Here is a 60,948-nt window from a genome sequence, read left to right as displayed (position 1 = left end):
CCAGCCCCTTCCACACACACCTTACATCCTTAAATGTCATCATATCACTTTCTCCCCCCTTTCAAAGCCACCCTTTCACGATTTCAGAAGCCAGACCATGAATACATTTCCTCCTCACCCTGGGGTCCTTTAGAAACCTCTTAGCTTATTTGAAAAAAAAGAAAATAGCATGCGATATATGAGACAAACGGCAGGAAAGGTTAATTATTGATGTGGGATGCAGTTTAAGAAAGACTAGCATAAAGTAACATCTTTGGGGACAGTTATTAATCCAAGGAAGTGTCTTGAACTGTTCAGAACTCACGTCCAAGGAAATTCTTAAGAATGTGTTTGCAAAAATATCTGTTGAAGTGGAGCTGCCCCAAGAGTTCAGGTGTGAGTCACCAAAGCTGAGGATGTAGAATGTGTGTTTAATTCCAAGCATGGATTTACTGAATAGTTACTGTGTGGGGGACATTATCCTAAGCTCAGAGCTTCAAGCTACTGTGTATTGAACTCACCATGGTGCCAGGGAAATAATAAATACCATCTCCTTTTACCTGTCCAGCAACCCCAGCGAAGCAGGTATCTCCATCTCACTTTATAAATAAGCAAAGTAAGTCTCATGGAAGGTAATCAGTTGCACAAAAGCCCACAAGTTTAAGTGGCAGAACAGGATCTGAGCCTAGGTTTTCATATAACCAATTCATCTCTTATGTATCTCATCTCACAGGGAACACTGCAATACAATTGGAAAAACCGGTCTCACAAAACAGTCACAGGGCAGGATAATGCATGACAAAGTACTCATTTTAAGCACTGATAAAACTTGTTGATTTCTGGCAGCCCTCTAAAGCAGAAATTATGATCAACGCCTGCATACCAGAAAACAAATTAATGAGTCAATATTTATTGTGTGCACTTTTGGCCAAGTCCTATGCAAGTTGCCTTTAGGTACGTTAGGCAAAATTTCCTGACGGTGATCTGTGAAATAGCTATTATTGCTAGTGCTCTTAATTCACAGAAAAATAAACTGGCATTCAGGTTAATCATTTATTTGGGGCTGTATTTTTCAACATGTGGCTAGAACTTTGTGGTGGGGTCTCTTCCTACCAGGTCGCTAGGAAAGTAAATGTTAGTTGGAGCCATGGTGTCCCTCATCACTCTGTTTGGTGAGAATATATGTGAGAATAAAACCAGGGTGGGGAAAAGTATGAAGGGACGGTGGACAGAAACTGGCTTCCGATGATGTTGGAAACCCTGAGTCCTGGAGCTGGGCCTGCTGTTGTGTTTCGCTTGATTTGCTTAATTTAGTATGAATTAGCTTCCTGTTACTTTCCAGTGGAAAGGGAACTAATGTAGCTATCACGTATCAGAGACTTGCTCTGTGCCAGGTCCTTCCAGTACATTAGAATATAAACCACTTTATGAGAGGGACTTGTCTATTTTTATCCACAGCACTTATCACCATCTGCTCCACTACATAGGTTACTTATTTCATTGGCTTGCACACATCCCTCAGTAGAAGGTATGTCCCATGTCTATTTCATTTACTCCTCCATGTCTGGCTCTTGGTACAAAGTCTCAAATTAGGGGAGCATGACCAGTGACACGACCTGATTTACTGTTTCAACAAGGTTACTCTGTATTGAGAAGAGATTAAAGAAGGTAAAGTCAAGAAGAAAGGAAACCAACTTGGAGGCTATGGCAATATCCAGGCAGGAGACGATGGTGACTTGGACTAGGGTGGAAGCCAAGGAGACAGTGAGAAGTCTTCTGATACTGGACACAGTTAGAGGAAGAATCATCAGGATTTAGTATCGAATTAGATGTGGAGATGAGAAAAATGGAGAAATCGAAGATAAATTTAGGAAGTTTAATTTAATTGTGCAGGTGATTCTTTTGACTCTGTAAATTGATTTGAGTCATCACATCTTCCTCGCCAGTTATTGATATAAAAAAAGACATGTGACCCTCATGAGTGCTAACAGGGTACAGCAGGGCATCTGTAGGGAGTGTCTCCGTAAAGGAGATACAGGACGAGAATCACCTTTCTCCTCTGGGTGAGTTGTGCCTGGGTGTGCTACCTGGGACACTGGGCCCATCTTCAGCCTGAGGATGAAGCCAACCTGGAGATGAGAAAAGAGGTGGACAGAACCAGTGTCCTGGGTGACATCAGGAGGCCCCTGAGTTAACCAAGTCTAGCGCTGAACATGCTCACTTTGAGATGGCATAATTGTGTATTATTTAAGGCAGCTTAAGGCAGGATTTCTACTACTTACAACCTAAAGCATTCTGATCCAGGATCCTCATTTGTAGGTTTTACAGTTTTATAGGTTTTCTTTTTAGAATGAAGTACCAAACAATTTAGACATGTTTCCAGTGTGTCTAAAACAATATATCCTATATTATTATACGCTTGGCTGGAAGAAAAAGATTTGATAGGAGGAAAAAGCCTGGATAGGAAACCAATTCCACAGTTATAGCAGGCCACAAATTATATGTACATTGATTTATGACATGAAAGGAAACAGTCAGTTGAAGAATTGTGAGTGCAAAGCTCCTGCGCCCTAGAGCAGTGTTTTTCCAACAGCAGTTTGTGACCTGTTCGTCATCAGTCATACGAATAATTTAGTGAGTACAGACGAGCATTTAAAAAATGAAACAGAACAAACAGAATAGGATAGACTAGAAAAGGATAAAACAGAAAACATCAGAGAACATAGTAAGGATTATTACCTTATGGAACTTTGGTTTCAGTTTTATACTTACATATGTGTCTACCGAATCGTCATGTAAAATGTATGCCTTATCATGGGTCATGGCCAAAAAGGTTTGATAAATAGTGTCTAAGAATAAAGAGAGGCTCTGTCCATCCCTCTTTACACACAGCTCTATAAACCATCCACACTGACTGGCTGATGTGCTTTAATAATACAAATAAATCTAACATCATTTCTAATCGAAAATATTCTCGTGTGACTGTAATGAACTAGGATCCAGGACACCTGGTGAGCCCCTGCGAGCTCCTTGGGTCTCAGGCTGAGTCCCTTCATGGAACTCATTCTTGCATTCTCTTCCAGAAGTCTCTCTGAACATCTTTGGTTTCCATGTGATTCTTATTTCTTATGCTGACACAAGGGGAGGAGGATAAATGTGGAGTGTCACACCAAGATCACAGGTGCAAGGCCTTGCACCAAGACCACTGCAGCAGAGTGCAGAAACAAGCTCATCTCCAGAATTGAGTGAGTCCCTCTGTAATTGTTGCCAAAAGCCCCTGGATCATTACCAGCAAGCTTCCTGACCCCAAATTATGCAAAAATGCCCACCCAGTAGTTACCCTATAGCACCCTGAACAATCACCTAATGCTACCTTTTAGCAGGAGTTTTCTTTGTCTTGAGTCTATAAAAATTGCCTTACTAACCCATGATGGCACAGTGGTAAAGAATCTGCCTGCCAATGAAGAAGATGCAAGAGACGCAGGTTCGATCTGGGTCGGGACGATCACTTGGAGAAGGGAATGGCAACCACTCCAGTATTCTTGCCTGCAGAATCTCATAGATAGAGGATCCTTGGGGGCTGCAGTCCACAGGGTTCTGAAGAGTCAGACACGACTGAAGGACTGAACATACAACCCATGAAAAGCTCTGGCTCTCCCTTGAGCCAGCCTGCTGCTTTAACAGCTCTCCCTGACCCACTGCATTTGTAGCAACTTCATTATCTCTGCTCCTTGTTCTTAATAAACTCACTCCTTTCTGAAACGCTGTGTCTGGAAATTCTTTTCCAATCTGCAATCTGACTGCCATGTCACTAAAGAGGTTTATTTCTGTGTCATTGTTGGTAAAAGTATCCTCATCTTGGTGTAGACTCATACTCAGCTGATTTTATTTTTAATTCCACAGAGACTAGAAGCCACTTCCCAAATTTCAACTCCCAGTGCAATTAATTGTTCATTAGGCCCCAGTGGCTCAGTGGGAAAAGAATCAGCCTGGAGAAGATGCAGGAGACGCAGGTTTGATCCCTGGGTCGGTCGGGAAGACCCCTGAAGAAGGAAATGGCAACCCACTCCAGTGTTCTTGCCTAGGGAATCCCATGGAAGAGGAGGCTGGCTGGCTACAATATGTCCATAGGGTCATAAAGAGTCGGACATGACTCAGCACACACATGCACAAATGGGTCGTCATGAGCATAGTCCCAGCAAGTGACCCCACTTTTTCTGAGGGCTCTTTAAGTCCTACCTGTTCATAATACGGAAGGTTTGTTGTGGTAAGAGGCCTGGGCTCTGGGTTTCATTCCCTCGCCCCATCTCTAATTTCAGTACACGAACAAGGGACAGTGCCGTGCAGGCTTGGACCCCCTCAGAGCCCATCCCAATACCTGTCATAGGACACCTCCCTGTGTGCCTGCCAGGCCAGAATGGGGACTTAACACGCCTGGAAACAACCCTCTAAGAAGGGATGGATGCTAACAGAAGCATACTCCAGCCTCCTGTCCTTCAGGGGACAATTGCAGGAGGAATTTCTTATGTTCTCAACTGTCCTTGAATCTCAGAAATTGAATCTCCACTGCCTGCAGCTGGAACTTGATAACACATCCTTACACTGACTTTCCTTTCTCTCTTGTCCCACACTCTCTTTGCTCTCTTTCTCGTTCCTTGGGAAAACCTCCCAACAAAACACCTATACTCAAGTCCTTAGGTGGGTCTCTGCTTTTAGGGGAACTAAAAGAGAATCTAAACTAAGCACAATCTAATTGACTTAACAAAATGAAGTGAAGTTGCTCAGTCGGATCCAACTCTTTGTGACCCCATGGACTGTAGCCTACCAGGCTCCATGCATGGGGTTTTCCAGGCAAGAGTACTGGAGTGGGTTGCCATTGCCTTCTCTGGTAAACTAGGCAATTACAATGTGAAAATCTATTCTGAGGGACAATCTTCCGCAAATAAGATCTAAACTAAGATGGGGAAATTTTTTTTAATAAGTGATTTTGAAAATTTTACAAATATGACTATATTTTTGATTTAGAAAAATCACTAAATTTAAGAAATTTGGAATTCAGTTGGATCAGTAAAAACTCTAAGTTACAAATATATATTTGAGTGTCAAAATGCAATATTATCTTCAAATATTCACAGAAATAAAATCTGGTTTACTAAACTAGTGTTTTAAAGAGTTCCTATACAAAGAGCAACCCACTTCAGTATTCTAGCCTGGGAAATCTTATGGACAGAAGGAGCCTGGTAAGCAATAGTCCCTGGGGTCAAAAAAGAGTCGGACATGACATAGTGACTAAATAACAACAAAGAATTAAAAATGACTTATGATGTGTGATATTGGTTATTTTTCAGCTAATGAATGCTTCAAACAGTATTTTGTCATAAGCATTTAAAATATCTTCCTATGCATCCCTTTATATTTTCTGTGAATAAAAAGGTATTTTTAAAGTGCAAAGTCTTTATTCAATCTTATTTTAGAATATCACAAATGACGCTTTAGTGATGTGTACACTGATGAGTTTTACTGGCCCTGACGTGTACTGATGGGGTATGACACAAAAAACCAGAGAACCTATCATTTTCTTCTGTATTTGATAGTGGTCAGGCCCCTATTCGCTTTGAGTCAAGTTCCTGTTTCTCAGTTTCTAGAGAGCCGTAAAGAACTTGGAAAAGATCCAAGGAGAAACAACAAAAAATCATTAAAAGGATGGAGGAAAAGACCTCTGAGGAAAGGTTGAAGACACTGGACTGGCCTCACTTGAAAACTGCAGGCCAAGGACTGATTTAATAGCTTTCTTAAAGAACAGGAAGGTTTATTTGGAGGAGGATACTAGCTGACTTTTCTCCATCTCCATAAAGATGAAAACCAGACAAAACTGGATTAGAATGAACAAGAGAGGTCTCTTTGACCTAAGGCAGAACTCAACTGCAAAGGTGATTAAACTCTGTCATTATCATCACTGGAGAGCTTTGAAAATATGTTGAATAACCATTAGCTCTGTGTAGTTTAGGCTACTCACTGGAGAAGGAAATCCCTTTCAGCTCTATGCTTCCATGAATTTGCATTCTCAAAAGCCAGGTTAAAAGATTTAGCCAGTGGAGAGGGGAGACCAGGTTTCCCTCACTTGGGAACAAGGTCATCAGAATACATCATCATTCATTCTGAAAGATTTAACATAAAATGAATGATATTAACCATATGGTAAAGGAATACAACTCTAAAAGTTGGTTTGCAAATATTACTAAGAAGAAAAAAATGAGCTAAGCCTCAGTACTTCCAGTTAGTAATTATTTTCTAAAGGCTAATTAATGAAGGTATATTATTTTTGCCATAAGACAAGAGACAGCCTTTTTCTGCCTAATTCTAATTACCTTGAGCTCGCTAAACTTGCAGGAAGCTAAGGTTCATAGTTAAGCACAGGGCGTCCCATGTTTGTCACCTTCAAGAAATTATATTTCCACCGTGGTAGTCTTAGAACTTGAAAATAAACTATTGGTATTTCTCTGTGGGAAACTTACTGAGGTGAACATGAGTCTGTATGAACAATTTTTTTTTTAATGAAAGCTTTATTTCTGAAATTTCAACTTTGGTACACCATAGTATGTTTCTGAGGTTTCACTTTTTAAATAAAAAATATGCTGAAAGTTTTTTTTAAAAAAGTTGTTCCATCAATCGGTTGCATCTGACTCTCCGCTACCCCATGGACTGCAGCACGCCAAGTAGTATTTCCCAAATTTCATATAGAAATTAGTGAAAACTGTGTTGAAACATATCTAAGAGAAACTGTGATTTACTAATATTCATTACGCATCTATTGAACACCTACTATGTCTCAAACAGTGTGCCAAGCATTGGAGATTCCTTGTCAAATATGACACGGTCAGTGACCCCCGGGGAGGGGGGTTCCAATCTGGTGAGGAGAGACACATGTTACTGACTAATCCTATGGCCACCCGGCCATGGGGACAAATGAGTAAAAGGATAGGATAGGAAGGATATTTGGGAAGGTTTCTTGGGAAGGGCCCCTGAGGAGGAGCTCTGGAAATAAATTAGGTGTAAAATTGGCACAGAAAGGATTTCTTACGGAGAAGGTGGGTGTAAAAGAAAGAATACCCAAAATGAATATGTGTTCAGTGCAATGTGCCAGGCACTGTATCAAGCGTACAATCAGCATGATTTCATTGAATCATCATCACCTCCCTCATTTATTCAGGCATCAGACTTAAGCGACAGCTGGATTCCAGGAAGTATGGGTACTATGGTGACTTAAATGAACACAGATTCTATTCTTCCAGCGCTTAGCCCAGTGGGCGATGCTATACAATAATCAAATAATCATAAAGGTGTGATGAAGGGAAAAGGGGAAAAGTTGTTAATTATAATATTAGCAAATTTCCTTCACTCTTTCAACAAAGAGAATTTTGCTTTTGTCTTCTAAGCATCTCCCGTCTCACTTCCTCCCCTTCCCCGTTCTAAGAAATATTCTGTCAGCTGTTTCTAACTTGTTGTGATGCCAGATCCAATTAATGGGAGAAAAGAGACTAGACTTCAGAAGTAAAGGTGAGCTATAGGTTCAAGAAAAGAAAGAACAGAGGCAGGCAGAAATAATTTATTAAAAAATAAAATGTTGGGGAGGGAGATGGGAGGGAGATTTGGGAGGGAGGAGACATGGGTATACCTATGGCTGATTCTTGTTGATGTATGACATAAAACCACAAAATTCTGTAAAGCAATTATCCTTAAATTGAAAAAAATTTTTTTAAAGAATAAATAAATAACCTGTTTAAACCATTGCTTTTTAAATGAAGTAATGAATGAGGCATTTGTGTATTAAACTAAGTGAGTCAGAAAGAGAAAAAATATATCACATATTAGTGCACATATATGGAATCTAGATGGAGAAGGCAATGGCACCCCACTCCAGTACTCTTGCCTGGAAAATCCCATGGATGGAGGAGCCTGATAGGCTGCAGTCCATGGGGTCGCTAAAAGTCAGACACGACTGAACGACTTCACTTTCACTTTTCACTTTCCTGCACTGGAGAAGGAAATGGCAACCCACTCCAGTGTTCTTGCCTGGAGAATCCCAGGGAAGGGGGAGCCTGGTGGGCTGCCGTCTGTGGGGTCGCACAGAGTCGGACACGACTGAAGCGACTTAGCAGCAGCAGCAGCATGGAATCTAGAAAGACGGTACTGATGATCCTATCTGTAGGGCTGCAATGGAGAGGCAGACAAAGAGACCAGACTTACAGACACAGTGGAGGAAGGAGAAGCTGGGACGAATTGAAAGAGTAGCATTGAAACATATATATTACCATATGCAAAACAGATAACCAGTGGGAATTTGCTGTACGACACAGGGAGCTCAAATCTGGTGCTCTGCAAACTACTGCTTTTTATAATTTTTATGAATACCTCATTTTATTACAGGAACTGGTCAATGCACTTTACCTAGTATTCTCTCTCATCGTGCTGTGCTTAGTTGTGTCTGACTCGGAGACCCCATGGACTATAACCTGCCAGGCTCCTTTTCCACAGAATTTTCCAGGCACGAATACTGGAGTGGGTAGCCATTTCCTACTCCAGAGGATCTTTCCAACTCAGGGATCACACCGCATCTCCTGCGCTGGTAGGCAGATTCTTTGCCACTGCACCACCTGGGAAGCCCCATTCTCTCTCATAGTTCTCCCCAAAACAATGAAAGAAGTACTGAATTTAACCCCATTTTTCAGATATGGAAACAGAGGCATAAAGAAGTAACTTGTACAAGTTTACATACTGAATAAGCAGTACAGCCAGGATTTAAAACCAGGTAGTATGACCCCAGAGCCTGTACCAGCTGCAAGAGATGATTCTTAGGACAGTAATGCAAAGTGTGATACAGAGTTAGAGAAATGGCAAAATAGATGTTATTAAGTATCAGTTCAGTTCAGTTCAGTCGCTCAGTAGTGTCCAACTCTGTGTGACCCCATGAACCGCAGCATGCCAGGCCTCCCTGTCAATCATCAACTCCCCGAGTCCATACAAACCAGTGTCCATTGAGTCAGTGATGCCATCCAACCATCTCATCCTCTTTTGTCCCCTTCTCCTGCACTCAATCTTTCCCGGCATCAGGGTCTTTTCCAATGAGTCAGCTCTTTGCATCAGGTGACCAAAGTATTGGAATTTCAGCTTCAACATCAGTCCTTCCAAGAAATACCCAGGACTGATCTCCTTTAGAATGGACTGGTTGGATCTCCTTGCAGTCCAAGGGACTCTCAAGAGTCTTCTCCAACACCACAGTTCAAAAGCATCAATTCTTCGGCACTCAGCTTTCTTTATAGTCCAACTCTCACATCCATACATGACCACTGGAAAAACCATAGCCTTGACTAGATGGACCTTTGTTGACAAAGTAATGTCTCTGCTTTTTAATATGCTGTCTAGGTTGGTCATAACTTTCCTTCCAAGGAGTAAGCATCTTTTAATTTCATGGCTGCAATCGCCATCTGCAGTGATTTTAGAGCCCAGAAAAATAAAGTCAGCCACTGATTCCACTGTTTCTCTGTCTATTTGCCATTAGGTGATGGGACTGGATGCCATGATCTTAGTTTTCTGAATGTTGAGCTTTAAGCCAACTTTTTCACTCTCCTCTTTCACTTTTATCAAGAGGCTATTTCGTTCTTCTTCACTTTCTGCCATAAGGGTGGTGTCATCTGCATATCTGAGGTTATTGATATTTTTCCCAGCACTCTTGATTCCAGTTTGTGCTTCTTCCAGCCCAGCGTTTCTCATGATGTACTCTGCATATAAGTTAAATAAGCAGGGGGACAATATACAGCCTTGACGTACTCCTTTTCCTATTTGGAACCACTCTGTTGTTCCATGTCCAGTTCTAACTATTGCTTCCTGACCTGCATACAGATTTCTCAAGAGGCAGGTCAGCTGGTCTGGTATTCCTGTCTCTTTCAGAATTTTCCACAGTTTATTGTGATCCACACAGTCAAAGGCTTTGGCATAATCAATAAAGCAGAAATAGAAGTTTTTCTGGAACTCTCTTGCTTTTTCCATGATCCAGTGGATGTTGGCAATTTGATCTCTGGTTCCTCTGCCTTTTCTAAAACCAGCTTGAACATCTGGAAGTTCACAGTTCACATATTGCTGAAGCCTGGCTTAGAGAACTTTGAGGATTACTTCACTAGCGTGTGAGATGAGTGCAATTGTGCAGTTGTTTGAGCATTCTTTGGCATTGCCTTTTTTGGGATTGGAATGAAAACTGATCTTTTCCATTCCTGTGGCCACTGCCGAGTCTTCCAAATTTCCAAATTAATAAGAATAGTTGTGAGTTATTGACTGGGTCCCTTTAGTGTTCTATAACTGATTGTAGTAAAGAATGAATTGCTTTTAATTATTTACTTTAAGTAGATGTTTCTTTGAGAGAGATTGTGTGGGGACTGGACCATGTGGGTTCTCAGTTTTAATCTGGGACACACAACCTATGATTGCAAACTGTGCTATTTGGTAGAAAGAAAAACTGCAGGGAACTCTAAGAGTGCAGGCAAGGGTCCCTGGTTTGGCCTACAGGGTCAAGGAAGCTCTGTGAGGAAGTCGTATTTGAGCTGAATCTGGAAGTTGAGTTCTGGCTACCTGGGTGATAAGTAGGGGGGTTGAGGGGGAGGTTTACTCCAACAGAGGCAACAGTGTGTGCAAAGGCAGTGAGGACAGGGTCGAGCAGGGCTTTGAAAAACTGCAAGATGATGCAGAGCCAGAGCACTGATGGCGAGGGGGAGGCTAGCGCCAGAGAGGGGTAAGTAGCCATGTTAGAACTTGGCCACAGTCCCTGAAGCAAGAGGGGCTTCCCAGGTGGCATAGTGGGAGTCCACAAGCCAATGCAGGAGACGTCAGAGACATGGGTTCGATCCTTGGGTCAGGAAGATCCCCTGGAGTAGGAAATGGCAACCCACTCTAGTATTTTTGCCTGGGAAATCCAAAGGACAGAGGAGCCTGGTGAACTACAGTCTACAGGGTCACAAATAGTCAGACACAACCGAGCACTCACACCTTCCTTCATGCCTTCACACCTGAAGAAATGGTGAAAGAGGGCCAGGTTTGAAAGGTTTGTTTAGATTTATGACAAGCCCAGACAGCAATTAAAAAGCAGACATCACTTTGCCAACAAAGGTCTGTCTAGTCAAAGCTATGGTTTTTCCAGTAGTCATGTGAGAGTTGGACCATAAAGAAAGCTGAGCACTGAAGAATTGATGCTTTCAAATTGTGGTGCTGGAGAAGACTCTTGAGAGTCCCTTGGACTGCAAGGAGATCAAACCAGTCAATCCTAAAGGAAATCAACCCTGAATATTCATTGGAAGAACTGATGCTGAAATTGAAGCTCCAATACTTTGTCCACCTGATGCAAAGAGCCAACTTACTGGAAAAGAGTCTGATGCTGGGAAAGATTGAGGGCAGGAGGAGAAAAGGACAACAGAGGATGAAATAGTTGGATGTCATCACTGACTCAATGGGCATGAATTTGAGCAAAGTCCAGGAGCTAGTGAGGCGCAGGGAAGCCTGGCGTGCTGCAGCACATGGGGCCAGAAAGAGTCAGACACAGCTTAGTGACTGAACAACAATAATCTTTCATGGATAAATATGGTCCTTTCCTCCAGGTATGGGGAGGGTACCTCTCACATGAGAGTCTTATGACCTGCTTTGGGGGAAAATCAGAAAGTCCTTCCTGCACCAGCCATTTCTCAAATTCCTTAGCTTGAAATATTCCATACGCAAGGTTCCATTTTTGGGAATATTGAAACTCATCGATAGGAATGTGGACTCCAGAGCCAGGCTGGCTGGATTTGAATCCAGTTTCATCTCTTTCATTAGTTACATTCTTTTGGGAAAGTGATGACCTCTTTGTGTCTCACTTTTTTCTCATCTGTAAAGTGAGATTAATACTGCTTATCATATACAGGGTTGTATGAGGATCAAATGAGTTAACATAAGAATATGTGTTATTATTGTTACCAGATGACTTTTGAGATGGACATTCATATATGAGTAAGATTCTGTGGTGGGGGAGGCATGTGAGTGTTGGAAGCAGTGTTTAAAAACGATGTAGATGGGAAAGTGGCTGGTGCTTAGAAAGCTAAAAGTTTTCCAGTTTGGTTGAGATGGAGGGTACCTGACAGGGACAAAAGACACAGAAGCTGGAATATTTGGAGACTATCATATAAGATGCCCAGCTGACGCATGTCTACCTAAGGAGAGTACAGACCCTCTGAAGGTTTTTGAGCAGGGATATAATAAGACTAGTGTTCTATCTGGGGGAAAAGTCATCTGGCAGTCACTAGTATAAATTGTTGCTGAGAAAACTTCTTGCTGAAAATTTTTTTCTTAAGGAGATTCTCATGCTGGTAAGCAAGTACACAGACCAGCTGACAAAATATGTCTGTTTATTTGGCCGTCATGTTTCTCAGGGTAAATTAACATAATCTATGGTTCATAAATCAGTCCACTCATGTATTCATCTATTGACATGCTTATTACTTTAAAATGCATTTCCTTCAAGATGGATCTAAGAACACTTATAAACATGTGCAATACAGCAGTAAATAAATCAGAAATGAATGTCGAAAACTATATGGGGGAAATAGAAAGGCAATTATCAACAATCAGGATCTAGAATAAAATGGTAAATTCAACTGATCATTACATTAGCTCTAGCTTCCTAAAAGCCCAGGCATAAAGGAAATCTGAATTGTGCAGTTCTTAAGGCCTAATGAAAGAAATTTTTTTAGGTTTTTAGGTAAGTCAAGCCTTTTCTTCCTGGAGTCTAATAGAAAATTCACATATCTTTTGAGTGAAGAGCAGGTTTTAAATGATGAAAAATCAGACTTCATATAGTCATTCTAATGACTTCTTGGCATGAACAATCCCTCACAGTCTTATAATTCCTCTGAATTGCTAGAGAATATTTTTTGCATTTACACACTCAAAGCCTTGACGAGAAGCATCATGGGTGTTTGTCATACATAGAAAGATGCCGAAGGTAGACTAGCAATGGGAAGGATATGTTTATATTTCACAAAAGACGAAGTCCAGAAAGTGTTCTCACCACGGAAATATTCTGACTAGATTTCCATTTTTATAAAAAAGTGGGTTATTTCAACTTAATTTTAAAATATGAGCTATTTTACAAGGTTAAAGGGCAGCATTCAGAATGGGAGAAAATAATAGCAAGTGAAACAACTGACAAAGAATTAATCTCCAAAATACACAAGCAGCTCCTGCAGCTCAATACCAGAAAAATGAACAACCCAATCAAAAAGTGGGCCAGAACTAAACTGATATTTCTCCAAAGAAGATACAGATGGCTAATAAACACATGAAAAGATGCTCAACATCACTCATTATCAGAGAAATGCAAATCAAAACCACAATGAGATACCACCTCCCGCAGAATGGCTGCCATCAAAACGTCTACAAACAGTAAATGCTGGAGAGGGTGTGGGGGAAGGGGAACACTTTTACACTGTTGGTGGGAATGCAAACTAGTACAGCCACTATGGAAAATAGTGTGAAGATTCCTTAAAAAACTGGAAATAGAACTGCCATACAACCCAGCAATCCCACTGCTGGGCATACACACTGAGGAAACCAGAACTGAAAGAGACAAGTGTACCCCAATGTTCATCGCAGCACTGTTTACAATAGCCAGGACATGGAAGCAACCTCGATGTCCATCGGCAGATGAATGGATAAGAAAGCTGTGGTACATATACACAATGGAGTATTACTCAGCTATAAAAAAAGAAGACATTTGAGTTAGTTCTAATGAGGTGGATGAAGCTGGAGCCTATTACACAGAGTGAAGCAAGTCAGAAAGAGAAACACCAGTACAGTATATTAATGCATATATATGGAATTAAGAAAGATGGTAACAACAACCCTATATGCAAGACAGAAAAAGAGACACAGATGTAAAGAACAGACTTTTGGACTCTGTGGGAGAAGGCAAGGGTGGGACGATCTGAGAAAATAGCATTGAAACATGTATATTATCATATGTGAAGTAGATGACCAGTGCACGTTTGATGCATGAAGCAGGACACTTAAAGCCGGTACTCTGGGACAATCCAGAGGGATGGGGTGGGGAGGGAGGTGGAAGGGGGATTCAGGATGGTGGGACACATGTGCACACATGGTTGATTCATGTGGACGTATGGCAAAAACCAGCACAATATTGTAAAGTGTTTAGCCTCCAATTAAAATAAATAAATTTTAAAATATAGAAAAGTACAGAAACTAATAAATATCCATATTTCTGCTACCAATATCTAGCAAGTATTTCTATATTTTCATATTTGAATTTTTTAAGAAATAAAACTTTAGAGAGATTTAAAGTCTCTTTTTTATCCCTTCTGAACCCAGTTGGCTCCCATCTTCCTAGTCAACCAGTATCATGAAGTTGGTGTGTATCCTTTCCATCTGCATCTTTCTAGTCTTACTACAAAGGTGTGTACAATGAACAATATATGATATTGATTGGTATCAAGCTGTAGGAATTATTCTGCAACATTTTCATCCATTATTATGTGTTTGAAATTTAGTCGTCAACTTCTAAATACAGATGTAGTTCATTCAGTATTCTACTGTGGGGAAAAAAAAAACAAAACAAGTATATAATCTTGATTCCCAGTTATTGCACATATGAGCTGCTTCCAATTTTTTATTATTATAAATAATGCTGCACTGAACATCCTTATACACGTCTCCTTGAGCACCCTTGCAAGTTTTCTCTTGGCAGTATACTTAGAAATGGAATTGCTAGACTATGAGTTATAAATGTCTTTATTAGATAGTGTCAACTTGCTCTCTGAATTGACTGAACTGATTTATATCACCACTAGCAGAATATAAGAGTTCCTAATACGTGATATTGCCATACATTTTTCCCTAATAAATATGATGTGTGAAATAGTAGCTCATTGTTTTGATTTCCAGGATTACTGGTAAAGAATTTTATCGTTTCAAATGCTTTTTGGCCATTCAGGTATGCTTTTCTGTGAGCTGGTTTAACAAATCGTTACCCATTTTCACAACTGGTCACTTCTTTCCCCTACTGATTTGCATGAGCACCATATGTGGTCTTCTTATAATCTACATTTGGATTATATAAGTTTTAAATACATTCTGTCTGTGACTTATTTTCAAAAAAGATCCATATTTCCTATCTTTTATTAGATAAACGTTATCCTCCTTTCACTTCATGGGAAATAGATGGGGAAACAGTGGAAACTGCCAGACTTTATTTTTTGGGGGCTCCAAAATCACTGCAGATGGTGACTGCAGCCATGAAATTAAAAGACGCTTACTCCTTGGAAGAAAAGTTATGACCAACCTAGATAGCATATTCAAAAGCAGAGACATTACTTTGCCGACTAAGGTCCGTCTAGTCAAGGCTATGGTTATTCCTGTGGTCATGTATGGATATGAGAATTGGACTGTGAAGAAGGCTGAGTGCCTAAGAATTGATGCTTTTGAACTGTGGTGTTGAAGAAGACTCTTGAGAGTCCCTTGGACTGCAAGGAGATCCAACCAGTCCATTCTGAAGGAGATCAGCCCTGGGATTTCTTTGGAAGGAATGATGCTAAAGCTGAAACTCCAGTACTTTGGCCACCTCATGTGAAGAGTTGACTCATTGGAAAAGACTCTGATGCTGGGAGGGATTGGGGGCAGGAGGAGAAGGGGACGACAGAGGATGAGATGGATGGATGGCATCACTGACTCGATGGACGTGAGTCTGAGTGAACTCTGGGAGTTGGTGATGGACAGGGAGGCCTGGTGTGCTGCGATTCATGGGGTCGCAAAGAGTTGGACACAACTGAGCAACTGAACTGAACTGAATCCTCCTTTCATTAATTTCATAACTTTTGAGAGAATAACTAAAGTTCAGGATGACCCATTAAATGGGGAAAAGGAAATAAACCTGCCTCCAGGACCAGCTACACACAGCAGCCTCAGAGAGAGGCCTAGTGGGCTAGAACACCTGGTGATCTAAAGTTCTTTCTCACCAGCCTGAAAAAATTGCTAAAAAATACACCCTTGGACATTGAAGAATACCTGAAACTGTTTTTCCAAATTGTATTATGACCTAGAGAACATGGGGAAAAAAGTTGTTTTTTGGAAGTTTGTGGCCCAGATTAGGACACAAGCTTCATTTTCCAGCAAGCTTGCACTTGCGTGTTTTCCTGCGTGCTAAGTCACTTCAATCATGTCTGACTCTTACCTTTCCTCAATAACAGGATGTGCCATAGGGAAGGTGTGTTTGCATTCACTTGTGACAGTGCCCTGGCTTGGTTTCACTTCCTTTGACTAACATCCCTGAATTCACTCTTCTAAAACACTTTCCATCTCTTTCCAACAATTATCAGTTAGATATCTTGACGGGAAAATAAAAGGCCTAAATAATAAAAATGACAAAATTCCCAGGGACAGATTTAGCAAGAAACATCCAGATGTACTTTACTGAGGCATATACAAGATTTTATTTATTAGAGAGAAATACTGTGTTTCTGTATGAGGACAATCATTATTAAAAAAACATCAGGCAACCCCAAATCAGTTAACCCCAAAACATCAGTTAACCCCAAAAGAGTTCCAAAGAATAGCAAGGAGAGATAAGTAAGCCTTCCTCAGTGATCAATGCAAAGAAATAGAGGAAAACAATAGAATGGGAAAGACTAGAGATCTCTTCAAGAAAATTAATGATACCAAGGGAACGTTTCATGCAAAGATGGGCACAATAAAGGACAGAAATGGTATGGACCTAACAGAAGAAGATATTAAGAAGAGGTAACAAGAATACACAGAAGAACTATATAAAACAGATCTTCATGACTTAGATAACCACAATGCTGTGATCACTCACCTAGAGCCAGACATCCTGGAATGTGAAGTCAAGTGGGCCTTAGGAAGTATCACTATGAACAAAGCCAGTGGAGGTGATGGAATCCCAGTTGAGCTATTTCAGATCCTGAAAGATGATGCTGTGAAAGTGCTGCACTCAAGATGCCAGCAAATTTGGAAAACTCAGCAGTGGCCACAGGACTGGAAAAGGTCAGTTTTCATTCCAATCCCAAAGAAAGGCAATGCCAAAGAATACTCACACTATGGCACAATTGCACTCATCTCACATGCTTGCAAAGTAATGCTCAAAATTCTCTAAGCCAGGCTTTAACAGTACCTGAACTGTGAACTTCCAGATGTTCAAGTTGGATTTACAAAAGTAGAAAAGGCAGAGGAAGCAGAGATCAAATTGCCAACATCCCTTCAGTTCAGTTCAGTTGCTCAGTTGTGTCCGATTCTCTGTGATCCCGTGAATCACAGCACGCCAGGCCTCCCTGTCCATCACCAACTTCCAGAGTCTACCCAAACTCATGTCCATCGAGTCGGTGATGCCATCCAGCCATCTCATCCTCTGTCATCCCCTTCTCCTCCTGCCCCCAATCCCTCCCAGGATCAGGGTCTTTTCCAATAAGTCAACTCTTTGTATGAGGTGGCCAAAGTATTAGAGCTTCAGCTTCAGCATCAGTCCTTCCAATGAACACCCAGGACTGATCTTCTTTCGGATGGACCAGTTGGATCTCCTTGCAGTCCAAGGGCCTCTCAAGAGTCTTCTCCAACACCACAGTTCAAAAGTGTCAATTCTTCAGAGCTCAGCCTTCTTCACAGTCCAACTCTCACATCCATACATGACATCCAACATCCCTTGGATCACCAAAAAAGTAAGATGACACCACCCTAATGGCAGAAAGCAAAGAAGAACTAAAGAGTCTTTTGATGAAAGTGAAAGAGGAGAGTGAAAAAGTTGGCTTAAAACTCAACATTCAGAAAACTAAGATCATGGCATCTGGTCCCATCACTTCATGGCAAATAGATGGGGAAACAATGGAAACATTGATAGACTTTATTGGGCGGGGGGGGGGCTCCAAAACCATTGCAGATGGTGACTGCAGCTATGAAAGTATGACGCTTGCTCCTTGGAAGAAAAGCTATGACTAACCTAGACAGCATATTCAAAAGCAGAGACAGCTGAGCCTCAGTTCTCCGACCATGCCCACTGGGGCCTGTTTGCACTGACTGACCAGAGTCTGCAAATTCAACGCTCTGAGCCATCTGGACTGCCCTGATCCCAGCTTTCTATCCTTTGAAAACACTAAGAATAACGTCCCTGCATCAGTTTTTACTGGAGCCAGTCACCTGTCCTGCCTGGAACAGGGATCATACCCAGATCGCACTTAGCCCCAGTGATCATGAAGTCCACATCTGTAAGAATGGGGGCCAGTGGGTGAAAGCTCATGAACTCAAGGAACACAGTAGACACATCACAGGTATTGACTGGGCTCTGAAGAGTGACCGCATCGTCACTTGTAGGGCCAACCGAAACACCTATGTCTGGAGTCAGAAGGATGGTGTCTCAAAGCCAACCCTGGTGATCCTGAGAAGGCCACTTTCCTCAAGTGGTCCCCGCTAGAGAACAAATTTGCTGTGGGCAGTGGAGCACAGCTCATCTCCATTTATTACTGTGAGTCTGAAAATGCCCGGTGGGTGAGCAAGCACATTAAAAAGCCCATCCGCTCCACGGCCCTCAGCTTAGGTTGGCATCCCAACAATGTCTTGCTGGCAGCAGGATCCTGTGACTTCAAATGCAGAGTGTTTTCTGCCTACATTAAAGAAGTGGATGAGAAGCCAACCAGCGCGCCCTGGGGCAGCAAGATGCCTTTCGGTCAGCTGATGTCAGCGTTCAGTGGCAGTGGCACAGGCGGCTGGGTGCAGAGGGTCAGCTTCTCTGCAAGCAGCAGCCGCGTGGCCTGAGTTAGCCACGACAGCACGGTGTCCGTTGCTGACGCCTCAAAAAGCGTGCAGGTCTCGGCTCTGAAGACGGAGTTCCTGCCCCTCCTGAGTGTGTCGTTCATCTCAGAGAACAGTGTCGTGGCTGCTGGCCACAATTGCTGCCCATGCTTAACTACAATGACCGCGGCTGCTTGACCTTCATCTCAAGCTGCACATTCCCAAACAGAGCATCCAGCGCAACGTGTTGGCCGTGGAGCGCTTCCGCAATATGGACAGGCGGGCCACGACAGAGGACTGCAACACGGCCCTGGAGACGCTGCACCAGAACAGCGTTACTCAAGTGTCTATTTATGAGGTAGACAAGGAAGACTGTCGCAAATTTTGCACTACCAGCATCAACGGAGCCATGACCATTCGGGATTTTAAGACCTTAGAATCTTCCATCCAGGGTTTTCAAAGAATGTGAAGCTGAATGAGCCTCCAGACCCAGCATGAGGACGGACAGGCAGCGGCGGAGAAGCTCTGCCATTTGCGTGGGAGTGGAGCCAGCTGCCAGCAAACACTGAAGAAGCACATGGTGCAAACCTCGTTGTGTTTTGTTTGAATATAATTGGTGAAAGTGTTGGTTTTTTAAAAGCAACAGTGATTTTGGTTTTGTTTTGGGGGTTGTTTTGTATTGTTTTGCAATTTCATTCCATTCTGGGCCAAAGCTTCTCTTTAAGTAGTTTGTTATAGAACATTGTCAACACTAACTTAAAGGAAGGGGTGGGGAGGTATATAAATTGTCTGCTAAAAATATTAAATAAAAACACTGAATATGTTAAAAAAAAAAAAAAAAGAAGCGGAGACATTACTTTGCCAACAAAAGTCTGTCTATTCAAAGCTATGGTTTTCCAGTAGTCATGTATGGATGTGAGAGTTGGACTATAAAGCAAGTTGGTGGCGCTGCTGCTGCTAAGTCGCTTCAGTCGTGTCCGACTCTGTGCAACCCCATAGACGGCAGCCCACTAGGCTCCTCTGTCCCTGGGATTCTCCAGGCAAGAACACTGGAGTGGGTTGCCATTTCCTTCTCCAATGCCTGAAAGTGAAAAGTCAAAGTGAAGTCGCTCAGTGAGCCACGAATAATTGATGCTTTTGAACTGTGATGTTGGAGAAGACTCTTGAGAGTTCCTTGGACTGCAAGGAGATCCAACCAGTCCATCCTAAAAGAAATCAGTCCTGAATATTTATTGGAAGGACTGATGCTGAAGCTGAAGCTCTAATACTTTGGCTACCTGATGCAAAGAACTGACTAATTGGGAAAGATCCTTATGCTGGGAAAGATTGAAGGTGGGAGAAGAAGGGGACAACAGAGGATGTGATAGTTGGATGGCATCTCCGACTCAATGGACACGAGTTTGAGCAAACTCTGGGAGTTGGTGACGGACAGAGAAGCCTGGCATGCTGTAGTCCGTGGGGTTGCAAAGAGTCTGACACAACTGAGCGACTGAACTGAACCCCAAATCAACCTATGGATGCTTAACATAATTACCAATACTAATTCCTCTGAAAAGTGAACTAGTAAGAATAGCCAGAAAACTTCCAAAAACATGAGTAATCAATTATATCTGTCTTGCCAGATCTTTAAATGTGCAAAACTGGGGCCAAAATGCAAAGTCCAAAAGCATATAAAAAAACATTAAATGATGAATCTGACTTTTGAAATCAGTTCAAAAGGGATAGACAGTTCAATATAGGATGTGAATAACCATGTAACCAATATAAAGTTAAATGTTTACTTCACATCATATGCCAGAATAAATTCCAGATGAATTAAAGAGCTAATTTTTTATTTTAATGAAGCCATTTTCTAAAGAATATAGAGTTGGTTATGTATATATCCTTGGGAGTGCAAGTGGCCTTTCTTAGAAAAACTAGAGAACATAATAGAAAAAAAAAATCAATAGAAATGATTACAAAGGTTCTTCATGATCATAATGATGATGACAATGATAAAGATGAAAGAAGAATTAAAATCATATGTTTAATATGCAAATAAGTGTTCTGCTAAAAGAATGCATTCTGAAGGTTGACAGAGTTATAATATAGGGGGAGAAATGGAAGCATTTTCAATTTGTACATTTTAAAAAAGAAGAAAACATGGTAGAAAAATGGATCATTTTTACTCTTTCTCTGTATCTTCTGGGTTTTAATTTTTCTACAATGAACACACACTTCTAATCTGTTCATCAGAAAAAAAAAAACTCTTTTCCAAGCAATGCTAAAGCTTTAAAGCAGGCTAAAGGCTAAAGTATAACTCTAAAAAAGAAATACTCTTAAAAATCAATTTTAAAAAGCCAGTTATCCCAACTGAAAAATAGGCAAAGGACAGTAGTATAAAAAACAGTTCATAAAGGGTGTAAAAATGGCCAACAGACATAATAAAATACGTTTAATTTCACTAGTAATCAAAGAAATATATATTAAAATAATCCTGAGATCTCATAGTGGTCTGTGAAATTGACAAAGATTAAAGAGAAAAAGAATGCTCAGAGCTGGTAAGGGTTTGAGGGGACAAGATTGGAAGCAGTGCAAGTGTTGCTGCAGGACAGAGAGTGGGGTGCAAGAGGATGGTCACATCCCAGGTCACGTCCAAGTCCCTGGGACAGCCGCCAAGTGTGGGTTCTTGTCTCTGCATAGGAAAGAATTCAAGAGCAAGCCACGGTAAAGTGAAAAAATGTTTATTCAGGGAGAAACACACTCCACAGACAGAGTGTAGGCCACTTCAGAAGGCAAGTGAGGCACAGGAGACCTGAAAGACCCGTGGGTAAGGGGTTGCCTATGATTAATTACACATTATTCCATAAAATGTATTTTTCTTGCCTTTATTTCATGCTTATTTCTACAATGGTGACCACCTCATCTGTTGTTATAATGAAGATTCTTACTTAACTTGCATTCTATTGACAGCAAATACTTGATGGATTAAAATTAAAATGTAATTTCATTCAAAGGGTGCACAATTTGTATACATTTTTCATTTTAAAAGTACATTAGTGGAAATAAAAAAATTTGTTATGTACTTTTATTTATGGGGAAACAGTGGAAACAGTGTCAGACTTTATTTTGGGGGGCTCCAAAATCACTGCTGATGGTGACTCCAGCCATGAAATTAAAAGACGCTTACTCCTTTGAAGGAAAGTTATGACCAACCTAGATAGCATATTCAAAAGCAGAGACATTACTTTGCCGACTAAGGTCCGTCTAGTCAAGGCTATGGTTTTTCCAGTGGTCATGTATGGATGTGAGAGTTGGACTGTGAAGAAGGCTGAGCACTGAAGAATTGATGCTTTTGAACTGTGGTGTTGGAGAAGACTCTTGAGAGTCCCTTGGACTGCAAGGAGATCCAACCAGTCCATTCTGAAGGAGATCAGCCCTGGGATTTCTTTGGATGGAATGATGCTAAAGCTGAAACTCCAGTACTTTGGCCACCTCATGGGAAGAGTTGACTCATTGGAAAAGACTCTGATGCTGGGAGGGATTGGGGGCAGGAGGAGAAGGGGACGACAGAGGATGAGATGGATGGATGGCATCACTGAATCGATGGATGTGAGTCTGAGTGGACTCCGGGAGTTGGTGATGGACAGGGAGGCCTGGCGTGCCTCATGGGTCCACAAAGAGTTGGACATGACTGAGCGACTGAACTGAAATGAACTTTTATTATATTTTTTAAAATTACTTTTCTTCTAAGATACTTAAAAGCAGATATTAAACCGAAAGGGAAATACAAATTATAACAAATAGCTAACAATTTTTAAAAAGCATTTAAATATATCTGGATTTTGAAAAATATTTTATAAATTAATTCAGTCACATTTAATACTTTTTATAAAAATAAAGCCATTTGCAGTTCTAATACTAAATGTACATCAAGTTTCCAATGTAAGAATTAATATCTTACTTTCATTCATGTTATACCTAGACCTCAGGTTCTTAAATTTTTGGTCTCAAGACTCCTTAAGCTACTGAAAGTTGTTGAGGACTCCAGAAAGCCTTTATATTAGAATTAACACTAGGAAGTTTTTAAAACACAAGAATATATAAGCACAAATTCCATTAGCTCCCAGAGCACTGATGACATTACATGTCTTGCAACCTCCAGAAAACTCCACTGTATACTCTAGAAAGCGTGAGAATGAAAAGGGCAAATAAAGTCTTAGTAGTATTAACAAACAGAGAAGGCAATGGCGACCCACTCCAGTACTCTTGCCTGGCAAATCCCATGGATGGAGGAGCCTGGTAGGCTGCAGTCCATGTGGTCGCGAGGAGTCGGACACGACTGAGTGACTTCACTTTCACTTTTCACTTTCATGCATTGAAGGAAATGGCAACCCACTCCAGTGTTCTTGCCTGGAGAATCCCAGGGACGGGGGAGCCTGGAGGGCTGCCGTCTATGGGGTCGCACAGAGTCGGACACGACTGAAGTGACTTAGCAGTAGAAGTATTAAGAAAAGAATAATGTGATCTCTAGACCCTGAGAAGGTGTCTGGGACTTCGGGGATCCCCAGAACCACTGATCTATAACCACACAGTATAAGTTTAAGAGTAAGGTGAATCATCTGAGAGGTGAACACCTCTCCCTCCGTAAATTGGAATCTAAAGAGAAGCAAGAAAATGGGCACTTGCCATCACTACTAAATGATTCCTCACTCTGCAAGGATCTATTTATTGTATTAGCGCTATCTGACAGGAAGACTGACAAGTTCAGTTGTCTTTTCTCTTACTTAAGCACTTCCTCCATTTGCCCTCGGGCCCTGAAGAGTGTTAGTTCCTAAAGCTGAACCAGCTCTCTGCCACATTCTGAGTGCTACTCTGGCTCTTCTCATCGCTGGCCAGTGACTTTTCAGTATCTTCTCTTTTTTTCTTTTTGGCATTTTTAAATTTATTTTATTTTTTCATTTTTACTTTATTTTACTTTACAATACTCTATTGGTTTTGCCATACATTGACATGAATCCACCACGGGTGTATACAAGCTCCCAATCCTGAATCCCCCTCCCACCTCCCACCCCATATCACATCTCTGGGTCATCCCCACGCACCAGCCCCAAGCATCCTGTATCCTGTATCGAACATAGACTGGCACTTTGTTCCTCAGGATGGTGCTGCTGCTGCTGCTAAGTTGCTTCAGTCATGTCCGACTCTGTGTGACCCCATAGACGGCAGCCCACCGGGCTCGCCCATCCCTGGGATTCTCCAGACAAGAACACTGGAGTGGGTTGCCATTTCCTTCTCCAATGTGGCTCTCCTAAACTCCCAGGGGTTATATAAAATACTGAGTGGGATCCTTAGGGGAGGAAAGTAGGTCCTCTCTGGGATCTTTCTATAGCAGCCCCACGCTAGGCAACCTGAGTTAGTTTAGTTCTTGGTACACTACCCATGGGTCTCACTTCTGGAAACGCTAAAAGCCCACCTACATATGGGTTTGTATCCTGCTGCCGCTCAGCACGTGGGGCTGGTGATGCCTCTAAGACTGCAGCAGTGACCTCCTCCCTTCACGGGCAGGGGCCTCCCACCCCCTCCTGCTGCCTGGTCCTTCCCTTGGACTGGAGCAGACCTGCTCTTTCTCTTTCTTCTGAATTAACTTCCTTACCTGAAAAATCTTCTGGATCCCCTTCCATCCCCACGTCAGATGGGGTCTCTAGTCTCCTCCCACTTAGCTCTTCCATGCCATTGTCCTGCTGGCCTTCCCCACACACACCTCGAAACAGGGCAGGAGTTGTCTCTAGTCTTGGATCCCTCAAACATCAGGAAACATTTGGTCACATCATCCTCCGCACAGGGCTCATTTCAGCATATAGGGGCATGGGCTTCCTTGATGGCTCAGCAGTGAAGAATCTGCCTGTATCTCAGGAGCCAGGGGCGACATGGACTCAGTCCCTAGGTTGAGAAGATGCCCTGAAGGAGGGCACAGCAACTCACTCCAGTATTCTTGCCTGGAGAAATCCATGGACAGAGAAGCCTGGTGGGCTACAGTCCCTGGGGTCGCAAAGAGCCCAACATGACTGAGCAAGTTGGCACTCACGCACAAGGACTTTATGCTACATTTTACACTTCTCCTCAACTGTGAACTCTTCTGCCTCTCTTAGGCTCAGAGCTGTTTATCAGGGTTAGTGGCAGGGCTGATGAGGTACCTGCTTTACTTATACCCTCTTGGTAAACCTCTCCAGGTGTACACCAGAGTCTTCCGGGTTTGCCCTAAAAGGGTAAAGTTGCTTTTCTCTTTGCCTCTGTACTCTGTTTCTTGCAAGTCTCCAGAGGAGCAAGGACAAGCCCCACGTTTCTGAGTCAGATAGGAGAGTAGTCCAGGAACGAATTTCTCATTATTTTTCTACCACCTATACCTTACTCACTAGATTTTGCTAGTCAGTAAGTAGCACTGTTAAATGTTCAAATAATTACTTTTTACTCATGAACATAGATCAACAAAGGATTTTTTTTTCGAAAGGAAAACGATCCTTAGTAGTTTGGAGTGCAGTCATTGAGGTCATTTCACACTGAAGTAGGACGCATGTGCACAGTGCTGGCTGTGGCCACCCTGGTGGAGCTGTAGGGCTTGTTGCTTTAATAAGCCCCACCACCCCTAAGTTGTTCAGCCAACCAACCCAATCTGGTCTCCCTCCAAGTCTTCCTTATCCTCCTCACCTTGCAATTGCTCTCTGCCAAGCTCAGCTACTTCCCCAAGCCTTTTTCAAAGGCCCTCTTATGTGTGCACCCCCCTTAGTTTTTCACACTGAGGACTACTTCAAAGGCTGGCAGCCCTGGGAAGGGAGGCCTGACAATAAAAGAAATCCCAACTGGAGAAAGGTTTGCTTTGGCAGCTGTCTGATTGTTCTGTAGGTGGGGAGGCGCCTGCTCCAACCTCTGCAGCTCACTTGCCCTCACAGCTCATTACAGATGTTTTCTTTTGGTCTGGTTCCCTTCTGGGCCTCTGAGCCCCCACTTCTAGCAGGCTTATGTAAATTTTCGTGAGGCCTCAGCTGCTCCTGCCTCCACTGATCCCTTTATCTGCTGCCAACAGGAGACTTTCTTAATCTTGCTCTGAGCCACACTCAGGAGGGGAGAGGCTCAAACACTCCAAAGGTGGGGCCCATTGCTATTTGGTTCTGCAGCTTATTCCAAGGCCACAAGGCTTGGAAGGAATGCGTTGAACAACCCTTCTACCAGAAAGCCTGCTCCATCATGTGTTTCCTCCAAGAACCCCTTGTGGGCCTCCACAGAAATCTTGAACTTCAGCAGGAATTATTACTTCTTTGTGCAGGGCTTGCAATATATATATTTTTAAATCACCCTGCAAACCAAGCTAATCACTGACTGAATTCACCTTAGTAGTAGTTGTGCACTGTTAGTCACTCAGTCGTGTCCGACTCTCTGCGAACCCATGGACTGCAACCCGTCAGGCTCCTCTGTCCATGGGATTCTCCAGGCAAGAATACTGGAGTGGGTTGCCATTCCCTTCTCCCGGGGATTTTTCCTAACCCAGGGATCAAACCCAGGTCTCCTGCATTGCAGGCAGATTCCTTATGGTCTGAATCACCAGGGAAGTTCCCTTACTGATATCCAGTTGAGGACCCCTGACTGACTTGCTTAAACTAGGGATTCTTGAGTCAGCTGAAATAATTTTGACCTTCTCTTGCAGTGCTGCTTTATTTCAAATGCTTTTGAAAAGGTCTGAACCCTAAAGGCCAGAAAACAGTCCAGACAGCTCCAAGGATACGTGCATGGACATGTATGACACCCTGGGGGGTCTCTGTCCTTCAAGCAGACTCTAGCACCTGGCCAAGTATTGAGTCGTTCTCTTGATGAAATCATAAGGGATTTGATTTAGGTCATACCTGAATGGTCTAGTAGTTTTCCCTACTTTCTTCAATTTAAGTCTGAATTTGTCAATAAGGAGCTCATGATCTGAGTCACAGTCAGCTCCCAGTCTTGTTTTTGCTGACTGTATAGAGCTTCTCCATCTTTGGCTGCAAAGAATAGAATCAATCTGATTTTGGTGTTGACCATCTGGTGATGTCCATGTGTAGAGTCTTCTCTTGTGTTGTTGGAAGAGGCTGTTTGCTAGGACCAGTGTGTTCTCTTGGCAAAACTCTATTAGCCTTTGCCCTAATTCATTCCATACTCCAAGGCCAAATTTGTCTGTTACTCCAGGTGTTTCTTGACTTCCTACTTTTGCATTCCAGTCCCCTATAATGAAAAGGATATCTTTTTTGGGTGTTAGTTCTAAAAGGTCTTGTAGGTCTTCATCGAACCATTCAACTTCAGCTTCTTCAGCATTACTGGTTTGGGCGTAGACTTGGATTACCATGATATTGAATGGTTTGCTTTGGAAACGAACAGAGATCATTCTGTCTTTTTTGAGATCGCATCCAAGTACTGCATTTCAGACTCTTTTGTTGACCATGATGGCTACTCCATTTCTTCTAAGGGATTCCTGCCTACAATAGTAGATAAAATGGTCATCTGAGTTAAATTCACCCATTCCAGTCCATTTTAGTTCGCTGATTCCTAGAATGTCGATGTCCACTCTTGTCATCTCCTGTTTGACCACTTCCAATTTGCCTTGATTCATGGAACTGACATTCCAGGTTCCCAGGCAATATTGCTCTTTACAGCATCGGACCTTGCTTATATCACCAGTCACATCCAGAGCTGGGTATTGTTTTTTCTTTGGCTCCATCCCTTCATTCTTTCTGGAGTTATTTCTCCAACGATCTCCAGTAGCATATTGGGCACTTACCAACCTGGGGAGTTCCTCTTTCAGTATCCTATCATTTTGCCTTTTCATACTGTTCATGGGGCTCTCAAGGCAAGAATACTGAAGTGGTTTGCCATTCCCTTCTCCACATTCCCTGGACCACATTCCCTGGTCCATTCCCTGGACCACATTCTGTCAGACCTCTCCATCATGACCCATCTGTCTTGGGTGGCCCCACATGGCATGGCTTAGTTTCGTTGAGTTAGACAAGGCTATGGTCCGTGTGATCAGATTGGCTAGTTTTCTGTGATTATGGTTTCAGTGTGTCTGTCCTGTGATGCCCTCTTGCAACACCTACCATCTTACTTGGGTTTCTCTTCCCTTGGACGTGGGTATCTCTTCATGGCTGCTTCAGCAAAGTGCAGCCACTGCTCCTTACCTTGGATGAGGGGTATCTCCTCACCACCACACCTCCTGACCTCCTGATCAAATCCCTTATGATTATACAGTGGAAGTGAGAAATAGATTTAAGGGCCTAGACCTGATAGAGTGCCTGATGGACTATGGACAGAGGTTGGTGACATTGTACAGGAGACAGGGATCAAGACCATTCCCAAAAAAAAGAAATGCAAAAAAGCAAAATGGCTGTCTGGGGAGGCCTTACAAATAGCTGTGATAAGAAGAGAAGTGAAAAGCCAAGGAGAAAAGGAAAGATATAAGCATCTGAATGCAGAGTTCCTAAGAATAGTAAGGAGAGATAAGAAAGCCTTCCTCAGAGATCAATGAAAAGAAATAGAGGAAAACAACAGAATGGGAAAGACTAGAGATCTCTTCAAGAAAATTAGAGATATCAAGGGAACATTTCATGCAAAGATGGGCACAATAAAGGACAGAAATGGTCTGGACCTCACAGAAACAGAAGATATTAAGAAGAAGTGGCAAGAACACACAGAAGAACTGTACAAAAAAGATCTTCATGACACAGATAATCACGATGGTGAGATCACTCACCTAGAGCCAGACATCCTGGAATGTGAAGTCAAGTGGGCCTTAGAAAGCATCACTACGAACAAAGCTAGTGGAGGTGATGGAATTCCAGTTGAGCTATTTCAAATCCTGAAAGATGATGCTGTGAAAGTGCTGCACTCTAGATGCCAGCAAATTTGGAAAACTCAGCAGTGGCCACAGGACTGGAAAAGGTCAGTTTTCATTCCCATCCCAAAGAAAGGGAATGCCAAAGAATGCTCAAACTACCACACAATTGCACTCATCTCACATGCTAGTAAAGTAATGCTCAAAACTCTCCAAGCCAGGCTTCAGCAATTCGTGAACCATGAACTTCCAGATGTTCAAGCTGGTTTTAGAAAAGGCAGAGGAACCAGAGATCAAATTGCCAACATCTGCTGGAGCATCGAAAAAGCAAGAGAGTTCCAGAAAAACATCTATTTCTGCTTTATTGACTATGCCAAAGTCTTTGACTGTGTGGATCACAATAAACTGTGGAAAATTCTTCAAGAGATGGGAATACCAGACCACCTGACCTGCCTCTTGAGAAATCTGTATGCAGGTCAGGAAGCAACAGTTAGAACTGGACATGGAACAACAGACTGGTTCCAAATAGGAAAAGGAGTATGTCAAGGCTGTATATTGTCACCCTGCTTATTTAACTTCTATGCAGAGTACATCATGAGAAACGCTGGGCTGGAAGAAGCACAAGCTGGAATCAAGATGGCCGGGGGAAATATCAATAACCTCAGATATGCAGATGACACCACCCTTATGGCAGAAAGTGAAGAGGAACTAAAAAGCCTCTTGATGAAAGTAAAAGACGAGAGTGAAAAAGCTGGCTTAAAGCTCAACATTCAGAAAACGAAGATCATGGCATCTGGTCCCATCACTTCATGGCAAATAGATGGGGAAACATTTGAAACAGTGTCAGACTTTATTTTTTGGGGCGCCAAAATCACTGCAGATGGTGACTGCAGCCATGAAATGAAAAGACGCTTACTCCTTGGAAGGAAAGCTGTGACCAACCTAGATAGCATTTTGAAAAGCAGAGACATTACTTTGCCAACAAAGATTCGTTCAGTCAAGGCTATGATTTTTCCAGTGGTCATGTATGGATGTGAGAGTTGGACTGTGAAGAAAGCGGAGCGCCAAAGAATTGATGCTTTTGAAGTGTGGTGTTGGAGAAGACTCTTGAGAGTCCCTTGGACTGCAAAGAGATCCAACCAGTCCATTCTAAAGGAGATCAATTCCTGGGTGTTCATTGGAAGGACTGATGCTGAAGCTGAAGCTCCAATACTTTGGCCACCTCATGCGAAGAGTTGACTCAATGGAAAAGACTCTGATGCTGGGAGGGATTGAGGGCAGGAGGAGAAGGGGATGACAGAAGATGAGATGGCTGGATGGCATCACCGACTCGATGGACATGAGTCTGAGTGAACTCCGGGAGTTGGTGATGGACAGGGCAGCCTGATGTGCTGCAATTCATGGGGTCCGCAAAGAGTCGGACATGACTGAGCATCTGAACTGAACTGAACCTGATGAAGATTTCCCTGAAGGAACTCATTTCCCTGAAGATTGTGCCACAAACTGCTGACAGGGTGGCCTTTCGCTGTCACTACCATGAAGTGGGTTCACCAGCAAGGGCCATAAGAATGCAGGCACCCTTTGTTCTTCGTGGTTCTGTCCAGAGGCTGCTTCCCCTCCCAGAAGGCTCCCTCGGTCACCTTCAAGGGCTGTTCCCATCCCCAGCTGCTGCCCTCACGCCATGAAAGTTCAGAGCAGCTGGACAAACACCATGTGCCCAAGTTAAAATAATAAAGACCTTTCCTGGGGCCTCAAGCTTTTTGGTGATAAGAGATTGTTTCCTAAAAGAAAACAATCCCTCAGAGCTTAAACCACCTGCTGAAAAACACTTCCTGCCTGATGCAGTTTGAGGACAAAACCTGGAACAGAGCATTCTGTAAATTGCTTTGAATTGGTTATGAAGTAAGTTGTCCTTATACCCTTTTCTGTTTGCCCTGAGCTAACTCAAAAAGTAATAGAGCAGAGGTGGCCAATAGGAAGCTCTGCCCATGTAGATTACACCATGATATGGGCCAGTAGGAAAATTTCCACGAGATCCAATGTGTGTATTTAAAAAAACAAACCACTGAAAATACAATGAGAGGGTGAAAATTTATTCACCAAACTTCTCAGAGAAAGCAAGCTCTGGTTCAAAGACATAAAGTTCCCTGTGCTGGGAATTAGAACCTCTAAGAGGCATCCTTATAAACAGAAACAAGAATAGTTGGCCAACTAACCATTTTCTAAGGAAGACAAGTGCAATTAATGACTAAATTTTAGTTTTCCTTAGTGAAGCCAGGCCAGAGCAGAACTTCTGGGTTAAGAGAGGAGACCCTGAGTGTTGCTTCATGTCCTACATCTCTACCCAAGCTCTTGGCATCTCCCTCAACTAGTGACCTGAAGAGTCTAGAGTATTTTTGAACTATTAGTTGAAGGAGTGCCAAAGCATTAGCTTGCCAAAAAACTCAGCCACACATTTGGCTAAGACCCTGGACCTGAGGACTTGCCCATCTTGGAGCTCTGACCAGCTCAAACTGCAGAGATAGCACGGTTCATCAGGACAGTTCTTTAAACTAGATGATGCGTGTGTCCTTCCAGACTTCCCTCTTGAGGAGTAAGTAGGTGTAAGTGGGGAGATCTCAAGGCAAATCTATATGTTAAGGATGAAAGAACGAGCAGGACACCTGTGCAGTCACTCAGCCAGTTTTCACTAGGCAACCAGTGTAAAGTTATTAAATTCCCTAGTATTCTTACCCCAGGCATCGTCTCATATCAGTCAAGACCCACCTGAAATGAGTTGACTCCACACAGAGAGTCTCTGGGCCCCACACCTAAAGCTCCCCTCCCCACCCCCCAGGGCCAATAGGAATTAGGAAGGCATATAGCTATGGATGAAGAGATGCGGTGGAGGAAAATGGGCCTACGGAACAAAATCATCTCTCAAAGATGTTGACGAGGCATCTGGGCTGTAGATCCCTCTATGGAAAGCCCAAATGTGACTAACCTCCCTTGTGCCTAGTTATTTGCTTAAGGTCCTTTGACCTACAATATAGCCCTCAAACCTACTGAATCTGTCTTTACAACAAATTCGCACTGGGATTCTGTCCCATGTCATTTGCCATTCCTACACCCAAGCACGCAGCTCTGCAGCTGGAATTCTTTGTGTATCCATCCTCTCTATTAACATGGATGCGTCATTTGTTTGCTCTTGCATCCTAAGAAAGGATAAACTCCTTCCTGAAAGCTCAGACTCAGAGCAGAGCTCTATGCACAATGACAGCAAGTGCTGGAAACTTATATTCAACCACCAACATGGCCTGGCAATTCTCTGCCTCCCCACAGCCAAGCTGTGGCCCCTCTATGGTGAGGGATCCTCTTGGGCTTCGCTCAGATTTTTGACTAAGATGAAATGCCAACTCAGTGTATTATAGTTTGTCTTCGTTTCGGCAGAATAAAAGACATTTTGCCAAAATTAAAATGGAAAATTTGGAGTCAATCTTAAATATTTTTTTTTAAATGAGGGAATGTCACCTGTTCATAGGTTTGTGTGTATGAGTGTGAGGGCAGGCTCTTTGAGTCTCAGTTAGTGTCAGTGGCTCCTCAGATGTTCTTGCACACCAGATAAATATAAGAGAAAGTATATTGATTTGGTCTGCATATTGGGTTGGGATTGTTCAACTTGGAGAAATGAAGCCTGAGGGACAATAGCCTGAAGAAAGTCACTATTTAAGAATTAAGTTTACAAAAAAGGTTAAACGGCTTCAAAGTGGCTTAAAGACTTAAGTATAAAACGTGACACCATAAAACTCCTGGACAAGAACATAGGCTTTTGCCTATTCTCCAACATAAATTGCAGCAGTATTTTCTTAGCTCATTCTCCCAAGGCAAAAGAAATAAAAGCAAAATTAACAGATGGGGCCTAAACAAATTAGTAAGCCTTTGCACAGCAAAGGAAACCATAAACAAAACGAAAAGAAAACTTACAGACTGGTGGAAAATTTTGCAAATGATGTGATGGACAAGGGCTCTTTTTCCAAAATATACAAACAGCTCATACAACTCAATTAAAAAAAAAAAAACTCAATCAAAAAATGGGCAAAAGACCTAAATAGACATTTCTCCAAAGAGACATACAGATAGCCAACAAGCTCATGAAAACATGCTCAACATCGTTATTAAAGAAATGCAAATAAAAACTACTGTGAGGTATTACCTCATACCTGTCAGAATGGCTATCATCAAAAAATCTTCAAATAATAAATGGTGGAGAGGGTGCAAAGAAAAGAGAACCCTCCGACACTGTTGGTGAGAATGTATATTAGCATAGCCACTGTGGAGAACAGTATGGAGGTTCCTTAAAAAAACTAAAAATAGAGCTACCGCATGATCCAGCAATCCCACTTCTCGGCATATACCCATAAAAGGCAAAAAGTCTAATTTGAAAAGATACCTGCATCCAAATGTTCATTGTAGCACCTTTCACAGTAGACAAGATATGGAAGCAACCTAAATGTCAGATGAATGGATAAAGATGTGGTACATATGGAATCGCTCAGCCATTAAAAACAGTGAAACACTGCCGTGAGCAGCAACATGGATAAACCTAGAGATCACCGCACTAAGCCAGAAAGAGAAAGACAAACATCATATAACAGCACTTACACATGGAATCTAAAAAATTATACAAGTGAACTTATTCACAAAATAGAAACAGACACAGACATAGAAAGCAAACTTCTGGTTACCAAAGGGGAAAGAGGGGGCAGAATGGATAAATTAGGAGTATGGGATTAACGGATATACACTGCTATTCAGAAAACAATAAACAACAAGGATTTATTATATAACAGAGGGAACTATACTCAATATATTGCTTTTTTTTTTAAAAAAAGTGAGATACAGCTTAAACTGCTGCATGAGGGATTTCTGTATTAATGAAAATCTGTATCAAAAGTGAAAATCTCACATTAAATGTGAAAATGGATTATACCAAGGGACAATATGGAATCTTCTCTAAGTGTCACTTAGAGAAGTGACTATTTAGTGACACTTTTTTAAGTGTCACTAAAATAAAATTTGTCAGTTATGGATAGTTTAGCACTGGACCTAATGAAAGGGATAAGGGACATCTTTTCTCCTATTTTTATTTGAATTAAAAAATCCCAACAATGGATCTCTAGCTTTAATATACTTACCTGCTACGCATTTGTAACCAATCACAAATTGATTGTACTAGAAGAGATTTCTTAATAATACATTATTTATGAAGAGCGCTTGTGTGGACTAATAAGAGAAAAAAATTTTAATGTATATATAATTTATGTGTACTCATTAAATTGAGGCCACATTTTTAAAAACAACCACATCAAAGAAAATTTGGGAGAAAGCTATATCTCAGCATCTTTTAGACACTTGAGAATAACAATCTACATTTTATTAATCTTTAAATTTTTTTCACTTACATTTTAAAGTTTCATCCCTTCGTTTCCAGTCTGTAGTCATGCTTCACAGGAACAGTCATGACTAAGACAACAGCCCTTGCCATGTGCTAAAGGGCTTATCTGCCCTGCCTTGCTTCTTCATTAAAAACAAACCCGAGGGACATCACTAATTATTAGAGAAATGTGAATAAAAGTTACAATGAAGTAACACTTCACACTGGCAAGAATGGCCATCATCAAAAAATCTACAAACAGTTAACGCTAGAGAGAATGTGGAGTAAAGGAAACCTTCCTACACTATTGGTGGGAACATAAACTGGTACAGCCACTATGGATAACAGTACAGAGGCTCCTTAAAAAACTAAAAACAGAACTACCATGTGATCCAGCAACCCCACTGTGGGCGTATATCCAGAGAAAAATCATACTTCAAAAAGATACATACACCTCAATGTCCATTGCAACACTATTTAGAAAAGGCAGGACATAGAAGTGACCTAAACGTCCGTCAACAGAGGAATGAAGAAAGAAGATGTGTACACATATGCAAGGACTATTAGTCATAAAAGAGAACAAAACAATGCCATTTGCAGCGACATGAGTGGACCTAGAGACTGTCATACTGAATGAAGTCAGACAGAGAAAGACAATATCTGATATGCAGAATCTTAAAAAAAAAGATACAAATGAACTCTCCTACAAAAAAAGAAATAGAGTCACAGGTGTAGAAAATAAGCATCTTTATTTTTATGGGTACAGGGGGTAAGGGGGTGTGAAAGATAAATTGGAAGATTGGGACTGACATATACATACTACCATATATAAAATAGATAACTAATAAGGGCCTACTGCACAGCATAGGAAATTCTACTCAATACTGCATAGTGGCCTATATGGGAAAAAAAATCTGAAAAAGAGTGAATATATGTACGTATATTGATATAACAGTTTCACTTTACTATACACCTAAAACTAATACAATGCTATAAATCAACTATACCCTAACAAAAATCTAAAAACAAAAAACTGAGGGAAGTTCCCTGGTTGCCTAGTGGTTAGGATTCTGGGCTTTCACTGCCAAGGGCCCAGGTTCAATCGCTGGTTGGGGAACTAAGATCCTGTAAGCCATACAGAGCAGCCAAAAAAATTAAATTAAAGAAAAAGAAAGAAACAACATCAAACCTGATGATTCATTAGTATTTAATATATGATAAAAGTAGATTGTTCAATAAATGATTGTGAGAAAATTGGTTACGTCTTTGGGAAAAAAAATGATATTAGATCTTTACTTTGAAGTATGCTGCTGCTGCTGCTGCTAAGTCGCTTCAGTCATGTCCGACTCTGTGCGACCCCATAGACGGCAGCCCACCAGACTCCCCTGTCCCTGGGATTCTCCAGGCAAGAACATTGGAGTGGGTTGCCCTTTCCTTCTCCAATGCATGAAAGTGAAAAGTGAAAGTGAAGTCACTGAGTCGTGTCCAACTCTCAGCGACCCCACGGACTGCAGCCTTCCAGGCTCCTCCGTCCATGGGATTTTCCAGGCAAGAGTACTGGAGTGGGGTGCCATCGCTTTCTCCAACTTTGAAGTATAATTCAAACTAAATTCCAGATAAATTAAGTGTCCAAGATAAAAACAAAAGAACTGGCTAATCAGTCTTTGGAGGGAGAAATCTATTATAAACAAAATGACAAAGGTGAAAAATATTAAAAAGATTTAACAAAGATTCACAATCTAAACGTTAAAAGCTCTTGTTGATTAAATATACACACATGTAAAATGAAAGACAAATGATATTTCTGTATGAAAAATACAAAAATACTTTGTATGAAAAATAATGTTCAGTTCCACATTGTTGAACATAGTTCTGTTTTTGCCAAATAAATCCTCTACTTCAAATTACTGTCCAAATGCTTTATTACTGTCCAAATTACTGTGCAAATGCTTCTGGCCTTTGTTGTGGAACCTGTTACTTTTGTTGCCACCTCCTGATCTCTGTTCCCTGAAGCTTCTACTTCTTTCCCGCTGTCCCCTGACACCTCGGTTGCCCTCGCGCTATCCCCTGAAGCCTTGATTGCCTTCCTGCTGTCCTCGGAAGCTGTGATATCCTTCCCATGGACCTGCTAGCTCTGGTTGCTCCGTGGCCACAGAAAGCTGCCAGTGCCGTGAATCATGCCACTTTTCCCGTACTTCTGTTACTGATGCAGTAGGGACATCAAAGCAAACACCCTGCTTTCCTTTAAGACCATTCCCTTCACTTTGAAATCAATATCCTCACCCAGCTGCTGTTTAAGTTCTTTCCAAACATAACTAATGTTTGGCATTTCAATTGAGCACCACAAGATCATGGTCAAAAAGCCTGCTTCTGAGTTGATCAAGGAGTGCTGGTCTACCGACGTGGCACCGGAAAAGTGGGCCAGGGCTGCTGCCAGAATCAGCTTCTCAGCTGACCTCTTGAAGTGACCGATCAGAGTGGGAGGCACAGAGGCCAAGAGCCTGATGGCATCTTTGCTAGAAGCTTTTATTATTTCTGTTGCAAAAGGAACACCTATTCATTTAAATTTAATTCCCACTTTTTGCTCCACTTGGGCTAACTGGTATTCCTCTTTGTGCTGGTAAAAGCAGATGCAAACCCTGGTCCTCCCAGCTCTCTTGTTCGCCCAGAACCATGAATGTAGGATTCAACATCCTTTGGTGGAGAGCTCTGAGCAACCAGGTCAACCTCAGGGATGTCTAACCCATGTGCAGCAACACTGGCTGTAACCAAAACTCCAAAATCACCATTTCTAAAACCTTTCAGGGTGATTTCCCTTTGCTTCTATGGAATGTCTCTGTGGAATGACTGGACTGACTCCAGTACTTTGGCCACCTCATGCGAAGAGTTGACTCATTGGAAAAGACTCTGATGCTGGGACGGATTGGGGGCAGGAAGAGAAGGGGATGACAGAGGATGAGATGGCTGGAAGGCATCATCTGGGAGTTGGTGATGGATAGGGAGGCCTGGCGTGCTGAGATTCATGGGGTTGCAAAGAGTCGGACACAACTGAGGGACTGCACTGAACTGAATGACTGGGCATCCTGTGTTACAACCACATTCTGTGACAACTCCTGGGCTTCTTTCTTCATTTCACAAAATATGATAGTGCGTCCTTGAAAACCACTGTATACTCAGATCACATCTCCAATGACTGCCACCCTCTGAGTCCAGTGGCACTTGAGAGCCAAATGCTCTACAGTTATTGCAGGTTTCTGCATCTTTTTACCAATCAGATCCACTTGTTCATATGTCGATTTCATGTATTTCTTAGCAACATTATACACCCAATAGGGGCAAGTTGCAGAAAAAAGCAAAGTTTGGGGATTGTCTTCTGAATCTTTCTTGTATGCCACACATAAAATCTCTTCCACTTGATCAGCAAAGCCCGTATCCAACATCTGGTCATCTTCATCTGGGACAACATGCTCAAGTCTGGTGAGATCTAGCTTGCCATTCTGCAGATGGTCTTTGATACGACCTGGTGTCCCAACCAGGATATCGATCCCATTCTGTGTGCATTCAACTTGTCCTCCATAGGGAGTTTCACCATAAAAACAAGCCACTGCCAGCTTATTTGTGATGTCACTGAAGTCTCTACTTATCCTTTGTGGGTGCAAGAACCAGTACCTCAGGGGCACTGGCTCTCTTCTGGTCTTGCAGTTCTCCAAGAAGTTTCTCAACCAAAGGGATAGCAAAGGAGAATGTCTTTCCAGTTCCTGTCCACTCCTGTGCAATCAAATCCTTCCCCCTATAGACATGGTGAAACGTCTTTGCTTGTATAGGAAACAGGAAGGTCAACCCACAGGCTTTGAGAACTGTAGTAGTTTCTTCAGATATGGGAAAATTAGAGAAAGCTCTTTCTTTTTGCTCCACAGTCATTTCCTGCTCTAACTCACTGTTTTCTTAACTGGCAGCTTCCTTGGAGTTGGAGTCAGGTCCAGAATCAGGGAATCCATTCCTGAAGTTGGGGCTTTTCTCTCGAATTTCGCCATTTATTTCTTATGGACCAACAAACTTAATACACACTTATTTCACCCGGCAATTTCACTTCTGGGTATACAAGGGAAGGAAATAATGTTTCTACAAAGATAATTATCACATCATAGTTTAAAATAGTGAGAAATTAGAAATAATCTAAATACCTGAAAGGAGGGAATTGGTTGTATCAATTATTGTGCATTACCTACACTATCTGCATAATGTATCTGCATAACGCGTTCTCTGCATTATTGTCTACACTATCTATAGACTAAGACACTTTCATTAACAATCATTCTGCAGATGAATACTTGCTGACATGAAAAAATATTCAACCTACCTCTAAAGCTAAAATTATATGTGAGGTATGACAGTATTGGGCTTCTCAAAGGAAGTCAACCCTGAGTATTTATTGGAAGGACTGATGCTGGAGCTGAAGCTTTGGCGCCTGATGTGAAAAGCGTCTATTCATTGGAAAAGATGCTAAGGCTGAGAAAGACTGAGGGCAGGAGGAGAAAGTGATGACAGAAGATGAGATGGTTGGATGGCCTAACTCAATTGACACGAGTCTGAGCAAACTCAGGGAGACAGTGAAGGACAGGGAAGCCTGGAGTTGCAACCCCATGGGGATGCAAGGAGCTGGACTTGACTGAGTGACTGGAGAGCCAAGGTGGCTCAGTGGGTAAAGAATCTGCTGGCGAGGCAGGAAACACAGGAGATGTGGGTTGTGATCCCTGGGTGAGGAAGAATCCCTGGAGGAAGGCACGGTAACCCACTCTGGTATTCTTGGCCTGGAGAATCTCGTGGACAGAGGTGCTGGTGGGCTACAGTCACAGAGCTGCACAGAGTCGGACACAACTGGAGCGACTGAACATCATGTAGCGCGTGACAGTGTTAGCTGCACCCTTCTGTACGTTTTGAAACATGCACAACAAAAAGTTTCCTCTGAGAGTAAAAATATGGTTTTCTTTTTCCTTCTTTTGCTATTATTTTCTAAAATTCTGTCTACACTGGGCATAGATAGAACACATACCAGAAAGAAAAGATCATTTTTTGATAATAATTAAAAAAGAACAGGGACTTCTCTGATGGTCCAGTGGTTAAAACACCACATTTCCACTGCAGGGGGCACAGGTTTGATCCCTGGTCAGGGAATTAAGATTCCCACATACAGTGCAGCCAAAAAGAAAAGAAGAAGATGAAAGAAAATTTTTTCTTGAACTGAATAAAAATGAAAATACAATATATCAACTTTAAAAAATTATAGAAAAAAGAAAGTAACCCAAATCCAGGCCTATGAACCAGTAGTCAGAAGTGCACTAGTGCTCCCATAATTATTTTGTATTCTAAATTGTAAACAGCTTTGAAATCAAAGTTCAATCCTTGAGCTGACTACAGTGCCATGCTCTGGCCTCTGAGCTTTGTTACCTGTGGCCCCTTTCAAGGAGGGTGTGGGCAACTCTCCCATGTGCCAGGCACCAAGTGCTGGGCTAGAAGGAGAGCGTAGGTCTTCAGCAATCAAGGAAAGGAGGTGCCTGAAGACACACACAGTAATGATAGATGGCACACCTTCAGTTTTTATATGTTAGAAGTTGCATGTGTGAATCGTATGCCTGCCGTGCTATTTATAGGTATTCTAATCAGAACCTCCCATATTGCAGCAACTGAGGAATCACTAAGTTAATTAATAGAAGTTGCACAGCCGGCTACAAGAAAGATGCCAAAGGAGAAACCAAATCAACAAAGAAGTGTTTTTTCCTTGTAAGGAAACTGTGCTCCTCAAATTCAAGATATACACCAACTTAAAGATGTCTAAGGCAAGAAAGCAGGAAAACATTCCATTCTTTCCCTCCCCTTTGGAAGTGTGTTTTCAGGCTTTCCTAATAGATATGATTTTTCATGAGTAACTTCATCTGATAGACAATGAGCATATTCTTCTTTGCTGGTTAGGGTCAGGAGGTTGTAACTTTTTATTGTATCATCTTGTTGGAAAGGACTCTCTGAAGCCACTTGCAACCATACGTTGCTGTAAGACCTTGAGTTGTGGGGCACAGGAGAACAATGGACAAAGAATAAACACAGGATGCGTTCTTCACTCTGCATTGTTTAGTGTTCAAAGAACACACTGAGTAATGGCTGCTGGTGCCACAGTGACAGGCATTCACACGTGTGCTGTGTCCTCTTTTCAAGTCTGTGAGAAACAGGCAACCAAAGGAAGTCTAGACCTGGGTACCTTCTCTTTGCTCGGTTTTAAGGAGAGCTGAAACTGAGTCCTGTGGAGTGTCATATGAAACTCTTGATATCAGGGTTAAAACTTTCCAGCATGCATGGTGAAAAAAATTATAGTCACAATAACAACTTCAATGTGTTGAATGTGGCAGCATATTTTTTTTAAAAAAAAGATCAGAGGTTTGGGATTAGACTTAGTTCAAATCCTTGTTTGTTTCTTATTAGAGGTATAGCCTTCACCTCAGTGAATTTCAAGCTCTTTGCTAAAAAATTGGAATAAAATCACATATCAAAAAATTCATAAGGTGCATAGAGCTTTATGCTGCATTTTCAAACACACTCTCTCATTTGATCTTTGCAATTATCCCCAAAAGATGCTATTAACTCTAATTTATAGTTGAGAAACCTGAGGCTCAGAAACTGAAATGTTAGCAGCTTGTACAACTCAATAACAACACAACAAAAAACCCAACCAAAAAATGGGCAGAAGACCTAAATAGATATTTCTCCAAAGAAGACATACAGATGGCAAACAGACCCATGAAAAGATGCTCAACATCACTGATTATTAGAGAAACACAAATCAAAACTACAATGAGATACCACCTCACACCAGTTAGAATGGTCGTCATCAAAATGTCTGCAAATAACAAATACTAGAGAGGGTGTAAAGTAAAGCAAATCCTCCTACATTCTTATCCTCCTATAAGAATATAAGTTGGCACAGCCACTATGGAGAACAGTATGGAGGTTCCTTAAAAAAAAAAAAATTAAACTAAAAATAGAACTACCATATGATCCAACAAATGGAAGGGAAAAAAGTGGAAGCAGGGACAGATTTTATTTTTGGGGGGTCCAAAATCATTGCAGACAGTGACGACACCCATGAAATTAAAGATGCTTGCTCCTTGGAAGTAAAGCTATGGCAAACCTAGACAGGGTATTAAAAAGCAGAGACATCATTTTACCGACAAAGGTCTGCATAGTCAAACCTGTCATTTTTTCCAGCAGTTATGTACAGATGTGAGAGCTGGACCATAAAGAAAGTTGAGCAGTGAAGAATTGATGCTTCTGAACTGTGGTGCTGGAGAAGACTCTTGAGAATCCCCTAGACTGCAAGGAGATCAAACCAGTCAGTCCTAAAGGAAATCAATCCAGATTTCTGGAAATATTCATTGGAAGGACTGGCGCTGAAGCTGAAGTTCCAATACATTGTCCACCTGATGTGAAGAGTTGACTCTTTGGAAAAGACCCCAGTGCTGGGAAAGACTGGGGGCAGGAGGAGAAGTGGGCAACAGAGGATGAGATGGTTGAATGGCATCACTGATTCAGTGGACAAGAGTTTGAGCAAACTCTGGGAGATAGTGAAGGACAGGAAAGCCTGGTGTGCTGCAGTCCATGGGGTCACAAAGAGTAGGACACAACTGAGCGACTGAACAACAATGTGATCCAGCAATCCCACTCCTAGGCACGTATCTTGAGAAAACTATACTTCAAAAAGATACATGCACCCTTGTGTTCATAGCAGCACTATTTACAGTAGCCAAGACATGGAAACAACCTAAATGTCTATCTGTAGAGGAATGGATAAAGAAGATGTGATGGATATACACAATGGAATACTGCTCAGTCACAAAAAGAGTGAATGAAATAATGCCATGTGCAGCAACATGCACAGATGCAGAGATTATCACACTAAGTAAGAAAGAGAAAGACAAATGTAGATCACTTATATATGTAATCTAAAATACGACACAAATGAACTCATCTACAAAACCAGAAACAGACTCTCAGACAGAGAACAGACTTGTGGTTGCCAAGGGGGTGAGGGGTGGAGGAGGGACGGAGTGGGAGTTTGGGATTAGTAGATGCAAACTGGGGCTTCCCTGGTGGCTCAGATGGTAAAGCATCTGTCTGCAATGCAGGAGACCCGGGTTTGATCCCTGGGTTGGGAAGATCCCCTGGAGAGGGAAATGGCAGCCCACTCCAGTAATCTTGCCTAGAAAACCCCTTGGACAGCGGAGCCTGGTAGGCTACTGTCCATGGGGTTGCAAAGAGTCAGACACGACTGAGCGACTTCACTTTACTAGTATATATAGAATGAATAACCGATAGGTTCCTACTGTACAGTACAGGTACCAATATTCAATATCCTATAATAAACCATAATGGAAAAGAACATATAATATATATGCATTATATAAACAACAGAATCACCTTGCTGTACAGCAGAAATTAATACAACACTGTAAATCAACTATACTTCAATAAAATAAAAAAAATTTTTAAGGGAAATTGAAATGTCTTGTTTTAAATCACACAGGATAAGGACATGTATCTTCTGACTCATTGTCCTATGCTCTTTCCACAAAACACACAAAATATATTCTAACCAATTAAGCAATAAGGAAAATGAGTTGAAAGAAAGAGGAGCTAGCTGGCCTTAGATATGGCTTCTCTCTGCTTAACCCCAGAAGCCAGTGAGCTGGAGCTCAGCTGAGAAAGCAGCACGTGACTATGAAGGTGGCCCTCTGCTTACAGAAGTGAACTCAAATCTAAATTGGCCTAGTCAATTAGGAATTTGATTCTACCTACAGGAAGAGGATTTTACACATTAGCACTCCTAAAATTGTATGAGTAGAAAATGGTCTCGATTAACTTGTATTGCAAAAACTGATTATAACCTAAGACCAAGGTTTCTGCCTAAAAGCCGCCATAAAAGCTCAACAAAATAAGAGCTAATTCCACAAAGCTAACTTTGCCTTTTGCACTCATGGGTAGTTTCATGACTCTAGTCTGGATCATTAGCTCACTTTATTACCTGTGGGGTCTTTCAGTATCCATTGGGTCCTCTCTCTGCCAAATTCTGTGTGGTACTATAACTCAGGAGCTTTGAGAAACATGAAATTTATGGTCTGGGATTTTTCTAGTTGTATAATGCAATGCTGTTAACTTCATTTAAAAAAAAACTGATTCAAAATGTGAGATCACATTAATGATTAATTCTTCATAGGGTCAAAGTCCATACCTATGGTCTAAAATGTCCCTTCTAGATACAATTCTCTTGATAGTATAATTAAAAGCTTGAACTCTAAAGTAAGAGAGGCCTGGCTTCTAAACTCAGTTCTAGCTGTGGGATCTCAGAGGAATTATTTACATATCCTCAGTTTCCTGATCTGTAAAATGATGACAAGGATTGTATTTACCTTATAGAATCATTTGGAGGCATTTGAATGAAATAATGTTTGCAATATGCTTAGTAACTCCTGGAAAACAGTCATCATTCAAGAACCTTACTGCTATCATTATTCATCAAGTATTTATTCCCTGATGTCTCAGTGGTAAAAAAAATAATCTGCCTGCCAATGCAAGAGATGTGGGTTCAAACCAGGGTCAGAAAGATCCCCCAGAGAACAACCCATTCCAGTATTCTTACCTGGGAAATCCCATAGACAGAGGAGCCTGGAGGGCTAGGGTCCATGGGGTCTCAAAGAGTTGGACATGACTTGGCAACTTAACAATAAACAATATCTGGCAAATACTGCAGCAGCAGAATGTGGTTCTATTCAGGAGGCCAAGGTGACCAATGCCTGGTGCATAGCAATTGCTGAAGCAGCAACTAGCTTCTGATAGTAGTAAAACAAGTCAAGGGGGGGGTCACTACAGAAGACTCCAACTCTAAGATGCCACCTAGAAAAGTCACCTGATCAGGAGCAATATCCTTAAATTATAAAAAGTATCAACAATTGAATTTCAAAAAGGCAACAAACCAAAAGAAAATTCACAGAAAGAAATACAAATATTGAGGAAAAGAATACATAAAGATGATTTGAAAACAAGATTCCTATGCTTTATACTTTCAGTAGATATATATTACTATAATAATTACTATTTTTGTGTTACAAAAATCTCCATAGAACTAAGGTTTAAAATGTCTATAAATGAAGCATGCAGTCTCCTCCTCTGCATTTCCCCAGTTACAAGCACATGTTGGAATTCCGTCATGATTTGGCTGCAAAGAAGAAGCCTATTGTGGTCATCTCAAAGAGTAAGGCTTGGCAGAGCATTCTGTAGGTAAAGAGAACATTAAATCATCATTGTTAAACAAGGAAGAAAAAGAAAAGAAGGTTTGAATTTCAAGAACGGGATTATAAATTAAATCAGACTCAGAACAGGTTTGAGGCGGTGTTTCTTTCACATCTCTCGGTCCTCTTTGTCTTCCAATAATTCTTTTATGATGGGCTCCCTTTCTAGGAAGTTACCTGATTCAGAATCCTGGACCTTAGTCTTTCCCTTGTATTTTTAGGTCAAATCACCAAGTCCTGGGTCCTATCTCTTAAACAAATCTGTAACTTACTGTCCTCCTTTTCAAAGCCACCACGACTACCTTCACTGAGGTCCATGGATTCTGGGATAACTTCCTGTTCAGTCTCTAAGCATCTGAGTCAAAACATACTGGATTTTTATTCCAAAAGATATCACTGACATGTATTTCATGATTCCCTGACTTATACTTTATGCTTTCATCATATTTATGTTATTTAACATCATTTTTTCATGAGTTCTTTTTAAAGATGACTACTATAATCAGGGGAAAATGATGTTTTAAATCTGATAAATCAAGGTTAATCTGTAAAAGCATATCAAAGTCATCAAACCAGGAATGAGTTTGACATTATTAAATATACTGTATCTCTATTATAAGAGTACTGAAAGAATTGACAAAAATTTAATTGAGGATTTTCTGTACAGTTTGGATCATGTGCCTCTCCCCCACAAGTAGGTGGACCATATTTCCTGAGTGGTTGAGGAAAATTCTATTTCATGACTGTTGTCCTAGAATAATCATTATTTATCCAGCTTGGGGAATAAATTTTATCATCACTGTATCTAGAATGGATATATCATACAGTATGTTTTCCCCTTTTTTCCTTGCAAAAGGATTCCCTTACTTGGGAAGTACCCATTATATGGGATTCCAGGAAGGTTGAACCCCACATGGCAACTCTCCCAACCTTTACTCTCCATAAGTAGACACATGCTTCCAGCATGGCTGGTCGGAATAACCCCTATCTTGGACCACAGTTTAGGAATAAGCATATAAATCAAGCTATCCAGCAGAGTCCTTTCTGAAACAGTTTTACAGGCACTGTCTGGGACAATTCTGTTTTATCTGGGTTTGTTCAAGTGGTTGGATATTAGCTTTGGGGTTCCAGGGACTTCTTAGCCTGCCAGGTAGAGAAAGATTGTCTCAAAGTGAGAACGCCACAATGACATCACTGACTATGCCTCAAGCCAGCCACTTACCAGTCTCTCCAGTTCAATAAGATGTGACATTTTGGGGCTTCCTTAGTGGTCTGAAGGTGAAGGTGAAGGTGAAGTTGAAGTCGCTCAGTCATGTCCGACTCTTCGCGACCCCGTGCACTGTAACCTACTAGGCTTCTCCGTCCATGGGATTCTCCAGGCAAGAATACTGGAGTGGGTTGCCATTTCCTTCTCTAGGGGATTTTCCTGACCCAGGGATCGAACCCGGGTCTCCCGCATTGGAGGCAGATGCTTTAACCTCTGAGCCACCAGGGAAGTGGTTAAGAATTCACCTGCCAATACAGGGGACACAGGTTCAATTCCTGGTCCAGGGATATCTCACCCACCCTGGGGCAATTAAGCCCGTGCACTACTGAGCCAGGGCTCTAGAGTCCCTGAGCTGCAACTACTGAGCCCACACGCCACAACTACTGAAGTCCAAGCGCCTAGAGGCTGTGCTCTGCACCAAGAGAAGCCACCACAGTGAGAAGTCTGGGAACCACAACAAAGAGTAGCCCCCACTCACCACAACTAGAGAAACCCCACGTGCAGCAACGAAGACCTAGCACAGCCAAAAACTAATAAATCAATCAATCTTTAAAATGAGATGTGACTTTTTAATAATCAGTTTAAATGGTTCTAATTAATAGAACTATTAATTAGCCCAGCTCTCCTTCCAGTGTATAACTAGAACCCCCTAATGAAATTGAACATCATATGAAATCCCATAAAGGCAGAGATTTCCATTCTTGAGATTTCTCTAATGGAAAAGAGAACACATATTAGTTAAAGCACTTAATGATACTTATTAACTAAATGTAAATCATTGTTACAGTTATAACCACAAGGGAGTCACCAGCATATTTGAGGTGCAACTCTTGCAAACTACAAGGGAAGTCTCAGAGGAAGAGCAGTATGTACATTGCATCTTAATGACTCTTTCTGAGATAAGAACCGGCTGGAAGCACACGACTCCTGGTTACATGTGGCTGATCTGCCAGATGCTGTCTAATTTGCACCTTCTTTCTGACCCCACCCCTCAGTCTCCACAGATTCAGGAGCTGGCATGAAAAGAGGTTCTGCAAAGAGGTGAGATGGCTATTTTTGCACATCACTCAGTAAATCTTAAGAGCTGAAAATGTAATTAATTTTAGGCTACCTCAAAATATCCCTGAGTCAAAACACCTGCATCAAAGAAGCAACTTCAAAGTGCCATGTATCGACAGCCTCTTTCTGTTGGGTCTTGCCCCCTTAATTCAGTTTCCATCCAGACTCTCGAGGGAATTTTATAAGATGAAAACCTGATCTAATCATGACCTCATTTAAAGTCCCTCTGGCTCCTGTTTTCCTTTCTCCCACCCCATCCCCACGTGGGTTCCCAGCTCCAGTTACGTCACACTATACGCAGGTCCCTGAATCCCCACGTGACTCATGACCCCATGCTTCTACAAACCCTCCCCTGCCTGATGAACTCTTCATCTTGGGTCATCTCCTCTGAGAAAGACTCCTGGGTTTCTCCAGACAAGGCTAGTTGAGTGCTTCCTGCTCTTGGCTCCCTCAGCATTCTCTGCTGATTCTCTAATATAACACTTACTCCTTCAGAGGTCTTACTTGTCTCCTATTTGTCTCTCCTGCTAGGCTGTGGATTCTTCAAGGGCAGAGGATATGTCTTCTTTATCTTGGTCGCCTTTGAACTTGGCATAGTACATCACATGGCAGTTGTTCAAGAAATGTTTGTTGAATGAGTAAATTAGTAAATGCATGTATCAATGAATAAATGGGTAACAAATTGAGCATAAGAAACCAACCATAATAGGATGATTACACTGAATGTCCCTCGCAGCTACACAATTTTTAATTTGTTCATGTGAAATTTGAAGTTGTTGGTTTCCTGCCTGCCCCACAGGGGGAAGGAACATTTGTGCTGATGTTTAGGGTTTGAGAATAAAGTTCTGTTCATCATTCATTAGCTGGACTTCAAGGGCATGATAGTTCATCTACCAGAAGTTTAAGGGCTCCACTTGATTTAGAAGTTTCCTGGATATTAAATTAGATAATACAAGAGATAATACATATAAAGAACAGTGTATGGCACAAGCAGGCATTAAAAGTACTAATACTAATACTATTGTTATTGTCATCACCAGCATCAGGAACAACAGCAGCAGCCTTAAGGAATTGAGCTATTGCTTATAGCAGCAGAGCCCAGAGGTTAGAAAGCACAGGGTTTGGAGTGAGCCGCCTGGGTTTATATCCTGCTTCCACCACCTACTTGACAACTGGCCTTTAAAAAGTAATCACTGAAGGATAAGGGAAGGGGATTGTTAGGGCGTTTGGGATGGATATGTACACATGGCTATGTTTAAGACAGTAACATGGAAACATACATTACCATATGTAAAATAGATAGCCAATGGGAATTTACTGTATGACTCATGGAGGTCAAACCAGGGCTCCATAACAACCATGAGGGGCGGGAGGGAGGCTCAAGTGGGAGGGGACATGGGTAAACCTATGGCTGCTTCATGTGGGTGTTTAGTAGAAGCCAATGCAATACTATGAAGCAATTATTCAATTAAAATAAATACATAAATAAAATAAAAATAAATAAATAAAATGGATAACCAGCAAGGACCTACCGTATAGCACATGGAACTCTGCTCAATGTTATGCTGCAGTCTGGAGGGGAGGGGAGTTTCAGGGGAAATGGATCCATGTATAATTATGGTTCAGTGCCTCTCCTGCTCACTGAAACTATCACCACATTGTTAATGGGCTATTCAGTTCAGTTCAGTTCAGTTCAGTTCAGTCGCTCAGTTGTGTCTGACTCTTTGCGACCCCATGAATCGCAGCACGCCAGGCCTCCCTGTCCATCACCAACTCCCGGAGTTCACTCAGACTCACGTCCATCGAGTTAGTGATGTCATCCAGCCATCTCATCCTCTGTCGTCCCCTTCTCCTCCTGCCCCCAATCCCTCCCAGCATCAGAGTCTTTTCCAATGAGCAACTCTTCCAAAGTACTGGAGTTTCAGCTTTAGCATCATTCCTTCCAAAGAACACCCAGGACCAGTCTCCTTTAGAAATGAACTGGTTGGATCTCCTTGCAGTCCAAGGGACTCTCAAGAGTCTTCTCCAACACCACAGTTCAAAAGCATCAATTCTTCAGTGCTCAGCTTTCTTCACCATCCAATTCTCACATCCATACATGACCACTGGAAAAATCATAGCCTTGACTAGACAGACCTTTGTTGGCAAAGTAATGTCTCTGCTTTTGAATATGCTATCTAGGTTGGTCATAACTTTTCTTCCAAGGAGTAAGTGTCTTTTAATTTCACGGCTGGAGTCACCATCTGCAGTGATTTTGGAGCCCAAAAAATTAAAGTCTGACACTGTTTCCACTGTTTCCCCATCTATTTCCCATGTAGTGATGGGACCAGACACCAATACAAAATTAACAGTTTGAAAAAAAAAAAAACAGTAATCACATATCTGTTATGTGCCAAGGGGACAGGGGGGAAAGGATGGGCTGGGAGTTTGGGGTTAGCAGATGCAAACTATTATATATAAAATTGATAAACAACAAGGTCCTACTGAACAGCACAGGGAACTATATTCAATATCCTATGATAAACAGGGAATGGAAAAGAAACTGACTCACTTTGCTGTACAACAGAAATTAACCCAACTTTGTAAATCAACTATTCTTCAATAAAATAAGATTTTTAAAAATATAAAAGTTAAAGATATCTTAATGATTTCTGAATCTGAGTTGCCTAATCTATAAAATGAAGATGCATGCATTTAACAAGCATTGATAGATTGATTTTCCTGTGCCAAGAATTCTTCTAGGTGCCTGGGATCCACAGCAAATAACATGAATACCCCTGATCACATGAGGTTTACACTCTCAAAATAAAATCTATCAGAATAAATGAAATGTATCATAAATTAAATTTTTATGGTGATAAGTGCCATGACTGAAAGAAAAGCCAGGATGTGGATGGGGAGTGTGACAGGATTGCATTTTAAACAGAGTAGCCACAAAAGGGGACATTTGTGTAAATCTGAAAGTGGAAAGAGAGTGAGAACAGGGCTAAGGTGGCAGTGTGGGCGCAGCAAGGAGGCGAGCGTGACCAAGTCAGGGGTCGGGGTGGAAAGTACTAGTGTGAAGTCAGACCTCAGGGATGGACCTCGGAGGCCTGTTGGAAGAACGTTGACTTTTCTCTGAATGGAATCCCATTGGAGGGTTTTGAGCAAAGGTGTGACTTGACTTCTAGGGTTACACGGACAACTGTTCTGAAAATGAGAAGGGTAGAAGCTAGGAGGCTATGGTAATAATTCAGAGTAGATGGTAAAAGGGAACTTCATGGCCTGTAATTGTGATATTTTCCTTCCATCTCACAGAAAATGGTTACAATTATTTACTATATCAGAAGGGCAGCTTGTAGGAAATTATTGTACTCCAGTATGCAAACCTGTGATGCCTCTGATGTGAGTGGCAAGTCTTTACTTGTGCGGTATGCAACCTGCAGAAACACATGTGTTGAGGGAGAGAGAAAGAATATTAAAGATGACTGCAAGTTTTCTGTTTGAGCAACGGAAGGATAATTTTTCCACGAATTAAGAAGAGTAAGTGGTGACTCAGTGGTAAAGAATCTTCCTGTCGATGCAGGAGACATGGGTTCAATCCCTGGGTCAGGAAAGTCCCCTGGAGAAGGAAATGGCAGCCCACTCCAGTATTCTTGCCTGGGAAATCCTGTGGACAGAGGAGCCTGGTGGGCTATAGTCCATGAGACCACAAAAGAGCCGGGCATGACTCAGGGACTAACAACAATGAGGAAAATTTGTGGTGGCAGAGGCAGGAGATTCATTTTGAGCATGTTGAATTTTAGAAGTGTGGTGCTGAGGATAATAATGGAACTTGTCTCTCAGGATTATTGTGAAGATTAGTTGGTATGTGTAAGCGTCAAAAGCTATCAGTAGTTGTTCAATAAGTGCTAAATCTTGGACTTCCCTGGTGGCCCAGTAGTTTAAAATCCACTTGCCAATGTGGAGGACCCGGGTTTGATCCCCGGTATTCCATATGCCGCTACAACTACAAAGCCCACGCACCTCGAGCCTGTGCTCCAAAGACCAACCAGCGTACAGAGAAGCCTGCACACTGCAGTGAGGAGCGGCCCTGCTTGCCACAACTAGAGTAAACCCACGCCCAGCAACAAAGATTCAGTGTAGCCAAAGGTGACATGAATTAATTACTATACATCAATAAATGCCGGATTCTGTCACTGTCAGGTAACGTGAATTTTCGATGTACACATTTAAATTTAGACTGTAAAAAAATACAAATAAATTTAAACTGTACATATATATATATATACACACAATATAAGATCATAGATGCATATATGTAGTCATAGGATCATATTCTAAGTGGTTAGCATTCCAGGCTCACTATTCCAAAACATAATTCTAAAACTACAATCCAGACTGATCTTCTACCATCAAATTAAAAATAATGAACACACATAATATACACACATATCTGTGTGCCTTCTATCTTTGATAAAACATGTGAGTGTGTATGTTTGGAGCAGGGGTGGCATTTGCTTTGCAAAGTCCGCTCTCCTCTTCCCCTGCTGCACATATGGGCTCTTTGTCCTGACCAAGTAATAATATACAAACAAGCATGAAACCACTGAAGAATAAAATTGATTATCCCTCAGAATTCCTTTTCTGTCTCTCATCAGACCTGACAAAACAGGAATGCTCAAATCTAGGTTGTAAAAATGAAATTACATTTTGGTTTTTATTACCTGTGATACCACTGAAGCAGAATATTTTGATGTGACTGTTTAAAAATTCCCCTGTCAGCATGTAACAGCACCTCTGTTACAATCAACTTTGGCAGGTTTCTCTCCCACTGACTCTTATTCTCTGCACCAGGCTAAGCTACACTAAAAAGACAGTTTTTGGTAAAGTTAAGTATTTTGAAAAATACTCTCTTTTGAAAAAGCAACAACAGCAAAACTCTGTAGAATTCAGTGGTGGCAATGTGGGGAGAGAAAGAAGTCAGATGCTAAATGATCTAACCCAAAGACATTTTAGTATCAAATTGTGCTGGTCACGGCTTAGGATTTACACAAAGCATGTGCTTAGCAGGCATTTTCATCCCTCTCTAAGCTTCCACCAGGTTTTCTGTTTTGTACATTAGTACCTTTTAAAGTTACTGAATAGTTAATATTTTAATGTACATTTACATATGCATATAGAAATATCCAGTTGGGGGATACTTTTTGTTTCATATAAACATGTCATGTATTTTGGTCAACTTATTTAAAATTTTTATAATGATATGTTCATATATGAGAATAAATGTTTGTATATATATATATATATATATAGTATAAAAAATAAAGGAATGAATACTTGGGGTGCTCAACTTAAGAAAGTTAAAACAAAAGCCTTCAATGTGCCCAGGTCACGCCTTTATGGTCAAACTGCCTTTCTCTGAAAGGTAATTATGGTCCTACTCTCCTAAAATTGGCACTATTTGTTCCCTTACTTATCTTTAGTTTTATTATGTATGTATGTATCTATTCATTATTTATAGATGATAAAGTTTGAAAGTTTTTGACCTTTATATATAGGTAATTGTGCTGTAGTTATTTTTCTGGGACATGCTTTTTCCATCAATGTCACTTTTATAAGATAAATCCACATTGCAATTTGTAGCCACTGTTCAATCATCTTTCTACTGTATAGTATTTCATTGTATGAATGGATACAAAAATATTTTTTCTTTTTCTCCATTCACTGGACATTTTGGTGATGTGCAATCTTTTATAAACAGTGCTGCTATGAATATTTTTCTCTCCCAGTGCCCACGTCCAGAAATTTCTTGGACATATACCGAGGGTGGGCATATATCAAGAATATATACCACAGGTAGAATGAACATGTAATGTTTGTCAAGTGTTCTCATAGATGCAGCAAAATGTCAAGCTCTGATAATGTCAAGGTGTGAAGCAAGCACAACTCTTTTAGTCCTGGCAGAGTATAAGATGGTATGTTTGCATGCTAATTGGTTTCAGTGTGTCTGACTCTTTGTGACCCCATGGACTGTTGTCTGCCAGGCTCCTCTGTCCACGGGATCCAAGCAAGCATACTGGGTGGGTTGCCATGCTCTTTTTCAGGGGATCTTCCTGTTCCAGGGATCAAACCTATATGCATTGCCAGGCAGGTTCTTTACCACTAGCACCACCTGTTTAAGTGATATAAGATGGCATAACTATTCTAAATGGCTGAGGTTTGGTGGAAATGAACACTCTGATTCATAAATCTCATGCAAATAGTATTTTACTGCCACAAACTGAAAGGACTATTGTAATAAGACATCTCAAGGTACGTGAAGCTAGGGCTGTTCAGTGAGCATTCTGTTAGAACCCTTCTACCCCCTTCTATTTAGGCTGAGGGCAACGACCATTGGCTTGTCCATGGTAAGGTCTCTGAGGATGTGAGAACTTCTTAGTTAAGAAAAACTTCTTTTAGAGAGCCCAGTCACCTAGATCTAACACCCGGGTTCCAGGTCCTACTTCTCACTACACTCTCAGTATCTTCTTGTCACTCTCCTATATAACTGCAGTACTATTTTGACAGTGATCAGACCATGGACAAGCAAAATCAGTTCCAAGCCTAGGAAGGATGGTGGGGAAAATATACCATCAGATTTACTGTAAATAACAAATTCCTTTCAAAAGTGACTACCAGACTTCCCTGGTGATTCAGCAGCAAAGAACCCATCTGCCAATGCAAAGGACATGGGTTCAATCCTTGGTCCAGGAAGATCCCACATGCCGTGGAACAACTAAGCCCTCTCAACACAGCTACTGAAACCCACATGCCTAGAGCCCATGCTCCACAACAAAAAACATCACCACAATGAGAAGCCTGGGAACTGTAACTAGAGAGCAGCCTGCATGCAGCAACAAAGACCCAGCAGAGCCAAAAATAAAATACATTTTTTAAAATAGTGGTTACATGTTTTAATATTATCACAGACTTAGTACATAGAACATATGTTGCAGATATCTTCTCTAAGACTGTGGCTTGTCTCTTCACTTCCTTTATAGTATGTTTCACAAATTCAAAATAAAAGATTAATTGTGATTTTTCACAGAAATGCTGTTATAATGCTAAAATAGCCCTGAATAGCCAAGAAAATTTTGAGAAAAAAAAGAACATAGCTAGAGGAATCATGTTCCCCTGAGTTCAGACCATACTACAAATGTACAGTAATCAAGACAGTATGGTAACTGGCACAAAAACAGACACATGGATTCATGGAATAGGACAGAGTGCACAGAAATAAACCAATGCCCTTATGGTCAATTGATCTATGACAAAGTTGGCAAGAATTCAACAGAGAAAAGACAGTCTCTTCAATAAATGGTGCTGGGAAAACTGGACAGCTACATATAAAAGAATGAAATTAGACTATTCTATAACATCATATACAAAAATAAACTCAAAACAGATTAAAGACCTAAATCTAAGACTATAGAACTTCCATAAGAAAACAGGCAAAACACTAGTACATAAATTGTAGCAATATTTTTTGGCTCTGTCTTCTAGAACAAAGGAAATAAAATAAAAAATAAACAAATGGGATCGAATTAAACTTGAGAGCTTTTGTATAGCAAGGGAAACCATAAATAAGACAAAAAGACCACCTACTGAATGGGAGAAAATATTTGCAAATAATGTGACTGATCAGGGATATCTAACATATATAAATAGGTCATAAACCTCAACCTCAAAAAAAAAAGAAAAAGGAAAAGGAAAAAAAAGACCCAATTCAAAAATGAGCAGGAGACCGAAAAAGACATTTCTCCAAGAAGAAATGCAAATCAAAATCACAATGAGATATTACCTCACACCTGCCAGAATGGCTATCATCAAAAAGAACACAAATCACAGCTGTTGGTAAGGATGTGGAGAAAGGGGAACCCTCATACACTGTTGGTGGGAACATAAATTGGTACAATCACTGTGGAAAACAGTATGGAGTTCCCTCAAAAAAAATAAAAATAGGACTACCATATGACTGAGCAATTCCATTCCTGGGTATATATCTGAATAAACAAAAACACTAATTCAAAAAGATATATGTAATATGGAATTTAGAAAGATGGCAACGATAACTCTGTACGTGAGACAGCAAAAGAGACACAGATGTATACTACAGTCTTTTGGACTCTGTGGGAGAGGGCGAGGGTGGGATGATTTGGGAGAATGGCATTGAAACATGTATAATATCATATGTGAAATGAATCACCAGTCCAGGTTCAATGCCTGATACAGGATGCTCGGGGCTGTTGCACTGGGATGACCCAGAGGGATGGTATGGTGAGGGAGGTGGCGGAGGGTGAGGGGGTGGGGGGGCGGTCAGGATGGGGAACACGTGTACACCCGTGGCAGATTCAGGTTGATGTATGGCAAAACCAATACAATATTGTAAAGAAATTAGCCTCCAATTAAAATAAATAAATTTATATTTTAAAAAAGATATATGTAGCCACAGGGTTCATAGCGGCATTATTTATAATTGCCGAGATACAGAAGCAACCTAAGTGTCCATCAGCAGATGAATGGATAAAGAAGATATGATATATGTATGCACAATGGAATACTGCTCAGACATAAAAAAGTATGGGATTTTGTCCTTTGCAACAACACGAATGGACTTGGGGAGTATTATGCTTAGTGAGATATATTAAACAGAGAAAGACAAATACTGTATGATATCACTTATGTGTGGAATCTAAAAAAGATAGCCAACCAGTAATCGTAACAGAAAAGGAATAGACTCACAGATCTAAAGAACAAACTTGATCTTTCCTCTCCCAGTGGGGAGAGGAAAGCGGGGAGGAGCAATACAGGGGTAAGAGACTATGAGATACAAACTATTCTGTACAGAATAAGCTACAAGAACATATTGTACAACATGGAAATATAGCCAATAATTTATAGTAACTATAAATGGGATATAACCTTTAAAAATTATGAATTACTATATACACCTGTAACATATATAATGGTTGGATGGCATCACTGACTCGATGAACATGAGTTTGAAAGCTCTGGGAGTTGGTGGTGGACAGGGAAGCCTGGCATGCTGCAGTCCATGGGGGTCACAGAGTCAGACATGACTGAGCAACTGAACTGAACTTACATAATATTGTATATCAACTATAATTCAATTAAAAATGATAAAATATATCATAAATATAAAAACTTACAAAAATGCCATAATTGTAAGTGGTATTCAGAAATTCAGTACAAGTATGAATATTTATATGTTCTGCTTCAAGGTGATATGTAAATGAGATAATTTCCTACACGGAGCCTTAAAACAAAATGCAAAAAAGAAATATATCATGATGAAAACATTAAACTGAAATTTATTGGCCTTATTTTCTATTTTTCCCTATTCCTTTATAAGCTGCTGCTAAGTTGCTTCAGTTGTGTTCAACTCTGTGCGATCCCACAGACGGCAGCCCACTAGGCTCTGTGTTTTGAAATTTTGTCAAATAGTTGTATGAAGCCAGAGAACTTCCATATAAGTTTCAAATAAAGAAGAGAAACCTCTATGGTAGACTAAAAAAGATTTTCTAGCACAAGCCCTAAGTAATGCATTTTAGAAGAAAACTGATATATTTTGTCACTAAAAGCATACACCAATGTTACTAAGACATCATTCACAGCTTTATTCCTTATTGTAAAATTAGATCAGGCCGAGACAGTAAAGAGTCTGGCTGCAATGCAGGCTTGACCCCTCAGTCTGGAAGATTCCCTGAAGAAGGAAATGGCAACCCATTACAGTATTTTTCCCTGGAGGATCCCATGGACAGAAGAGCCTGGAGGGCTAAAGTCCATGGGGTCACAAAGAGTTGTACACGACTGAGCAACTAATACTTTCATACTATTGCTAAGAAGTCTATAAAACTTCTGATACAAATATAGTTCTTGAGAGGAAACAGAATGAGTTATCAGATAAAATTGCTTTATCAAAGGGAACCAGTTGAAGTCACATGGAAGTACTGTCACACGTTCATAGTATGTGTGTGTGTGTGTGTGTGTGTGTGTGTGTGTGAGTTCTTTTCAGTAGGTTGGAACCTCTGACATGCTGAATACAAATCTGCACTTGGTATACATGCTGTCTGTCCCTGAGGGAGAAGGGTTTGGTGGTATCTGTCCCACTTATTACTGAAATCCATGCTACTATAGAGATTTTTCATTAATTGAAAATTTCTGAGAAGTGATATGGAGTGGGTCCAGTGTTGACAGGTGGGGACATCCAGAAAGGGGTTAACAGAATTTGCTCCTGATTGTCTGACCCGACATTGCTATACACATTCACTGGCATTCAATGCTAAGTGACTCTTGACCTTCAATGCTAAGTGACTCTTGACCTTGATTTTGAGTTGAAGGAAATAATGACAAGTAAAAATGAGATGAAATTATATCCACTAATGGTAAAACTGTTTAGCATGCTGTGAGGGGAAAAATTAAGCAGTGACACACACACAAAAATCCACTTCTCCCTACTTTCATAGGAAAAAATACTCACAAGACCATAAACAGAAACATAATTTTACTCAAAAGTATTCATATGAGACCATATTAGAGACGTTTCTATATTCATAACATGGTTAATGCCAGGAAGGGCTAAGGAGACCATCTAATGTATTATCTGATCAGGGACACCTTTGAGAATGAAAGGAGGCCCTTTTAACAGTTTTATCAATATTAAGATAATAGACTTAAAGTGAAACCATCTCAGAGATATATGTCATCTTAGTAAAGACTATTTCTAGGACTTCCTTGATGGCACAGTGAATAAGAATTCACCTGCCAAAGGAGGGGCACAGGTTCAATCCCTGGCCTGGGAAGATCCCACCTGCCCTGGAGCAACTAAACCTGAGCTCCAAAACAACTGAGCTCACAAACCACAATTGCTGAGCCTGCGTGCCTAGAGCCTGTACCCTGCCACATGAGAAGCCACCCCAGTGAGAAGATTGTACCCTGCATTGAAGAGTAGCTCCCACTCACCACAACTAGAGAGAAAGCCTGTGCACAGCAATGAAGACTCAGCACAGCCAAAAATAATAATTTTTAAAGGAGACAATTTCTATGATTTCAGGTAACTTGTTTGAATATTACATGTATAGTATTATTAACAAAGTAAATAGTTACAATTCAGGGTGAAATACAATGTTAATGTTGAGGATAAGCCATTGAGACTTTCTCGGAAGATCGAATTATGACATAAATCATTCGATTGCTGAGTATTTCAATCTTTTCCAATCCTGGATGATTTTTTCATGCCTTAGAGAAATAAATTGATTCTACATATTGAGTATATTTTACAATTTTAATAAAATGTTTTTTTAAAGAAGAACCCAGAAGAAATACTTTCAAAAGCTGAACTCACCCAGATTGGACTTAATAATCCATCCATCACTCTCTTCCTAGGTGAAACATCCACCGTTGAGTTTCTAGTTTATTGCTATGGAGTGGAGAAAGTACTTGGTAAGAAATCTCACCGTGGGATAAATTGAGACAGTAGCATTGAAACATGTACTTTATCATATATAAAATAGATAGCCAGTGAGAATTTGCTGTATGATACAAGGAGCTCAACCTGGTCCTCTGTGACAACTTAGAGGGGTAGGATGGGGTGGGAGGAGGTAGGGAGGTTCAAGAGGGCGGGGACATGTGTATACCTATGGCTGATTCATGTTGATGTATGGCAGAAATGAAATTAAAAATAAGTAATTTTTTAAAAAGAATATGAAAAAATGATGAAGATTTTGAAGAGGGAAGAAATGTTTATTAAAAAAAAAAAAAAACTCACCATAATTTCCCCAAAAGCATTTGAAAGATTCACCAAACACCTGCTGCCTATCTCCCAAACTTCTCACTGTGAGAATATTGTTATTTAATAGAACAAAGAGAACTCTAAATTGGATATGGAATCTCACCAATGGTTCACAGTGCCTGCAGATCCCTTAGTGAAAGATAGTAAACAAGTATCATCCTTCTTACTGATATGAAACTGGTAAATAATGCTAACAATAGTAAGTTAACATACTATGCTTTTCTTTCGTTTTTTTATTATGATAAATCTTCTGAGAATGTTTACATTTGCTGGTGATCTGCATGACTCATACACAAAGTAAATGGTCTGCAAATGCCAAAAGTTTTAGAAACCTTTAAAAATGATAGTTCCATGTCAGAACTGAGGCTTGCAGGTCTGAGCCTTAACCAAGATTGCAAAGGGTTGACAGGGTGGATATCGCTCAGGTCTACATCGTTCCTTTGTCCTGCAAGAACGAACTCAAGTATCATATTTTACAAACATTTGAGTCCTGTTTGTGTGTCAGAGTTATAACAATGTACAAAAACCAGCCCTTGTCCTCAAGAAACTTCAGAGAATTTGTGAAACCTCAGAGGTTTAAGCACTACATTAGAGAAAATTTAAGAATCTCTAAAATAGTACAAAAGAGTACCAACCAAGACTTGGGGGAGTCAAATCAGACAACTGAAAGCTGAAGGAGTGGTGAAGGAGAGCATTCCTAGCACAGGCAACATGATTTGCACAAACCCAGGAGGTGAGAAAAAGCGTACCATCCCCCAAACTGCGGATCACTCGGTAGGGCAGAGCACCTGGAGGGAAGAGACACTACGATTAACACGGTTTATGTGAGCTACATTACAGATCTCCATCCTGGGCACCATAGGTAGCCAGCGAAGAATGTAAGCAGAAGAGGGACGTGACTAGAAGCGCACTTTAGAAATACTCTCTAGAATGGAAAATGAATGGGAGGGAGGCAAGAAGAGGCAGGGAGACTTGGCAGGGGGCTATAACGGCAATGGGATGATTTAAGAGCAATGATAGCAGTAATTATGGGAATGCAAAGGAAGGGGAAAATAGAGGATAAAAGTGAATTTTGACATTTAATTTTGGTCTTGAAAGATGAGTAAGAGTTTACCAGGCAGGCAAGTACGGAAGGGCACTCTAGGCACAGCAAAGACGAAGGAAACAAAAGAAAAAGGTATATTCCTGGGCACTCATACAGCAAAGAGATGAGATATGGAGAGAAAGATGGCTTGGGAACAGGGTGGGATGCCACTTGGTTTTTGGAGATGGGGAGTGACATGCCCAGATCTATATTTTAGAAAAACTAAGATAGGCAATAAGAAAAATTTAGAGTATGGGGAGGCGCCACCCTACCAAGCCCCTTTACAACAGCACATCTGATCACTCCACCTCTGGGCCTCCATAGGAATTTCTTCAAACAGAGGAGATTTGACCAGAACAAGGACACACTGAGATTTCCACAATGAAATGCTTTCAACAGATCCTTGCAGGAATCAGGCTGGTTTTAGGCATTTTGAGGTGCATGGCACCAGCTGACATCCTCTAAACAATCAGAGCCCCTTCTGGAGTGGAGGAAACTCATGGAAAGTTTAGCAATAGGGAGGGAAATATTCTTCGACATTAGCTACATCTCTTCAAGTGCTCCCTTTTCTTCTCCTTTCCTCGCTGACTAATATAAACCAATCATCCGTTCTGCAGCCTGCTCTGAGGAGGTAAACAAAGTACCAGGGAGAAGGGAAAATACCCTGACTGTTTCCCAGCCTGGAGTGTTTGATTGATTGATTGCAGGAGGGGAAATGTCACTCCTGGCTGTTCAAAAAGGAGCCCTGTGAACACCTGTTCTTTGTAGAAGATGTGGGGAAAAGAGTCATCCTATTAATGCAAGGCCAATGTCCTCACAAGGAATGGGATACAAATGTCACAAAGGGCCACTGTGAGCAAAGCTGCCTTTAATTTGGTGGCTTAGCTAATTTGCAGCAATGGCAAATTAGGAGGCAATGGCACCCCACTCCAGTACTCCTGCCTGGAAAATCCCATGGATGGAGGAGCCTGGTAGGCTGCAGTCCATGGGGTCGCTAAGAGTCGGACACGACTGAGTGACTTCGCTTTCACTTTTCACTTTCATGCACTGGAGAAGGAAATGGCAACCCACTCCAGTGTTCTTGCCTAGAGAATCCCAGGGACGGGGGAGCCTGGTGGGCTGCCGTCTATGGGTTGCACAGAGTCGGACATGACTGAAGTGACTTAGCAGCAGCAGCAGGAGGAAGTAAACACTCCCACACAAGTGTCGGAAACTTCATGAGCGGCTGTGAGCTCCTGACCCAGGCTTGGATTTATGATTGAGTACAGAGAAAAGATGCCACAGAAGATGGTCCCTGGTCTCTCACAGCACAGCAGGGACTC

The 60,948-nt window shown here is 41.3% G+C and overlaps 2 pseudogenes; one reads left to right on the top strand and one right to left on the bottom strand.

Annotated features, from left to right (window-relative positions):
* The first annotated feature begins 10,709 nt into the window (after positions 1 to 10,709).
* On the top strand, positions 10,710 to 19,273 carry LOC128050032 (actin-related protein 2/3 complex subunit 1A-like; annotated as a pseudogene).
* A 16,680-nt stretch (positions 19,274 to 35,953) lies between these two features.
* LOC128050030 (nucleolar RNA helicase 2-like) lies at positions 35,954 to 38,302 on the bottom strand (annotated as a pseudogene).
* Positions 38,303 to 60,948: the final 22,646 nt, after the last annotated feature.

This window comes from Budorcas taxicolor, chromosome 6, assembly GCF_023091745.1.
Source record: "Budorcas taxicolor isolate Tak-1 chromosome 6, Takin1.1, whole genome shotgun sequence".
NCBI classification, from domain to species: domain Eukaryota; kingdom Metazoa; phylum Chordata; class Mammalia; order Artiodactyla; family Bovidae; genus Budorcas; species Budorcas taxicolor.
The sequence above is the reverse complement of the archived record's forward strand: the minus strand, read 5'-3'. Positions and strand labels throughout refer to the sequence as shown.